Below are 66188 nucleotides of genomic sequence, written 5' to 3'. Positions count from 1 at the left end.
AAAGAAGATCTGAACAACTCTTTTGTATCAAGTAGGGACCTTTAAACCTAGAGCTTTCGGCAATGTTTGTTTTAGGGTTATGATTTATTATCTAGTCTCGGAGAGAAGAGACGTGAAATATAAGTTCGGGTAGAGTAAACAAATAATCTCCTGACTATAAAATATTACTTTATTAAGTCCCTCAATTATTAAAAATTATAAAATAATATTTTGATTATAGAGTTTTGCTTTGTTGAGTCATTCTATTATTAAAAGTTACAAAACGATTTATTGACCATTTATTATGTTCCAAACTCATCATTTCTGTTAAGAAATTGACGATCTTATGAGCTAGATGTTAACATAATGATTGAGATATGATACTTATTTGAGTTTCTAGGATCATATTTTATCATATCACAAATAAATAGATTAAAGTTCAGCTCAGAATATCGTCAATTTTTAATATAAAAAGATAAGTTTGAAACATATAATGTATAACCGAGTGATCTTGTAACCTTTAAACAGTCAATGGGCTCAAATTGTTAAAAGTCAAATAATTTAGGCACCAAATGGTGCTTTGTCAAAGTCAAAAATTAGGCACTTAATTTTTATTGAAATTGGGTAATCGGATAATTAATTTTAGTCATTGTAATTTAGGGTATTTATAAGATTAGTCCTTAAGTTTCAGTTATAAATACCCTAGCTCATTTAGCTTCAAAATCATCCCAAAGCATTCTAGCTTTCTTCCAATACTAGAGAGATTTTAGAGAGTTTATTGAGAGTTGTTTTCTCCTTTTTATCTAGAGAGAATTATCATTGTTTTCTCCTTGGTAGATCGAGAGAGGTTGTAATTCCTATTTTCTCATAGTGAAATTCTTCTACCGTTGCCGTGGTTTTTACCCTAAATTTTTAGGGGTTTTTCACGTAAATTTTGTGTCTCTTTTATCTTCATTTTTATTTTCTCAAATTATCAGTTGCGATTTTGCTCTATCCGATAGCCGTCTTCCGCAACAATTGGTATCTGAGCCAGATTTGAGTGTGTAATATCTGCTTATTGTCTTTGTGGTTGCCACCAAAAGGTGGATCCTCCAACATAATAAAATAAGAAGGTATTACCCATTCTTTGAGGTTCTAAAGAACTATTCACGATAGTGAAATAGTGGGAGCTATCAATAATAGAAGTTATGGCAACGAAATTTGATATTGAAAAATTCAATGGGAGAAATTTCTCATTGTGAAAATTGAAGATGAAGGCCATCCTGAGGAAAGACGGTTGTCTAGCAACTATCAGTGAAAGGCCAGTGGATTTCACAGATGACAACAAATGGATCGAAATGGACTGGAATGCTATGGCAAACTTTCATCTAGCATTAGCAGATGAAGTATTGTCAAGCATCGAGGAGAAAAAGACAGCTAAGGAGATATGGGACCATCTCACCAAATTGTACGAGGCCACATCACTGCACAATAAAATTTTCCTTAAGAGAAAATTGTACACTCTCCGTATGCCAGAATCTACTTCAGTGACGGAGCACTTAAATACACTGAATACTTTATTTTCCCAGCTTACATCCTTAAGTTGTAAAATAGGAGAACAAGAACGTGCTGAACTTCTACTTCAAAGTCTACTGGATTCGTATGATCAACTCATCATCAACTTGACAAACAGTAATGTCACTAGTCTAGTCTTTGATGATGTTGCAGCTGCTGTTCTACAAGAAGAAAATCGGCTCAAGAACAAGGAAGACATACAAGTAAATCTGCAACAAGCAGAAGCGTTGACAACGATGACAACGATGAGAGGGAGATCAACAAAACGTGGCCAAAGCAGCAGTCACAAACATGGTAGATCGAAGTTGAGGAGCAAGAAGAATTTAAAGTGTTACACCTGTGGAAAGAAGGGTCATTTGAAGAAGGATTGTTAGAGTCTAAATAAAAACTCCAATCCACAAGGCAATACCGCAAACACTTCAGATGATGGAGATGCTCTATGTTGTGAAGCGTCAACCACAGTGGAAGGAAGAAAACGATTTGCAGATATATGGCTCATTGATTCGGGAGCAACATATCACATGACCTCAAGAAGAGAATGGTTCCATCATTATGAACCTGTCTCAGGAGGATCTGTTTATAGTTGCAATGATCATGCCTTAGAGATCGTTGGCGTGGGAACCATCAAATTGAAGATGTATGACGGAACAATTAAAGTTGTTCGAGATATGCGGCACGTGAAAGGCCTGAAGAAAAATTTATTATCCTATGGATTGTTGGATAATAATGCAAGCAAGATTGAAACACGGAAAGGAATCATGAAAGTGTTCCGTGGAGCGCTTGTGGTACTGAAAGGCGAAAAAATAGCTGCAAACTTGTACATGCTGAAGGGAGAGACTTTGGTAGAAGCAGAAGCCTCTGTTGCCTCATGTAGTTCAGATTCGGCAATGCTATGGCATCAGATACTTGGACACATGTCAGAACAAGGAATGAAAGTCCTTGTGGAGCAAAAGCTACTTCCAGGCTTAAGAAATGTATCACTTCCTTTGTGTGAGCATTGCATAACAAGTAAGCAGCACCGGTTGAAATTCAACACATCAAATTCTAGAGGCAAAAGTGTTATAGAATTGGTTCACTCTGACGTATGGCAAGCACCAGTAACGTCCCTAGGTGGAGCAAAATATTTTGTCTCATTTATTGATGACTACTCCAGGAGATGTTGGGTGCACCCTATTAAGAAGAAGTCACACGTGTTTTCAACTTTCAAAAACTTCAAAGCGCGGGTGGAACTTGATTCTGGAAATAAGATCAAGTGTTTCAGAACAGATAATAGAGGAGAATACACAAGCGAAGAATTTGATGACTTTTGTAGGAAAGAAGGCATCAAAAGACAGTTCACAGTGGCGAACACTCCTCAACAAAATGGAGTGGCAGAGCGGATGAACAGAACCTTATTAGAAAGAACAAGAGCAATGTTAAGGGATGCAGGCCTAGAAAAATCATTCTGAGCAAAAGCAGTCAATACCGCCTGTTATTTGGTGAATCGAGCTCCATCAACTGCAATAGAGCTGAAGACACCAATGGATATGTGGACTGGAAAACCAGCTGATTATTCAAACCTCCATATATTTGGAAGTATAGTGTACGTGATGTACAACTCCCAAGAAATTTCAAAGTTAGATCCAAAATCCAGGAAATGCAAATTCTTGGGGTATGCTGATGGAGTAAAGGGGTATCGCTTGTGATCCCACTGCCCGCAAAGTGATCATTAGTAGAGATGTTATCTTTGTAGAAGATAAACTACAAAAAAAAAGAAGACGATGATAGTGCTGAAAAGTCAGAGACTACTCAGATACATGTGGAAAAAGAGTTTGAAGAAGGAGATTCTTCTGAAGCAGAACCAGCACATGATGAACAAGAGCCAGAGAGTTTTGAAGCTCCAACAACTCGTCAATCAGATCGTGTGAGAAGACGTCCCAATTGTCACTCAGATTATGTTATAGAAGGTAATATTGCATACTACCTTTTAACAGAGGACAGTGAGCCATCAACATACCAGGAGGCAATAAACAGCTCAGATGCTTCACTGTGGATGATGGCGATGCAAGAAGAAATCGAAGCCCTTCATAAAAATAATACATGGGACCTTGTGCCACTACCATAAGGAAGGAAGCCAATTGGTAACAAATGGGTCTTCAAAATCAAGCGAAATGGTGATGATCAAGTTGAGAGGTATCGTGCAAGACTGGTGGTCAAAGGATATGCTCAAAAAGAAGGTATTGATTTCAATGAAATATTTTCTCCTGTGGTTCGACTAACAACAGTTCGAGTAGTTTTGGCAATGTATGTTACATTGAACTTACATCTAGAACAGCTAGATGTTAAAACAGCTTTTCTTCATGGAAATCTTGAAGAAGAGATTTACATGCTCCAGCCTGAAGGTTTTGAAGAAAAAGAAAAGAAGAACTTGGTTTGCAGGTTGAACAAATCTCTGTACGGTCTAAAGCAAGTGCCGAGGTATTGGTATAAGAGATTTGATTCCTTCATTATGTGCCTTGGATACAACAGACTTAATGCAGACCCTTGTGCTTATTTTAAGAGGTCTGGTGATAACGATTTTGTTATATTGCTGTTGTATGTGGATGACATGTTGGTTGCAGGACCCAACAAAGATTATATTGAAGAATTGAATGCACAACTGGCTAGGGAATTTGAAATGAAGGACTTGGGATCAGCAAACAAGATTCTAGGGATGCAAATTCACCGAGACAGAAGTAATAGGAAGATTTGGCTTTCACAAAAGAATTTCTTGAAGAAGATCTTGTCACGATTCAACATGCAAGATTGTAAGCCAATTTCTACCCCTCTTCCTATTAACTTCAAATTATCCTCCAGTATGAGTCCTAGCAGTGAAGAAGAGAGGATGGAGATGTCTCGAGTACCGTATGCATCAGTAGTGGGAAGTTTAATGTTCGTTATGATATGCACAAGACCAGACATTGCACAAGCAATGGGAGTGGTTAGTTGGTACATGGCGAATCCAGGCAAAGAGCATTGGAATATTGTAAAGAGGATCCTCCGATACATCAAAGGGACCTCAAATGTTGCATTATGTTACGGAGGATCAAACTTACTAATCAATGGTTATGTAGATTCTGACTATGCAGGGGATTTGGATAAAAGCAAATCTACTACAGGATATGTGTTCAAAATTGCTGGCGGAGCTGTAAGCTGGGTTTCAAAATTGCAGTCAGTTGTGGCTACGTCCACAATAGAGGCAGAATATGTAGCAGCTACACAAGCCAGTAAAGAAGCAATTTGGTTGAAGATGTTATTGGAGGAGCTTGGGCACAATCAAGAGTATGTCTCTCTGTTTTGTGACAGTCAAAGCGCCTTGCATCTAGCAAGGAATCCAGCATTTCATTCAAGGACAAAGCACATACGAGTTCAATACCATTTCATTCGTGAAAAGGTAGAAGAATGAATGGTAGATATGCAGAAGATCCATACCAAAGACAACATAGCATATTTCATGACGAAGGCAATCAATGCTGATAAATTTACCTGGTGTCGATCCTCTTGTGGTCTGTCAGAAACGTAAGCAACATGAAGGTACAAGGTAGAAAGAATGGTGTGAAGATATGATTATTCCAATCAAATCTTCAAGTGGGAGATTGTTAAAAGTCAAATAATTTAGGCACCAAATTAGGCACCAAATGGTGCTTTGTCAAAGTCAAAAATTAGGCACCTAATTTTTATTGAAATTGGGTAATGGGATAATTAATTTTAGTCATTGTAATTTAGGGTATTTATAAGATTAGTCCTTAAGTTTCAACTATAAATACCCTAGCTCATTTAGCTTCAAAATCATCCCAAAGCATTATAGCTTTCTTCCAATACTAGAAAGATTTTAGAGAGTTTCTTGAGAGTTGTTTTCTCCTTTTTATCTAGAGAGAATTATCATTGTTTTCTCCTTGGTAGATCGAGAGAGGTTGTAATTCATATTTTCTCATAGTGAAATTCTTCTACTGTTGCCCGTGGTTTTTACCCTAAATTTTTAGGGATTTTCCAAGTAAATTTTGTGTCTCTTTTATCTTCATTTTTATTTTCTCAAATTATCAGTTGCGATTTTGTTCTATCCGATAGTCGTCTTCCGCAACACAAATAAACAACACTACTTTGTAACTTTTAAATAGTTAAGAGAGTTAATAAAGTAATATCCTATAGTCAGTGAATCATTTGTATGCTTCCCCTTTTATTAAATAACGCAGTTGTGTTTATACCAGTAAATCAAGAAAATGAAAAAGGGAGATATATAATGTTCAAAAAGCGGTGGAAATCAAAGATGATGGTGGAACATTTAAAATAAGATTTAACAACAATTTTAAAAGAGTTAAAAAGTGACTTAAACAAAATAATAAATTATCATGATAAGATTGTACAAAATATATTAATTTTATGAGAATGTTACGTTATCTATTCGTCTTAAGAGTATGAAGTAATAATGTTACTCTTATGGGTTATGAGAAAATAAACTAGATGAGTTTATTTAAATTTTGTAAAAATTCCTAGAACATAAATACGTTTGTTTTAAAATAAAATTTAATAACAATTTTAAAAGAGCTAAAAGGAGAAATAAATAAAATCACTTTTTAAAAATATAATTTTATGAAAACATTATTTTTTAATAATAATTATTATTACTCTATTATTGTTTCATCTCAAGTAATTGTTTTCTTTATAAACAAAATTACAAATGCTTAATTTATACGTCTTTTGGGTAAATTACGCATCTACAATATGAATTATTAGTTTTGTTCCGTTTTAATACCTAAAATTTTAATTGTTTCAAAATCATAACGTTTAGTTTTTTTGTTTCATTTTAATATCAAGCTGTTGAAATTTAATGGAACTTTTACACTTTTATGGGTAGATTACATTATTCATTACTTAATTATCTTCTCAATCCTATTTTGGTCATTAAAGTTTACAAATTTTCAATTTAACTAGTTAGCTTTCAAATTGTTCATGTTTTAATCACTCTAATTTATTTAATAATAATATTTTATGACATGATATTTTTATTATTTTATTAATATATAAAATAAATAAAAAATAAATTTATAAGTTAGAGTGATTAGATTAAGATTAATTTGAAAGTTAAGTAAATAAATTAAAAAAGTAAACTCCAATGACCAAAATAGGAGTGAAAAGATAGTTGAGTAACGAATGATGTAATTTACCCATAAAATTTGCCAATAACAGCTCGGCTAAATTTCCAACTCCCGATAAGAAAATAAAACCGAAACTAAACGTTAGATATAATTTGAAAATTTTGAAATTTTTTAAAAATTTAACTATTAAAACAGACTAAAATTAATAATTTAAATATTAAAAATAAATACTTAACATGTAATTTATCTATATTTTTTATGATATAGAAGCAAGAGAATATTGAATGCAGACGAAATTTCCATTGACTATGACAAATCCTTAAGAGGGTATTTCCTTTCATGTTCGGACTGACTGATGTTGTTCATTAATTTTCGTGGAAGTAGTGTAAGTCGGTCCACTTGCCGCGTGAGTCCCTCTTTTTTTTTCTCGGCTAAGTCCATTTATACCCTCAATAATTAATTTATGTTTTTTTTATAAAAAATACAAAACAATTACATCTTCTGAATTTAATCCTCCACATATGTTCGGATGACAGTTATAATAATTAATTACTTACCATTTTTTTAAGGTTTAATTGAAAACAGTATTTAATCTTTTTTATTTTAGATATTTAATATTTTTTATAAATTAAATATTTAACATTTTATTCTATTATTATTTTAAAATTAACCGTGAATATTGTTTGAACATAGTTAACTAATAAATACATAATTTATGATTTTGACGGTACTTATGGGAAGAGCTAAACGATTCACGATGCCACATAAATTATGGGAAAATGTTAAAGACTCTTAATTTTTTAAATTAAAGATTATAAGGGTTAATTTTTTAAATAGAAAATTTTAAGAAAATAAAAATCGATTAAAATTCATGGCATGTCTTAAATATTTATGGAAGACTAATTTTTTTAACAGTCATAAACAATTTGAATTTAATAACTAAATAAAACGTTAGAGATAAATTTTAATAAAAACATTAAACACTTAAATAGAAAAAATATAATTTACATATTCATTTGATAAAATAACAAACATTAATCTATATAAAAATTGAAACAAGTAATTGAATATTTCAATCATATTTAATCTAGTTAAATTCGTTAATTACAATTACCTAAATATACTAGTTATATTATATATAATTATATGAATATATAACTAATTACAAAAATTAATATAATTTAAAGCAGTCGTTTTCTAAGGTCAATTATGTAAATTTAGCCAAATTTACGGAATCCATAGTATTTTTCTTTTCTTATTAATTTATTGTCAACTATTCTCTAATATATGAAAATCTGAATGCTAAAAAATGTGAAAATTTTCTTTCAAGAATCAACACAACAATTTTGTTGGTTTTCATTAACTCCCGCAGCTGATTGCTCAGTCGCAGCTCAGTTACTGTCCCACTCAGAGTCGTACACCGTGTTCCGCATGTTCTCAGTCTCAACTCAGTGAGTCACCTTGTCAAAGTCCTCGCCCCACGACTCCGAAGAGACCAACCTGTTTTCTGTTCTCTTCCAAATGCAAAACTCCTATAACCACCGGAGGGTACGCCAAGGCCCACCGCTGAAGATCGTTCCCTTACCGGGCCAGGTGTCATTTCGTGTTATCTGCCACGCATCATCCATCGGCGGGGTCATCGGGAGCTCCGGCGCCGTTGTTTCTCAACTTCGCCGCGAGACTAACTCTCGAATCCACTGCGAAGAAGCTGTCCACGGGTCGGATCACCGGGTTATACTGATAGTCGGGTCTGGATCGGTTGATAGACGGTTTAGTTTGGGTGAGGGAGAAGTGTGTGATGTTTCGTGTGCTCAGGAAGCAATGATCAGGGTCTTCGAGCGCATGTGGGAAGTGGAAGCGGAGAGAGAGCGGGGAAACGCGTGCGTTGGGAAGGAAGAAGAAGCTTACTGTGGTGTACTCGCTGATACGGCACAAATTGGTCTTGTTGTGGGGAAAGGAGGGAAGAATATTGTGAGAATGAGGACGGAGAGTGGAGCTAAAATTAGGATTTTGCCAGCGCCGCCATGCGGAAGAACAAGTGATCAGTTAATTCAGGTAAGGGGTTGTTTTCTCAAGAAAGTGAAAGAAAATCAAGTATTGAAACAATATACCGCGTGCAGTTTTCTTTTTGTGTAGCTTGAACTAAATTAATGGCGGAATCTTCTTTAATGGTCCTGATATTGTCTGAATCTGAAATGTTTGTGCTTAATTGTGTTAGTACTTCCTGCAAATGAATGATAAATACATGAATCAAATTGGCAAATTGGTGGAGAAAGACTATCATTACGAATTATGTCTGGACGTGATTAATATCACTATAAGTTGTTTGATTATTTTTAATGATATGGCAGATAACTGGTTGTAGTTTGGCGGTCAAGAAAGCATTGGTTGCTGTATCTGGCTATCTTCAAGCTTGCACATCTATGGACAGAGAGCCAACACCCATGAGTATACCGACTGAGCAACCTTCACGTGGGACCTCCCCTGATTCACACGAAGAACTTTTTCCGCACCTTAGTTCACTTTTGCCACCTATGCTTGCAAATGCCTTCAGTGGTGTTTCATATGTGAACTTTTCATCTGTGGTTGCTAATGGAGATTCCAAACTGGCATCAAATGATAATACACAAAAAGTTGTGTTTAAAATGCTTTGTTCCAATGTTGCTGCTGGGGCCATCATTGGTAAGAAGGGTGCCATAGTCAGAGCTTTGCAAAATCAAACAGGTGCTTCTATAATGTTTGAGTCCCCAGAAATTGAGTATCGTGAGCGTGTTGTCTCAATTTCTGCATTGGAGGTTAGTCCCAAAGCTGATTGCAGAGGTTTTCCTAATTCCGGTAGTTTTTTAACGACAGCATTACTTGTGCATATCTTCTTTCTGAAAATGGCTTTTGTTTACTGTAGAACCTTGAATCACAGTATTCTCCTGCACAGAATGGTCTTGTTCTTGTATTTGCAAGATCTGTTGAATCTAATATTGAAAAAGGATTTCCATCTGGAATGACCGAGGGCATTGCTGTAACTCTTAGACTTCTAGTTGCTTCTGATCTTGTTAGCTGCTTGAAGGAGAAAGAAGGTAGGGTACTTTCTGAGATCGTAGAATCCACTGGTGCTGATGTGCAAATCTTGGATGAGGAGCTCTCACTGTGCCATTCTCTAGAGAATGTAGTACAGGTGCAAATCTTAACTTCTTTTAGCAATACTGCTTCTTAAGTTTGTCCATATGCAGGAAGGATCAATTGAGTTCCCATTATTTTTCGGGTCAAACAGCTGTAAATGCTTACACAATGTGATTCAATTTTATTGATGATGCAAAATATGTTAGGAGTACATTATTTTAGTATAATTAGCACTTTCATTTAGAAACATGATTTTCAAATAATAAGAAGAATCTTTCTTAGCTCCATGGGAGCAATTTCCCCCTTTTGGCATGCAATACAAGTTCTCACTCCTTCCATCTTTTTGGTGAAATATCAATAGATTAACTTTCAGATGTAGTGACGGTTCCTTGCTGCCAGGGCTTTTTCAGCCTCTTGTATAATTTTCAGTTTCTGGTTACTACAATTAGTGAACTTTTGGTGCCACTTTGATAATCAATTTCATCTTGAAGGAGTGATCATTGATGTATTACTTTTATCCTTGCAGATTACTGGTGACTATAAAAGTGTGCAGAACGCCATCTTTCAAGTTACTAGTATACTAAGGGATAATCTCTTGCGACCTGAAGTACTGAACGAAATTAGTGGGGGGACTTGCCATGGAGAAGTAAGGGAGACTGTTCCATCTCAAGTAATCCAACAGACAAGGTCAACATTAGATAATGATCATGAACAAAATTTAGCTCAAATAATGCACCCGGGGAACTCGGAAAATACTTATGGTCCACTGCCGGTAAAACTAATGCCCCAACAGGTAAAAGCTCTTTCCCTTTTGTTTCCCTCTTGAAATATTGCTTTCACTAAGATTATTGGAATATGTACAAGGACCTCAATGCTTGGGTAGGTTTGTTTGCAGACTGCAGGAAATGGGCATACAGTTGATATGGATGATATTCAGCATGGCTCAACCACATTTGGAGGGAGTTTTGACATTGAGAGCTCATTGGATTTTCTACTTCCATGTGATATGCTCAATGAAGTGGGAGGCAGGAGCCCCTACAACAGAGGGAGTGAGACTAATTTTTCTGGTTCGCTTCAATCATTGGATGTGTCTCTTGTTTCTGATCAAGAGAGTGCTTTAACAAGAGCAATGAATAATATTGAACTCTTTGATGGTGTAGACTGTCCACCAGAATCTCAGCTATTAGAGGTGAAAGGTTTTATTTGTTCTTTTGCAGTTTTCTTTGTTGCTTCGGCTACCTAAGTAATCAAAGGAAATTAGTTCTGTCCGAGGACCTAAAGTGTTTTTGGGCTGGCTGCGATTTCAGACTGTGAAAAGAAGACACGAGCTGGACAATGTGGATGGTAAAGCGGGTCTAGAACTCGAAAGGTTAGCATTATACAAAAATAGCATTACAGCTGTTTCCCCCCCTCCTTTGCTTTTAAATCAAGCAAGGAAAGTGTTTTACTTATATATCTTTATGGTTATGGAATCGAAATATGTACGCTATGTTGGTTTTATGATAGCTGCTGCCATGAGTAAAGTAGTAGGCCATTGCTTCCTACCTTTCGTTGTTGGTGGATTCATCACATACTTTGGTTTTCAGGAATTAATTCATTTCACATGTCATTATCCTCCCCATCTAAGGGGCATTTTGATTTGAGACTAATAAATAATGCTTCTTGCTAATCTGTGGTTTGTGGGTAGGTTATGATACCATCTGACTTATTCTCTTCCATTGAATGATCGAGTAGTACAACCACATTTGTTACTAATATAATTATTCTAGAAATTAATCTGATTTTGAGTTTCTCAATTTGCAGTGGTAAAAAATCAATTATTGTGAAAAATACAAGTGTAGAAATTGTAGTTCATGAAGATGCTTTTGGCTCTATCTACGGCAAAAATGGCTGCAACCTTGTTCGTCTCAAAGAGGTAATCATCAATTACACTTGGGAAAAAAACTGACCTCTGAGCATTCTGTATTTGTAGTCCGACCATTTCCTGAACCATGTACAAATTTTTTCTTATAAATCTATGTATGTCACTGCAAAATCAGATCTCAGGTGCAAAAGTTGAAGTTAATGATCCTCGCCCTGGTGAAACTGAGGGGACCGTGTTGATATCTGGGACTCCAGATCAAACGCTTGTAGCACAAAGCTTGCTTCAAGCTTTCATCCAGTCCAACCAGTTATCAACATAACTAGGTTGCTTGCTAGAATCAATGTTAATCAATCTCTCCAGGCCGAGGAAGAACCACTTATCACACGGGTATCATAGTTCCCTGTAGAAAAATACTAGAGTATAAGAGGGAATGTTGATATGAAATCGGTAATCAACATAACAACTTGACAATATTTTAAAACAAATGTACTGGGAAATCAAGGAAGAACTCATCTTATTTTCGTTTGAATATGTAAGTTGAATTTGAATATTTGAATTAAATGCTAAACTGTAAAACCCCAGGGTTATGTGTTAGTGTTTGTTTTTGTATTCTTTGTTAAAAAGAAGTCATATATTTGAAGGATTAGGTATTGAAACTCTGCAATGCCTCTAACTCCATGTGAAAAAATTTGCAGGCAAGCGATAATTATTCACATATCAAAGCTGAGAATCTGCTTAAATTAATACACTTGTCAATTGCTAATACATATGCTACAGGAAACTTTTGGATACTTTCAGTGCAAGTTCTCGGTCCCCATCTGCCCAACCTGGTAGACATTTAAACAAGAACATGAAACAGAGTAAAATAACAAATAGTTGCCTTTTGTTTTCCATTTTATTGTGGGTGGTTAGGGGATTATACATCTTCATCTACATCAACGCTTATTTATTTTATGTTATCTTCATACTGTTGTACTTTCACTATCATTTGCACATGTATACATCTTTCAAAATTATACTTGGTATATTTTTAACCAAGCTTTGAAAGCATATTCCCTATCTGACATTGTTTGAACCATAGGTGAGTTCTCCCATCATATTCAATGTGATGGATAACTTGTCGTCGAGTTTTGTTTGTTGATTAATCCCCGGTGCTAGATTCCAAAGTTCTATTTGTGCTTGAACTGCAAGGCTTCTCTTGGCCTTCCAAGCATAGATAGGACGGTTGCAGATATATGCCGTGAAGAAAGCCCTGCTTCTTCTATCTGATCTTGGTGTGATCCATGATCAATGTATTTATCAGGAAGCACCATTGCCCTAAACTGCAAACACCTCTAAAACTAATTATATATGAGATAAAAAATAGATATTTAGAAAAGAAAAACGGAAATGTATATATATATATACCTTGACAGATCCATCCAAAATGCCATTTAAGCTCAAGAAATGTGATACATGAGAGCCAAAGCCACCAATAGAACCCTCTTCCACTGTAATAAGAATCTCATGCTCATTTGCTAGTTGCTTTATGAGATCTGTGTCTAGAGGCTTGCAAAATCTCGCATCAGCCACTGTTATATATATGTTTCGAGATCTCAGCATGTTTGCTGCTTCAACGCATTGTTGAACGATCGAACCGTATCCTAGAATGGCTACTCTATTGCCTTCCATTATGATTCTTCCTTTTCCGATCTGCTCAACCATTGGAGAAGTGAACGTTTAATCAGTTCATTTACTTTGATTCTAATTTGTTCGGATATCTAATATTGATTAGACTAACCTCGAGTGGTGTTCCTTTGTAATCATGAGGGATGACTACACCGGCACCATTTCCCCTGGGGAACCTGAAGCAGCTAGGCCTGTCATCGATGGCTGCTGCTGTTGCAACCATATGCATAAGCTCGGCCTCATCGGATGGGGCCATTACCACCATGTTAGGCAAGCAAGCCATGTATGTGATATCAAATGCCCCACAGTGTGTCGGTCCATCTGCTCCGACCAAACCAGCTCGATCCATTGCGAATCGTACAGGTAATTTCTGTAGATCCACATCATGCACCACCTGCCATAGGAGTAATTTTTTTCCAACCAAAATGTCAATCAGGGAAAAGGTGAAGGGAATCTGATCTTATCCAATTCAGTATGCCCATTTTTTGAGAGCACACCTGATCATATCCTCGTTGCAAGAACGATGAGTAGATAGCACAAAATGGCTTGAGACCCTCTGTGGCCAAACCGGCTGCAAAAGTAACAGCATGTTGCTCGGCAATCCCCACATCGAAGCAGCGGTCCGTGAACCTTTTTTGGAAGTAATTGAGACCTGTTCCTCCACCCATTGCAGCATGGATGGCTACAATCTTGTCGTCGGCTTCAGCTTCTTTGATGAGCGATTCAGCGAAGTACTGCGTATACGACAGCGTAGATGATTTGGACTTAAACTGCTTACCTGTTTCTGTGTCAAAACTTACAACACCTGGGAGCAGATGGAACAACAATGATCATTTTGACAAATTCGTAATATCACAATGGATCAAGAGTTGCGATCTTATTCTTACCATGCATTTTGTCAGTTGCTGCCTCAGCCGGGGGATATCCCTTTCCTTTCTCCGTTATGATGTGGATTAGGACCGGCCCTGGGGCAGGCATGGCTTTCACTTTCTTAAACATAGCTACTAAATCTTCAATATTGTGTCCATCAACCGGACCGATGTAATACAACCCTAGTTCCTCAAAGAGAGTGGAGCCAGAAGCACTTATCATTCCTCTTGCATACTCATCTACCTTTGCTGCAATTTCATGTGCTTGACCACCAATTTGCTTAGTAATGCCCTTCAACAACGAGCAGTATCAATAGTCAGATTTCAGCAAATACAAAATGACCGGAATTATAAGACAAATGATAACAAAGCATAGAGAACTTACTTTCGCCTTTTCCCGAAGTTTTCGGAACTCAGAGCTTGCTTGAATCTTGGTTAAAGTCCTACTAAGAGCTCCAACAGGAGTTGCAGGACCTTGTAGAGTTGCAGTGGGTAGCGATACTTGTTTATTGTCGTTCAGCACAACAATCACGTTTGAATCGAGGAACCCTGCATTATTCATGGCCTCATATGCAAGTCCAGCTGTCATTGCTCCATCTCCAATCACAGAAATCACGTTGTTGTTCTTCTTCAAAAGGTCTCTTGCCACTGCCATGCCTACATTAACAGTAAGAAACTCAAAAGTCAGAATTATATGCCTCATGCATCATTACATTTCATATAATTTTTGTTTTTTTACAGTGAGAAGCAAATACCAAGTCCAGCGGATATGCTGGTAGAACTATGTCCAACACCAAAGGCATCATAAACACTCTCATCCCTCTTAGGGAACCCTGCAAGTCCTGAAGTTTTTCTTATGGTGTGCATCCTCGACCTTCTTCCTGTCAGAATTTTATGAGGGTATGCCTGAAAATTATGAAAGATGCTGTTTATATATAAACTCCCAAATGAAAAGAAACAAAAGCAAATCGGCTCTCTCGATTCTATCACCTGATGCCCGACATCCCATATAATTTTATCTTCAGGAGTATCGAATACATGGTGTAAGGCTATTGTCAACTCCACTACTCCCAAGCTCGAACTAAGATGCCCTCCGATCTTCGATACCGTGTGCACAATATCAGCTCTAATCTCTGCCGCCAGTTGCTCAAGTTCCTAAACACAATACATACATATATGTAAGACAAAACTGCGAACCAGAGCACAAATCAGGACGGTGGAGTTTCTTAGTTTTACCCTTGTTGATAAATTCTTCATATGAAGAGGGTAATTGATGGTGTCCAACAATGGCGTCGCTGGTTTTCTACCGGAGAAATTGATCTTCCAGCCGTCGTTTTCTTTCCTCATACTCATTTTACATCCCTCGTCGTCTTCCCTGTTTCCACCGGAAGCTTTCGGATTGAACTGGAGAAAAACACACATACAAAATAAAAAAGTAAAACCACCATTTCAGACATGAAACCACGAACCAAAAAATGAAACCATGACCCATGGCTAAACCAGAAACATTTAAACATAAAAAATGAAGAGACACTGACAGCAGAATATGTGAAGTGTATGTATCATATCATGTAAAGAGAAGCTACTAACATGTTTTTTGCAACAAAGGTTTGGCCTTTTAGATATGAGAAATGGAAAAGGGGATTGGTTTGGTCGAACCAAAGAGCAGGAAACCGCCATTTTCTTTTTATTATTTTTGTGTGAAAACAGATTGATAGAAATGAGAATGGTGAAAGCTTAATATAGAGGAGCCTGGAATCAAGTTATGTAGTGTTTGTGCGCGCGTGAGAGAGAGAGAGAGAGAGAGAGAGAGAGAGAGAGAGAGAGAGAGAGAGAGAGAGAGAGAGAGAGAGAGAGAGAGAGAGAGGGTAAATGCATTACGTGTCATGACTGTCCAGATAGCTAATTATTTATAACCACTCCCATTCTAAATCATTATTGTTTATTTATTTTGGTAACTGCCTTAATTGTCACCAAATTATTATTGTTTTTCTAGTTTGGTCCGCAAACGCTTTTGGTAAGACCGTCCTTAATATTAGATTTTTTTCCATCTTAGTGAGCAGCAGCAGTAGTTAAATGTAAGAGATGCTAATATTATCTGATACAATAATAGTTTTATTCTTAATATTTATATATTCTTTCAATTTAATCTTAATTTAAAATAATTAATAATTTAGACTTAAAAAAATTACATCTAAATAGTTTTCTCTCGTTTGTGTACCACTCATATTTTTTTTTATCTTTGTTGATCGGAGACAACATCAATTTTAATGTTGGTTGCCAATCGTTAATATTCTTTATTTCTTTTTATTTTCTATATCTTTATTTTATTTTATTTTATTTTATTTTTAATTAGTCTGCCTGTGTTTTTATGTTTTCATCTGCTTTTATGACATGTTTTTTTTTATACTTTTTGGCATTTTTTCGATCTTTGACTGTTTTTATTTATCTTTTTTCTAAGGGTTGATTTGGCATCGCCAAGAATTGATCAATATGTCACTTATATGATATCTTGTGATATTTCTTGCTTTGTACCCTCAGATTGGATTTGGATACCCGATTTTCATTCGTAGATAGCTTTTCACGTCGCTCGAGTCTGACTTGCGGTTTGTCAATGGTCTTTCAATAGTTTGATCTCCTTTTGTGGTTCGTTTACCAATTCGATCAGATCTATTTGTATCTATCTTTGTTCGAGTTTTTTTGGCTAGATTTAATTTTTCTCTGTATGGTCCTTATGTGATCTTAAGTTACTAGATTTGTTTCAATGATTATAGGAATTTTTTCTAATTATGTGCTTATTTTACAATTGTGATTATAAATCTTTATTGTAATTTTAGATATTTCATATTTTGAATAAAATTAGTTATTTATAACTTTATATAAAAAATAATAATATTTTAATATTTAAACACTTAATCAAATGATCATCCAATTATAAAATGAGATTGAAAGAGGTCAAACTTAATACCAATGGGATGAATTACACTTAACCGCTAAGTTAAAGTGATATGTACTTATTCATAAGTCAATAATGATAAATAATAATATAATTAATTTTATTTTTAAAAAATATTCTGTTGATTGTGAATTATATATATATATATATATATATTATATTTAAAGTAGAGTACAATTAAATAAATTTTACACACTTTTATATTTTTTATGATTAATATTTTAATAATTTAATTGTTATATTTTATGTTCTTGTTGAGTCAATCAATCAAGGAAAGTGGTTAAAAGGGGATAAATTGACAATAAAAAATTTGTTAGAAGCTTTTGCAAGAAATAGAAAAAAATGACACAAAGATTTTATAGTGATTCAATTTCCTCAATGAAGTCTACATCCACTACTTTAGCTTCCTAATTAAGGATTTCAACAAATTCATTAATTTGTTCTAACCTTTTAAAACAATGTGTAACCTTACAAAACACTAATATTTATACACAAAGATATATTATTTGGAAATTGAAGCTCTTACGCACACTCAATAACACTAAAATAAAAATGACAATGAATGGAATAATGTTTAATGAAAGAAAGATACAATTGAATACAATTTTGATTTTATTTGCTCTTTGATAGTTAGAATAACTTTCTCGTTTTTTTGTTGATTGTTTGAAGATCCCTTTTATATGCCTTCATTGATTTCTAGACGTTTGAGATTTTTAAAGGGAGTTTGGAGTCGTTTGAAGCATTAAATTTGTGCATTCAATGCAAATCCGCACATTGATTTTGAAACTACCTCGGAGTTTTGAAACTCTCTTTAAAAAAATTGATTGTTGCGTTAGGGGTTTTGAAACCAACAAGGGGGATTTCGAAATCAGACGTGGAATTTTGACAAATTTAAACTACTTCCTAAGAGGTTTTGAAACCACTATGCTCAAAATGCTCAAAAAATAACATTGTTTCATCTTTCAAAAATATTTTAAGACTTTGTAATTTTCTAAAACATTTTTAAATTTATTTTTGACATCTTTAATCCTTGAAAAATTATTTTTACACACTTCAAAATTTTTTGAATCAAATATAATAAAATATAATTTTTACAAAATTTTCAATTCAATCCTTTATCATATCAAAATCATCTAATTATATTTATCAATCTCCCCTTTTCGATTTAACAAAACTATTTTGTAGAAATTTATCAATTTTTTTAATAATCTCTTCATATTAACATCACATATATTCATGCTAACATCGTATCTCTTCATATAATTTGCATTTCTTCATGTTAACATCACAACTTTTCAGGTTAACATCACATTTATTCATGTTCATATCAAATCTCTTCACGTTAAAACTATATCTTTTCATATTCACATCCCATCAATGTAAATTAAAATGTCTCTCTCTAATTAATCTACCACTTGTCACGTCCTTGGAGATTCCAACTCGAAAATGTGCGATTGTCACACATTTGGATCTCCGAAACGTGTGGCCTTAGACACACCTTGACGATACTTCGTAGGTTATGCACCTAAGTAAGCTTTACTATTGAGTCAATCGTTCGAATGAAATAACCAAGAAGGGGGTGAATTGACAAATAAAATTTTGGTGGCAGCTTGGCAGAAAATAAAAATATTTGCACAGTGATTTAAAGTGGTTCGACTTTCTCAACCAAAGTCTACGTCCACTACCTTAGCTATCCACACTAAGGATTTTTCCACAAATTCACTAATTTGTCTTTCTTTTGAGGATAAAGAGTAACCTTATAACTCCCCCAAGAATTATACCCCAAATTCTTGAGACACTCTCTCTCAAAGAGAAAATTACAAATTTCGCAAACTTAGAAGAAAAACCTCACAAGGTAAGATTGTTTGCACAATTCTAGAACAAAGAAAGAACACTAAAAAATGAATACGATTGAGCACAAATTGTGTTCTTGAAAGCAAAATGAATATTGAATGGATGTTGGCTTGAATTGCTCAAACTTGATGTTTAAAGCTTTCTCTTTTGTTTCTCTAGCTTCTCTTAATCGCCAAGGGCTTCAAGACTTGTTTAAATACACATCTGATCAATTCTAGACGTTGGGGATGATCATGGAGTCAATAGAGCCGTTGTAGTGTGAAATCCATTTGAAAAGTTTGCTGGGAGCGTATGGGTATCGATATTCCTTCATAGGGGAATCGATACTACATGTATAAAATTTAAATATTTCGACTGTTGTAAATTCAATGGTATCGATACCTCTCATGGGATCAATACCCATTTTGCATTCAATGTTTGTCTTGGAGTCAAAATCAAAGAAGTAGTATCGATACCCATAATCATGGTATCAGTACTACTATATATAAGGGTATTGATACCTTATAGGTTATCGATACCTCTTTTGCATTCGATGTTTAGGGGGTATCGATACTGTTTAAGGAGGTATCGATACTACCCTATTTAAAACTCAATTTTGACTTGATTATGGTTCGAAATACTTTGTAAAAATTGTTTCAAAAATATTTTAAGAGTGAAACACAATTTTTCATTTAAGTAAGAAGTAAAATTGACATTTGAAGGCTTGGAGTAATATTTATAATATTTGAATAACTAAATTAAATATTATATTTGAAAACGAATATAAAATCTTAAAATTCATTAACACTTTATTTGTTATATCGAAACATCAAAATGTTTTCAACAATCTCCCCTTTTTTATATAACAAAACATTTTAGAAATTTTAAGATTTTCTTTTGAAAAATCACTGAAAATTATTATTACTCCCCTTACTATATCCCCCTTACTATATCCTCCTTACTATATTCTCCCCTTTTTTGTTAAATAAAAAAAAGACTTTATAAATTTTAAATAAAATAACCAAATTAATGTATAGTTTAAGGTGCTAAGATCAAGCCAAGAGAAATATTAGCCATTTGTTCACATAATCAATATTCATAAACAATATGCATTGGGATTGGTCATATTTGTACTAAGATGCAAAAGCTAAGAAATCAACATAGATATTCACTTAAGATCAAAATACTAATCATTCAAAGTCAAACATTCAACACACAAAATATCCAAACAACCAAATATCCAAAACACATAAATCCATCAAAATGTTAAGATAATGTTTAGGTTCAAAACATAAATCAACTAAAAGAAAACTAGAAAGAGTGGTCAATCATCCATAGGAGGATCGGGAGGAGATATATGTGCTCGTATCGCACCACATCTCGTGCAAGATCATCGATCTTAGCGTTGAGAGCTTGATTTTCCCGTTGTTGCTATAGATGTTGAGTAGTGATTTGGGACTCTAGGGATACAAACCTCAAGTCAAATGTCTCCATGAATGATCGAAAATATAAAGGCATCAAACTCTCTTGCCTGATTGGCTCGTCATCGGGCTGGTTTACGGTCTTCAAGCTCTTGTGCCAGAGCCATAACAGCTCGTGATGAGCTAGTACCGGGTGTTTTCTTCATTGAGCGAACCCAATTGTCTTTGTCACCCGTCCATCCGGATTTTTGAAGAGATGTGAAGTTGATTTCGGAGTTTAGTGGGATAACTACATCTAGGTCTACCTTAAGACCGGCTTTCATAAACATATTACCAAGTAGGAAACCATAAACTAAAGTTTCTACTCATTTTGAAGGAATATTGTTTACGCTGTCTACTAGTTCCCCAAAGATAATTTGAGGGAGATTTATTTTCTGTTTATGTTGGATACAATGGATCCACCATAAGTCAAGATCTCTAAAAGTGGAGTATTTTCCTCCGGATGGTCTAAACCACCAAAAGATTATAAGATGAAAGAAACGTTCTTGGTACTCTAAAATACTCGCACTCGACTTGACTTCATAAGGAGAATGCACTAAATCTCGCTCATTATCTAACCTTTGATTATCTAATCCAAAGGCTACAACTATGTAATTCGAGTCTATATTAATGTATTGGCTCAAGAGATAGGATCAAATACTTTCAGTGGCAGTTTGGACTCGTTTTGTATGCAAATGGAATTGGAGTAGAAAATGCGTACAAGTTATTGATAGACAACGGGTTTAACTTTAAATAAGTTATCAAACTTCCACGCTTTAAGGGTAGGGAGATATTTGAATTCTATTTATACCATAGCCTTAATAGATGGGATACGCTTTTCCCTAATGTTGTATGACTAAAAATGGTTAACATACCTTTCGTAGATACCCCTACGATTTGGTTCGTTAAAGCCTGAATTGAGAATAGTCATTTCGGGTTCATTTGGGATTGGATTTGGAGGTGAAATATGATGTGGTTTTGTGGTTGGTTTGATCGACTAGATGAAGACCTAACTCTTTTAGGCATGGTTTAAATTGGAATAGGATTGGGATATTGGGATACCTGCAATTAAACAACATATGTATGCAACACAATTAATCCCAAAACTCAATATAAGTCCTCAATATTCAAGGTTCTTTAACACTAGTGTCTAATGGGAAAATTTGAAAACTATTTCGAAAACTAAGTTTGAAAATTTTTATATGTATAGTTTTCATTAAAACAATATAATTAAATCAAAAACACTAATTAAAATAAAAACATTTTTTTATTTTGAAATTTATGAAAATTTTCTGAAAAAATGTGTTTTTGATAAAATTAGTTGTAGATTCTAGTGAAGAACTATAATCTACAAAATGTCTGATCAGTAATTTGAACTAGAACTAACTAGAACTAGTCCTATGTTCAAAAATCAATAAAACAATGGTTTAGAAAAATTACCTTGAAAAATTCGAGATTGTGATGGAATGTGGTGTTGTTTGCACGATTTTGATGATACTAGCATGATTATAAGTTGAAGAATGATTGAATTCCGATTAGAAATAATTGGAATAGAGCAATGTTATGATTTGAGTAAGAAGAAGGGAGGAACGACGGAGTGTTTGAGTTTTTAGGGGTTTTGCGAAAATCTGATATTTTAGGGATTTTAAAGCCTAAACCTGACAGGGGGTATCAGTACTCCTCGAGGGGTATCGATACACATTCAAGGAGTATCGGTACTGTTAAGAACAATATTGATACTATACTAGTAGTATCGATACCTAGCAAGAGTAGTATCGGTACTGGGTGACCACTATAGATACCAAGTGCACAAAATGGTCAAAATATGCATTTAAAGACTTTGCATACAAAATTAATCATCTCTAGTGGTATTGGCAACTCATATCATGAAAATTAATTATGTTCAATCAATCAATTTTACACTTAAGCCTAATTTGAACATACTATTAATTTTACTAAGGATCACAAACTCCCCCTAACTATTAGCATAGAATATATTCAAAAATGTCATTTTAACATGCATTTTTCCTTGATCATTAAAAGTGCTAAAATTATTTTAAACACTAAATCAAGGTAGGTTTGTAAGACCTAATTCTCTCCTAAGTGTCCAAAATCTTTCTTTGTCTAAAGGTTTTGTAAAAATGTCTTCTAATTGGTGCAAACTATCTACAAATTCTAGAACTACATCTCCCTTTGTAACATGATCTCTAATGAAATGATGTCTAATTTCAATGTGTTTAGTTCTAGAGTGTTGGATGGGATTTTTAGTGAGACAAATAGCACTAGTATTGTCACACTTGATAGGTATGGAACCAACTTCAATTCCATAGTCTAAAAGTTGTTGTTTCATCCATAAAACTTGTGCGCAACAACTATCGGCTGAAATGTATTCCGCTTCAGTGGTAGATAATGCAACACTATTTTGCTTCTTTGAAAACCAAGAAATTAGCATATTTCCTAGGAATTGACAAGTACTAGAGGTGCTCTTCCTATCTATTTTGCATCCTCCATAATTCGCATCCGAGAAGGCATACAAGCTAAAACTAGAGTCTCTTGAATACCAAATTCTTAAACTAGGAGTGTCCTTAAGGTATCTAAAGATTCTCTTAATGGCTTGTAGATGTGATTCCTTAAGGCATGATTGAAATCTAACACATAAGCAAACACTAAACATAATTTCCGGTCTACTTATGGTTAGATAAAGAAAAGAGCCAATCATAGACCTATAAAGTTTAACATCTACACCTTTACCTTCTTCATCTTTGTCAAGCTTTGTAGATGAGCTCATAGGAGTGGATTGGGGTTTGATATTTTTCAATCCAAACTTCTTGAGCATATCGTTGACGTACTTTGCTTGATTGATGAAGATGACATCTTTCATTTCCTTGATTTGGAGCCCCAAGAAAAATGAAAGCTCCCCCATCATGCTCATCTCAAATTCACCTTGCATTAGCTTAGAAAATTCTTGGTAAAGAGTATCACTAATAGAACCAAATATTATATCATCAACATAAATTTGAACTACTAATAAATCTTTACCTTTTCGTTTTAAAAACAATGTAGTGTCAACCTTCTTTTTTGAAAAACCTTTTTCAATTAAAAAATTTGACAATCTTTCATACCAAGCTCTAGGAGCTTGTTTTAAACCATATAGTGCTTTTGTCAATTTAAAAACATGATTTGGAAATTTTGAATCTTCAAAACCAGGAGGTTGTTCCACATACACTTCTTCTTTTATAAAACCATTTAAAAATTCACTTTTAACATCCATTTGATATAATTTAAATTCATTTAAACATGAAAATGCCAACAACATTCTAATAGTTTCCACCCTAGCTACGGGAGCATATGTTTCATCAAAATCTATTCCTTCTTCTTGAGTATAGCCTTGAGCAACAAGTCTAGCCCTATTCTTCACTATGTTACCACTTTCATCAAGCTTATTCCTAAACACCCATTTAGTACCTACAGTAGATTTATTACTTGGCCTTTCAACTAATGTCCATACTTTACTTCTCTCAAATTGATTTAACTCTTCTTGCATAGCCATAATCCAATTTTCATCATGTAATGCTTCTTTAATATTATTAGGCTCTATGCATGGGATAAATGAAACATAATTACAAATATTTTTTAAGAGAAGATCGAGTAGTTACCCCTTTGGATGGATCACCTAAAATCTCATCATCCTTGACATAGTTGTACTCTATTGGGTATGAGATTTCCCTTTCTTCAATGGTTAGATTCTTGAAGGCATCTTGAGTTTCCTCATCCTTCATTTCTTCCTTTGATGATGGTTCTTCCATGTCATTTGCATTTATAATACCTACGTCATCATCAACACAAGAATCATTCCTCGGAAGGGGATTATCATCGAAAACAACATGGATAGACTCTTCTACCACTAAAGTTCTTTTATTAAATAATAGATAAGCTTTAGAATTTAATGAATAACCTAGAAAAATTCCTTCATTACTTTTAGCATCAAATTTGCCAAGATTATATTTACCGCTGTTTAAAACAAAACATTTACATCCAAAAGGGTGAAATAACTAATGTTAGGCTTTTTATTTTTGAAAATTTCATATAGAATTTTCTTCAAAATAGGCCTAATCATTACTCAGTTAATTACATAACAAGAAGTATTTGTGGTTTTCGCCCAAATTATTTTTGGCAAATTGTTTTCACAAAACATGGTTCTAGCCATTTCCTCTAAAGTTCTGTTTTTCTCTCAACAACTCCATTTTGTTGAGGGGTTCTAGATGCTGAAAAATTTATGACTAATACCATTCGAGTTACAAAAATTAGTAAATCCAAGATTTTCAAACTCAGTTCCATGATCACTCCTAACACTTGAAATGGAGTAACATTTTTCATTTTGGATTACTTTTGAAAAAGTGATAAAATTTTCTAAAGCTTCATCTTTAGTACTTAAGAATAGAACCCAATTATACCTAGAATAGTCATATACCAATACAAAACCATATTGTTTTCCTACCAAGCTAGTAGTTCTAATTGGCCCAAAAAGATCTATGTGGATCAATTGTAATACTCTACTAGTTGATACATCATTAATATATTTAAAGGAAGTTTTTTTATGTTGCATCACATATTTTATCTTTATCAAATTTTAGCTTTGACAAACTTCTTACTAAATTGCCTTGAATAAGTCTTTGTAAAACACTCATGCTTGTATGTTCTAGTCTCCTATGCCATAACCAACTATCATGTTCATCCTTGGCAACTAGGCAAAAATTAGTCATACTAATTGAATCTAAATGCACCATGTAAATGTTTCATATTCTATGACCAATAAGCATAATCCTATTAGATGCAATGTCAACAACTTTACAATCATTTGATTCAAACAAGACATTGTATCCTTTATCACACAATTGACTAATACTTAATAGATTATGCTTTAACCCATTTACATATAAAACATTTTCTATTTGTATGGAAGAGGTATTACCTATAGCACCTATACCTTCTATGTAACCTTTTGAATTGTGATTACCACTCCTCTATTTTTGTCATTAAGCTCAGTAAACCGACTCTTGTATCCGGTCATATGTCTTGAGCATCCACTATCAAGGTACCATGGGTTTGAGCTTGAATTTCGTGCCTTGAAGCAATGCTCCTTTTCCTACAAACATAGATTAATTTTTTATTTTTGGTACCCAAATTCTTTTGGGTTCATATTCATTAGTCCCTAAGAGCCTAGTCCCCTTTGGTATCCATTTATTTAGGATATCCTTATGTTTAGTAGTATTGTGTCCTTTAGGAGCCCATATACTCCTAATGATTTTACCATTAGAGGTTCTTTGGGGACCTCTATGATTGTAAGGTTTAAAATTCTTTCTAATATAGTTAGATTTTGAATTTTCTCCTTTTTCAAAACGTTTTGATCCAACTCTATCGAAATAAGCTTTAAGATCATCAATTTTCTTTTGATGATCTTCATTAACTCTTGAAAGTAAGTTTTGTAAATCAAATTTTTTTTTCAAAATCTTTTATTTTGACTTGAAATTCTTTAACCTTACTTTCGAGTTCGCCATTGGTCTTGGATATGAGATCTTTTTCATTTTTCAATTTTGAAAAGTCTTTTTTATATTTTGTAAATAACTTCTCATAATCCGAAGCCAATTCATTATATTCCTCTAATAACTCATCAAATGAATAATCTTCTAAATTAGATGAGTTAGAGGTTACCTGAGAATCCTCCTCAGTGGCCATCAAGCATAAGTTAACTATTTCTTGTTCTTCTTCATCGGATGTTTCATCATCCCTCCAAGTAGCTATGTGTGCTTTGTGCTTCTTCTTTGAAATACCATTCTTCTTCAATTGTGGGCAATCATATTTCATATGCCCAGACTTTTTGCATTCATATCATATGATTGGGTCTTTCACCTTTGACTCATTTTTGAAGCCTTCATTTTGTTTGAATTTTCTTCCTCTATTGGGGCTTCATTAATTTTCTGAACTGTTTGGCAAATAATGTCATTTCTTCACCCTCGTCATCATCAGAGTCACTCTCATCTTGTGTGGATTTGAGAGCAACGCCAATGTTCTTGTTGAGTTAATTGATCGACGGAATCGGCCAAGAGGGGGGTGAATTGGCAATTAAAAATTTCGTGGAAGCTTTTGCAGAAAAATTGAAAGTAATTGCACAGCGATTTACAGTGGTTCGACTTTCTCAAACAAAGTCTACGTCCACTACCTTAGCTATCCACACTAAGGATTTTCCAACAAATTCACTAATTTGTTCTTTCTTTTGAGGCCAAAGAGATAACCTTACAAAATCCCTCAAGAGTATACCCCAACTCTTGAGAACACTCTTTTTCCCAAAGAGAAGATTACAAATTTGCAAACTTACAAGAAAACCTCACAAGGTAAGATGTTTGCACAATTCTAGAACAAGAAAAGAACACTCAAATATAATTACAAATGAGCACAAATGATGTTCTTGAAAGCAAAATGAATATTGAAAGGAAAATTGGCTTGATTTGCACAAACTTGGTGTTTGATGCTTTCTCTCTTGTTTCTCTATGATTTCTTGTTGATCAAGGGCTTTAGAATTTGTTTAAATACACCTTGAATCTCTTCTGAACGTTGGGGATAATTAATTAAGATAATATAGTCGTTTAAGTGTGAAAACATTTAATAAAAATGCTTGGAGCATGGGGGGAATCGGTTCCCCCTCATAGGGAATCGGTTCCCTAAGTGTAAAATTCAAATATTTCGACCGTTGAACAGGGGGGAATCGGTACCCCCTATGGGGGAATCGGTTCCCTCCGAGCATTCTAGAAATCTCGGAGTCAAACCATTCAGGGGGAATCGGTACCCCCTTGGGGGGGGAATCGGTTCCCTCTGAGCAATCTGGAATTTTTGGCTTTGAAATGGTTCGAAATACTTTGAAAGATTATTTTGAAATTGTTTTAAGATTAAAACTTAATTTTACACTTAAGTAAGGATTAAAAATGATTTTTGAAATATTTTGAGTAATGTTTTGATATTCGAATAATTATATCGAATATACTTAGAAAATCATTTTGGAAAATCTTAAAATTCATTTAACTTAATTTGTTATATCGAAATATCAAAATGTTTTCAACAATCTCCCCCTTTTTGATATAACAAAACATTTTAGTAATTTTAAGATTTTGAAATCAAGTTTTGAAATTACTCCCCCTTACTTTAACACTTCTCCCATTTATCATTTTAAAAAACACACTTAAAACACACTTCTCCCCCTTTTTGTTAAATCAAAAAAGATTCAAATAAATATGAAAAATATTAAGCCAATTAAGCTGCTAAGATCACAATCAAGAGAACCGTTAGCCATTAGTTCCGTAATCAATATTCATAAATAATGTGATATGGCAAAATTGGTCATATTGCTAATAATGATGTAAATGATGCAATAATAAATAAATCACACCAAACATATAAGTTTAAACCATCCAAACAAATTCACAATACTCAAATTCAAACATCCCAAAATATTCAAAATGTTAAAATAATAAGTTTGGAAAACAAATTAAAACATAGAATCAAACATCCGTAGAAGGATCAGGATGAGGAAAATGAGCTCGCATAGCGGCCATTTCGTTAGTGAGGTCATTAATACGTGCATTGGTTGCTTCATTATTTGCACGCATTTCCTGAAGAATTTCTAATTGTTGAGCTCCCATTGTGGATAAATGGGACTCTATAGAAATAAAGCGCGAATCCATGGTCGCATATCGGTAATCAAATGTCTCCATAAAAGATTGAAAATATGGAGGCATTTGAGTCGATTGTTGTGCTTGCTCTTCGGGCTGCTCCTCGGCCTGCTCAGGTTCAGCTTCAGCTTCATCGATGTCTCGCATTAGTTGCTCAAGCTCGAGATCTTCGTCAGCTTCGGGTGGAGCTCGTGAAGAACTAGCTCCCGGAGTAATTGCAGAAGATCGAACCCATTCCCCGGTTTCCTTATCCTTAATCCATCCCGCTCTCGTTAAGGAAAGAAGGTTAATTTGTTTCTTAAGAGGAAAAGCGGCATCTAGACCAACTCGAAGCTCGGCTTTAGAAAAGAGATTACTAAGGATACAACCGTAAACTAGTGAAGAACAGAGTTTCTTATTTGGCACTAGGTTAATGGTTTCAACGATCTCAGCAAAGATAATCTCGGAAAGGTTTATTTTTATGTTGTGTTCAAAACAATGCAACCACCAAAGGTCTAAAGCTCTAAGAGTAGAATAACGACCCCCGGATGGTCGAAACCACCAAGTGATCATGAGATGAAGAAAACGCTCATGAAGATCTAGAACACTTGCACTATCATTCCGTTTATATCGTGAGCCTAAAACTTGTTTTTCGTTTAATAAACCTTCATTATCCAAGCCTAAGGCATTGGATATGTAATCCGGATCAAGATGGAAATATTGACCTAGGAGGTAGGAACGTACTCCTATGGTTTTGGTTTTGTCACGATTTTTGATACAAACGACATTACAATAGAAGATACGAACAAGTTGATGATAGACAACGAGTTCAAGTTCGAAAAGTTTATCAAATTTCCATTCGTGCAAGATAGGGAGATATTTAAAGTTAATATCAACCATAGTTTGAAGAGATAGGATACGTTCTTCCCTAATCTTATACGAGTCAAAATATTGGTAAAACCAATAACGATAATCTTTAGGACCCGGTTGATTGAAACAAGAATTTTGGATAGTCAAGTTAGGATCAAGATTTGGAATAGGATTTTGAGGAATAGGAGGAGGATTTGGTTGACGACTAGAACGACTAGATGAAGACCTAGCACGTTTAGGATTGGACATGGTTTAGGAAATCGGAATAGAATTGATAACTTGCAATTTTAAAAACAAATGTATGCAATTCAATTAATCCCAAAACTCAATTGAATCCTCAATATTTCAAGGTTCTCTAAATCAATCCTAATGGGCAAAGTTTTTGAAAAACTTTTGAAAAATATGGTTTTGAGAAACAATATATGTATAGTTTTCATAACAACAACATAATTTAATCAAAACACAATAATTTGAAAATTAACATTTTTTTTATTTCGAAAATTTAAAAAAAATTTGGAAAATTCTTGTGTTTTTGATGAAATTAGTTGTAACATCTAGTTTGTAATCACTAAACAATCAATGCCCGATCACTATTTTAACGTAGAACTAATTAAAACTAATCCTATGTTCAAAATCAATGTAATAGAGAGTTTAGAAAAAATTACCTTGAAAGATGAAGATTGAGGGGATTTTGATGTTGTTTGCACGATTTTAATGATTCCAACAGGTTTAGAAGATGATATTTGAAGCAAATTCCGATTAATATCGTTGATTTGAGGCAAAAATGGAGATTTGAGAGATTTAGAGGTGAAGAACGGCGGAAGAAGAAGAAAAAGAGGGTTTTGGGGTTTTTGGGGGTGTTCTGCCCGATTTAACAGAACCCCAGGGGGGTATCGATTCCCCTGTGGGGGGAATCGGTTCCCCTTCAAAGGGGGAATCGGTTCCCTCATGGGGGGATCGATTCCCTCTGCACCAAAATGCTAAAATCTGACTTTTAAGCACATAAAATGCTAAATTAATCTTTTCTAGTGGTATAGGCAACTCATATATTGAAAAATAATTATGTTCAAACAATTAAATTAATCTTTAAACATTATTTGAACATAAAATTAATTTTCACTAAGAATCATAAACTCCCCCTAACTAATAGCAAGAATGCAATCAAAAATTATTATTATAAGCATTTTTCAGTATTTATTAAAAGTGCTAAATTATTTTAACCACTAAGTGAAGATAGGTTAGTTAAACCTAATTCTCTTCTAAGTGTCCAAAACCTTTCCTTGTCTAAGGGTTTTGTAAAGATATCCGCTAATTGATGCAAAGTATCAACATATTCTAGAACTACATCTTCCTTAGTGACATGGTCTCTAATGAAGTGATGTCTTATTTCAATGTGCTTAGTTCTAGAGTGTTGGATGGGATTTTTAGTGAGACAAATAGCACTAGTATTGTCACACTTGATAGGAATGGTACCTACTTCAATTCCATAATCAAAAAGTTGTTGTTTCATCCATAAAACTTGTGCACAACAACTACCGGCTGAAATGTATTCCGCTTCAGTGGTAGATAATGCCACACAATTTTGTTTCTTTGAAAACCAAGAAATCAACATATTTCCAAGGAATTGGCAAGTACCGGAGGTGCTTTTCCTATCTAATTTGCATCCTCCATAATCCGCATCAGAAAAGGCATGCAAGCTAAAGCTAGAGTCTCTAGGATACCAAAGTCCTAAACTAGGAGTGTCCTTAAGGTATCTAAAGATTCTCTTAACAGCTAGTAAATGTGATTCTTTAGGACATGATTGAAGCCTAGCATACAAGCAAACACTAAACATAATATCCGGTCTACTTGCGGTTAGATAAAACAAAGAGCCAATCATTGACCTATATAATTTAACATCTACACATTTACCTCCTTCATCTAAGTCAAGCTTTGTTGAAGAGCTCATTGGAGTGTTATGAGGTTTCCCATTTTTCAGTCCAAACTTCTTGAGCATATCTTTGACGTACTTAGCTTGATTAATGAAGATGCCATCTTTTCTTTGCTTGATTTGGAGTCCCAAGAAAAATGAGAGCTTCCCCATCATGCTCATCTCAAACTCACTTTGCATTAGCTTAGAAAATTCTTGGCAAAGAACATCATTAGTAGAACCAAATATTATATCATCAACGTAAATTTGAACTACTAATAAATCTTTACCTTTCTCTTTAAAAACAATGTAGTGTCAACCTTTCCTTTTAAAAAACCTTTTTCAATTAAAAAATTTGACAATCTTTCATACCAAGCTCTAGGAGCTTGTTTTAAACCATAAAGAGCTTTTGTCAATTTTAAAACATGATCCGAAAAATTTGAATCTTCAAAACCTAGAGGTTGTTCCACGTACACTTCTTCTTTTATAAAACCATTTAAAAATGCACTTTTAACATCCATTTGATATAATTTAAATTCATTGAAACATGCAAATTCTAATAACATTCTAATTGCTTCCATCCTAGCTACGGGAGCGTATGTTTCATCATAGTCTATGCCCTCTTCTTGAGTATAGCCTTGAGCAACAAGTCTAGCCTTGTTCCTCACTATATTACCACTTTCATCAAGTTTATTTCTAAAAACCCATCTAGTACCTACAGTAGATTTATTACTAGGCCTTTCAACTAATGTCCATACTTTACTTCTCTCAAATTGATTTAATTCTTCTTGCATAGCCATAATCCAATGTTCATCTTTTAATGCTTATTTGATGTTCTTAGGCTCTATGCATGAAATAAATGCAACATAATTACAGATATTTCTAAGAAAAGATCGAGTAGTTACCCCTTTTGATGGATCACCTATAATTTCACCATCCTTGACATAGTTGTACTCTCTTGGAAAAGATACTTCCCTTTCTTCACTGGTTGGATTCTCGAGGGGATCATGAGTTTCCTCATCTTTTGTTTCTTCCTTTGATGATGATTCTCCAACGTCATGTCTAACGTCATTTGCTTGTACAATACCTACATCATCATTAACAGAAGAATCCTTCCTCGGAAGGGGATTATCATCGAAAACAACATGTATAGACTCTTCTACAACTAAAGTTCTTTTATTAAATACACGATAAGCTTTAGAATTTAAGGAATAACCCAGAAAAATTCCTTCATCACTTTTAGCATCAAATTTGCCAAGGTTTTCTTTACCGTTGTTTAAAACAAAACATTTACATCCAAAAGGATGAAAATAGCTAATGTTAGGCTTTTTATTTTTGAGAATTTGATATGGAGTTTTCTTTAAAATTGGCCTAATCATTACTCGATTTACAACATAACAAGCGGTATTTGTGGCTTCCGCCCAAAAATATTTTGGCAAATTATTTTCACAAAGCATGGTTCTAGCCATTTCTTCTAAAGTTCGATTTTTCCTCTCAACAACTCTATTTTGTTGAGGGGTTCTAGGTGCTGAAAAATTATGGCTAATACCATTAGAATTAAAAACTCAATAAATCCAAGATTTTCAAATTCAGTTCCATAATCACTTCTAACACTAGTGATAGAGTAACCTTTTTCATTTTGGATTATTTTTGAAAATGTGATGAAATTTTCTAATGCTTCATCTTTAGTACTTAAGAATAGAACCCAAGTGTATCTAGAATAGTCATCTACCAAGACAAATGCATATTGTTTTCCTCCCAAGCTAGTAGTTCTAGTTGGCCCAAAAAGATCTAAATGGATCAATTGTAATACTCTACTAGTTGATACATCATTAATAGATTTAAAAGAAACTCGTTTTTGTTTTCCTTTAGCACAAGCATCACAGATTTTATCATTATCAAATTTAAGCTTAGGCAACCCTCTTACTAAGTCTCCTTGAATTAACCATTGCAAAACACTCATACTAGCATGACCTAGTCTCCTATGCCATAACCAACTATCATGCTCATCCTTAGCAACTAGGCATAAATTAGTCATATCAATAGAATCTAAATGCACCATGTAAATGTTTCCTATTCTATGACCAACAAGCATAATCCGATTAGATGCAATGTCAATGACTTTACAATCATTAATTTCAAATAAGACATTGAATCCTTTATCGCATAATTGACTAATACTCAATAGATTATGCTTTAAACCATTCACATATAAAACATTCTTAATTTGTATGGAAGAGGTATTACCTATTGTACCAATACCTTCAATGTGACCTTTTGAATTGTTTCCAAAAGTCACTTTTCCTCCATTTTTGGCGTTAAGCTCAATGAACCGGCTTTTGTCTCCGGTCATATGTCTTGAGCATCCACTATCAAGGTACCATGAATTTGAATTTGTTTCCCGTGCCTTGTAGCAATGCTCCTTTCCCTACAAACATAGATTAATTTTTGATTTTTGGTACCCAAATTCTTTTGGGTCCATATTCATTAGTTTCCAAAATTCTAGTCCCCTTAGGTATCCATTTGTGTAGGATATTTTTATCTTTAGTAGTAATGAGTTCTTTAGGAACCCACATACTTCTAATGATTTTTTCATTAGAGGTTCTTTGGGGACCTCTATAATTGTAGTTTCTAAAACTTTTTCTAACAAAGTTGGATTTTGAATTTCCACCTTTTTCAAAATATTTTGTTCCAACTTTATCAAAAGAAGTTTTAAGATCATCAATTTTCTTTTGATGATCATCATTGATCTTTGAAAGTAAATTTTGCAAATCTAAATTTTTCTTTTCAAACTCTTCTAGTTTGATTTGCAAATCTTTGATTTTACTTTCAAGATCGTTGTTGGTTTTGGATATGAGTTTGTTTTCATTTTTCAATTTTGAAACATCATTTTTATATTTTAAAAACAATTTCTCATAATCCGAAGCCAACCCATTGTACTCCTCAAATAACTCATCATAAGATAAATCATCAAAATCGGATGAGTTAGAGGTTACCTTAGAATCTTCCCCGAATGCCATCAAGCACAAGTTTGCTACTTCTTGTTCCTCTTCATCGGAACTTTCTTCATCGCTCCATGTAGCCACATGAGCCTTGTGCTTATTCTTTGATTGACTCTTTTTCTTCAATTGTGGGCAATCATATTTGACATGCCCCGGCTTTTTGCATTCATAGCAAATGATTGGGTCCTTCTCTTTTGGTTCATTTTTGAGACCTTCGTTTCGTTTGAATTTTCTTCCTTGATAAGGTCTCATCATTTTTCTGAACCGTTTGGCAAACAATGCCATTTCCTCGTCATCATCATCATTATTAGAATCACTCTCATCTTTTGTGGATTTGAGAGCAACTCCAATATTTTTCTTCTTCTCTTTTTCCTTTGGTGTCTCTTCAACTTTATCAAGGTCCACCTCATCTTCAAGCATCATCTCATGAGTGAGGAGTGAACCGATAAGTTCTTCAAGAGTTAAGGACGATAGGTCCTTAGACTCGATGATTGCCGTCTTCTTTGATTGCCATGATTTTGGGAGGGAGTAGACTAACTTCCTCACAAGCTTTTCATTTGAGATGATCTCTCCATATGATTTGAGACCATTGACAATCGTTGAAAATCTATCCGTCATAGCTTTGATGTCTTCATTTGGTTTCATCCTGAAATTTTCATAGCTATGCTTTAGAATACTAATTTTTGATTTCTTTACCTCATATGTACCTTCATGTGTGACTTGAAGCTTGTCCCATATTTCTTTGGCGGTTGTACACGATGAAACTCTTCCGTATTCATCTGGTCCAAGAGCACAAAAAATAATATGGATGGCTTTGGAGTTGAGCTGGAACATTCTTGTCTCTCATTCACTCCACAACCTTGGATGAGTGAGAGGTTTGATGTATCCTTATTCTACAGCATTCCATGCTCCCATGTCACTTGCTTGAATGAAGTACATCATGCTATTCTTCCAATAGGCATAGTTAGCTCCATTGAAGAAAGGAGGCTTGTTGACGGGCATCGAATCGAGACCGGAGTCGAAGTTTGAAGCGGAGGCCATTGATGACTTTAATAATCGATATAACTCTTCCCGAATCGACTCAAGAGGCGATTAAACCTTCAAATGAGTTAGGCTCTGATGCCAATTGTTGAGTTAATCGATCGACGGAATCGGCCAAGAGGGGGGTGAATTGGCAATTAAAAATTTCGTGGAAGCTTTTGCAGAAAAATTAAAAGTAATTGCACAGCGATTTACAGTGGTTCGACTTTCTCAAACAAAGTGTACGTCCACTACCTTAGCTATCCACACTAAGGATTTTCCAACAAATTCACTAATTTGTTCTTTTCTTTTGAGGCCAAAGAGATAACCTTACAAAATCCCTCAAGAGTATACCCCAACTCTTGAGAACACTCTTTTTCCCAAAGAGAAGATTACAAATTTGCAAACTTACAAGAAAACCTCACAAGGTAAGATGTTTGCACAATTCTAGAACAAGAAAAGAACACTCAAATATAATTACAAATGAGCACAAATGGTGTTCTTGAAAGCAAAATGAATATTGAAAGGAAAATTGGCTTGATTTGCACAAACTTGGTGTTTGATGCTTTCTCTCTTGTTTCTCTATGATTTCTTGTTGATCAAGGGCTTCAGAATTTGTTTAAATACACCTTGAATCTCTTCTGAATGTTGGGGATAATTAATTAAGATAATATAGTCGTTTAAGTGTGAAAACATTTAATAAAAATGCTTGGAGCATGGGGGGAATCGGTTCCCCCTCATAGGGAATCAGTTCCCTAAGTGTAAAATTCAAATATTTCGACCGTTGAACAGGGGGAATCGGTACCCCCTATGGGGGAATCGGTTCCCTCCGAGCATTCTAGAAATCTCGGAGCCAAACCATTCAGGGGGAATCGGTACCCCCTTGGGGGGGAATCGGTTCCCTCTGAGCAATCTGGAATTTTTGGCTTTGAAATGGTTCGAAATACTTTGAAAGATTATTTTGAAATTGTTTTAAGATTAAAACTTAATTTTACACTTAAGTAAGGATTAAAAATGATTTTTGAAATATTTTGAGTAATGTTTTGATATTCGAATAATTATATCGAATATACTTAGAAAATCATTTTGGAAAATCTTAAAATTCATTTAACTTAATTTGTTATATCGAAATATCAAAATGTTTTCAACAGTTCTTTTTCTTCTCTATCTCATTCTTCTTTGTGTCGTTCTTCTTCTCGTGATCTACCTCATCTTGAATCGTCATTTCATGAGTGAGGAGAGAACCAATGAGCTCATTGAGAGTTAAAGACTTTAGGTCTTTAGCTTCGATAATTACAATCTTCTTTGATTGCCAAGCTTTTAGAAGAGAATAAATCTTCCTCACAAGTTTCTCATTAGGGATTATTTCTCCGAATGCCTTGAGACCATTGACAATTACTGAGAATCTATCCATCATAGCTTTGATATCTTTATTTGGTCTCATTCTGAAATTTTCATAGCTATGAGTAAGAAGACTAATTTTGGTTTCTTTTGCCTCGTCAATTCCTTCATGTGTGACTTGAAATTTGTCCCATATCTCCTTGGTGGTTGAACAAGATGAAATTCTCTTGTATTCATCTGGTCCAAGTGCACAAAATAAAATATGGATTACTTTTGAGTTGAGCTAGAATAATCTCATCGCTTCTTCACTCCACATGTCTGGTTCTGTGGATGGTCCGGAGTATCCTCTCATCATGATTTTTCATGCTACCATGTCACTAGCTTGAATGAAGAACTTCATCATATTCTTCCAATAGGCATAGTTAGCTCCATTGAAGAAATGAGGTTTGTCGGCGGGTTGAGAATCAAGAACGAAGTTGAAGTTTGATGTAGAGGCCATGGATGACTTAGATAACGATTGAACTCTTCCTGGATCTTCTCAAGAGGTGGTAAAACCTTCAAATGAGTGTAGCTTTGATACCAATTGTTGAGTCAATTGATCGAATGAAATAGCCAAGAGGGGGTGAATTGACAAATAAAATTTTGGTGGAAACTTGACAGAAAATAAAAATATTTGCACATCAATTTAGAGTGTTTCGCCTTTCTCAACCAAAGTCTACATCCACTACCTTAACTATCCACACTAAGGATTTTTCCACAAATTCACTAATTTGTCTTTCTTTTGAGGACAAAGAGTCATTACAACTCCCTCAAGAATTATACCCCAAATTCTTGAGACACTTTCTCTCAAAGAGAAAATTACAAATTTCGCAAACTTAGAAGAAAAACCTCACAAGGTAAGATTGTTTGCACAATTCTAGAACAAAGAAATAACTCTAAAAAAATGAATATAATTGAGCACAAATTGTGTTCTTGAAAGCAAAATGAATATTGAATGGATGTTGGCTTGAATTGCTCAAACTTGATGTTTAAGGCTTTCTCTTTTGTTTCTCTAGCTTCTCTTAATCACTAAGGGCTTCAAGACTTGTTTAAATACACCTCTGATCAATTCTAGACGTTGGGGATGTTCATGGAGTCAATAGAGCCGTTGTAGTGTGAAATCCATTTGAAAAGTCTGGTGGGATTGTATGGGTATCGATACTCCTTCATAGGGGTATCGATACTACCTGTATAAAATTCAAATATTTCGACCGTTGTAAATTCAATGGTATCGATACCTCTCATGGTATCGGTACCCATTTTTCATTCGATGTTTGTCTTGGAGTTAAAATCAAAGAAGTAGTATCGGTACCCATAATCATGGTATCAGTACTACTATATATAAGGGTATCGATACCTTATAGGGTATCGATACCTCTTATGCATTCGATGTTTGAGGGGTATCGATACTGTTTAAGGAGGTATCGATACTACCCTATTTAAAACTCAATTTTGACTTGATTATGGTTCGAAATACTTTGTAAAAATTGTTTCAAAAATATTTTAAGAGTGAAACACAAATTTTCATTTAAGTAAGAAGTAAAATTGACATTTGAAGACTTGGAGTAATATTTATAATATTCGAATAACTAAATTAAATATTATATTTGAAATTGAATATAAAATCTTAAAATTCATTAACACTTTATTTATTATACCGAAACATCAAAATGTTTTCAACACTTACACCACGCCTTATGAGCACACAAACTCAACAAAGGATGAAACTAAGACCTCAAGGCTTCGATGGACGCAAAAGCTTTAATACAATGTAGCCACTTGAGCCACCAAAGTTGAACACTCGTGTGGAAGTATAAACACCACGAGACTACTCTTACCCACCTAGAGATGCAATAGAAACAAAGATAACTATAACAACTGAAAGGGACAAGAGAACTTAGAGTTAATGCCTCAAAGCTTTATTATTCTCTCAAATGAGAAAGAAAGAATGAATTACAAGGTATGAGATGGTACAAATGAGGAGTTGAGACTCTTTATTTATTCTTGAGCTCCCCCACAATCAATGACTAGGATCAATTTACATCAACGCTAATATCAGTCTCATTTAATACAAAATCCCCTAATCTAAGGAAAGTCAATCCCCTCATACCTAATCACATCAATTAGTAGGAATCTTTGTTTCGATAGGTGTTCACACTGGATATGGTAAGAGTCATCCACAATTTTCTATGATTTGTTGTCTCTTGTCATATTTACCGAGCTCCTGCGAAAAATCTTCTAATATGATTATACTTTCCATATTTTGCACGGTTAATATGAATGAGCTCTTTAGCATTCTCCAAATTAGGGGTGTAAACGAGCCGAGTCGAGCTCGAATATTTCTAAGCTCGACTCGACTCGAAAAATCGAGAGCTTAAAATTTTCAAGCTCGACTCGAACTCGAAATCCTAAATTTAAGCTCGTGAGTAGCTCAAAAAAGCTCGAAATGACAAAAAATTATTAAACTTAACTCGATTGAGGCCTCAAACTCAAACTCGAACATGAACCTTAAATACATGAAAATCTTACCGTATTTAAAAAAAATCAATACATAAATATTAATATTATTAATAATTTATTTAAAAAAATAAATTCTTAATACATTATATTTTCGAGCTACTCACGAGTTTTTCGAGTCGAATATCAATTAGCTCGTTTCGGCTCGTTAAGAACTTGAGTCGAGTCCATTCGATCCGAGTATTTATCGAGCCTTGATCGAGTCGATCTCAAATAGCTCGTGATCTATCTCATCTCATTTACACCCCTACTCCAAATGATGGATAAAGTCTGGTGATCTTGACAATCCCGATAAACTATATTAAACCTCTTTGGCGGATTTTTGCGTCAATATCTCAGACCCAAATACTAGGGGCGAGAAGTTTTAAACACTTAATATTATTAAACATAATAATAATTATTATATTTATATATAAAATATAAATACAAAAGATTAATATCACACGGGACACAAAGTATCAATTTTACTTTAAATGTTTTATATTTTAAAAAATTAAATATGTTTAATTGTGTTGAAATAATATTTACATTGTTTTAAAAATAATTCGCATCGTAATAAAGATTTCTTGGCTTCGCCCATAAATGTGTGTAAATGTAATTACATATAATATAGAGCTGGAATTTTTAAGTGATCTAGGCATTCTGCTTTATATTTTAATAAAGATAATTATTTTAGATTATCACGATAGACGATAAAGATGTTAAATTGATTCATAAATTGATATACATAACAAATAAAACCATATTGATAAATATAACAATTAAATTATTAAAATTAGATGACTAAAACGAAACAAAAATGATAGATAGTTAGTAAAAATATGAAGGTGGGTCAGTCCGTTGTCATGGTCTGGGTATTTTCCTCTTTCATGATTTCGCAATAAGAAGGGCAGGCTCCAATTTATTTATTAATTTGAGTTGAGAGTCCAATTTATTAATGCAAAAGCAAACTCTGGAACTTATCCCACAATACAATACAAACATGGTATCAAGCATAATAAGCCGGCAACTTCGTCTAGATGCTTGCCTCCTATTCACTTCCCACCAGAATAGTCTCCCCCTCCACTAAGCACAAGTGGGATCGACTTCTTTCCTTTATTTTGAACGTTTTATATCCACTATCCATACCCATTTATTATTCTTGATTTTATAAAGTTCGATCCACTGTTGCCACATAGTATCGAAATTTCGACAAGCTCATGGTGGATCTGACGCGGTTGAATTTTGAACAACAAAAGGTAAATTTCCAATTGTTCATAAATACAAGTTATACTATCCGTACCCCCAATTCGTGCAATTGATGTCAACGCGTATGGGGGAAATCAATTATTCAATGCATAGTGATATATGCTTGAGTGGACACACCAAATAATGAAGAAAAAGTTAATCGAGCATAAATGACGGTTTTGTTAAAACCATGTCTTTTCCTCTATCTTGACGAATGGTTAAAGATGCTTTTTTGGAGCATCCATACAAGTCAAATAAACCACACTAATCATATCAACTTCTGTCTTAAAAGAATTTGGTCTTTTTGGATTTATTCACTTCGACTTGCTTTCCAAATATTCCTCTAACTTGAAAATTTTAATTAAATTAATCCTAATTCATAAACACATTAATGAGGCATCTTTCCAAGTTAACAACTAGGATTCTTATGAATAATTAGATTTCCGCAATTCATGCATCCATCGTATTCCATGTATCAAAACGACGATGTATCCAAATCGTCGAATAAATTTTAACTCAATCGGCATCGTTGTTGCAACTTACTAGTTCAAATATGCTTATGGACACCATAACCTCTAATTTGTGAGGCTGGGAGAGTAAGGGATTATTCAAGCATTATACCCAGAAAAAGAAAATCAAAACCACATTACACTATTACAGTAACAGAGCGGACAATCAATCCAGAAGCTGATACTTGGACATTTCTTAACTACCAAAATTGAACAAATTCATGCCCTTGAGTTACGTTGTGACGTGGTTCGCGGTTAATTCAAGTTAGCCAGTTTACAAAAAGCCAAAGTCTTTTCCACAGCTTATGAATATATAAAGGTTAAGCAGTAAGTAAACAAAAAGCAAGCTTTTAGGTTGTTAGGGAGTAACCTTTTTCTCCCTTAGTGTATGCAAAGAGGAACCACATTCATCAATGAATCAACAACCTAGTATTTGATTACATGGTGGCGCAACCAAAGATCATAAACAACCATGTGAAATGCATCATACCTTATGGGTGGTGAATTCCACTGGAAGTGCTTCTGAACCTGGTAAAAGAATCACACATAAAATTCTCATCAATTGTTGCAGGTGCTTTTCTGTCTGAACTTCAATTTTAGTGAGAAAAATGACGAGAAAATAATGGAAAGGAAGGCTTCTTACCGTGACAGGTTCTTGTGTAGTGTAACAAAATCCAGACTACAGTCCAAGTCCAATTACTAGATGATGGGCTAAACTACTCAAGGATCAACTCCAGACTACAGTCCAAGCCTACGTTAGCAAGGACCTTCAAGCCCCTGTAGAATTAGAAGAGTTCAAGGAAGGAAAACCATTTCTCATTTCTCCTTCATCGACATGGGTTTCAAAGACCTAATTCATTTCCGGGCCCAATTGTGAAGCCCATGAGGATATGCCCGGAATTGAGTTTGACCACTATGAGCCCAATAATTGTAAAGTTACCTAGTGTTGCTCCTATAAAACCTGGGCTAACTCGTAGAATTACTAATTCTTAGTTTGCTTTCTTTTAATTAGGATCAGGCCCAATAAGCCATTAAAATGTAACCTTTGATAGCTTATCATCATTTCCAAACAAACCCATCATGCCAGACCCTTATCTACAAGCCTTGATAACTTATCAAGACCCATTCCCCTTACTTATCATAAAACTGTCGCCCATTCATCTTCTAGAAGGGATATTTGGACTGTTAATCAAGTTCAAGAGCCTTTCAAATCCATCTTTCATCTCCATTGTCAGATCAAAAGCTTCATCAATGGTCACCAATCAATGTCACCCATAAAAATGGATTTAGGATAATTTTTATTATTTTTGTTCCTGTTATTATTATTATTTTATTATCTATTCATGTTAGAACGAGGACTCTCCAAACCCTATAAAAGGAGGCCCTCCCCTCTTATTGTAATCATCAACTTTTCTTCTCTTTTATATAATACAACGAGAGATTGTTTTTGCAATAGTTGATTGCCTTGTGCCTTCGAAGCATCTTCTTCTTTAGTTCTTCTGAGTTCTTGTGAGAGATATCTTCACGCTCTTGTTTGCCTATTCATTACGATTAAGAGGGATGGTTAGAGTCGTATTATCGAGTTTGCCTTTTTATTGCGACTATGAGGGTTCGATAAGCCATATCCAACTATATCATCATCACACCAACTCCATCATCAACATCATCCATCCTTCATGCCACCTTCCATATCAAATCTAGGGTTTACATTAACACACAAACCTACCGTGATAAAATTTTAATTGTGTTTTTCTTAAAATCCGACCATCTGATTTCAAATCCATCTTCATCGTCTTTCTTATCTTTTCATCCTCTTTCAAACGAGCCATCATCCATCAAGATTATATCATAAACACCTTGGGCACCTATTACAAGGGAGATAAGAACATCTTTCTTTTATTACATACTTTATTCTTGTCTTTAATTCTTTATAATTTTTATTACCCTTATTTTTATTGTCTTAATCTCACCTCTTTGTTTAGTTTCCAGCAACTAAAAGCCTCTCAAAACCCTAATCTTTGCCACCACCTTCAAGTACACATTCCAAGTCATTCACTTCTTAATCGAATCTATAACTTTTCTAGGTTCGTTCCCTCAACGAGAGTAATATTCACATCACCTGTTGTTGTTTCTCCATCAATTAGTATCAAATTTGGGACGATTCTTGGGAAAAATCAAATAGTTTTGACTTATTCTCTAAGTATCAATCGTCGAAGTACCCCAACGTAGCTAGTTCACGAAAAATCATCGTTTCCAGGTTCATTTTGTATTCTTTTAATTTAGTTTCGTTTCCTTCTTGTTAGTTTGTTGTTTTTATTCATTAAAAGGTAAAAAAATCCATAAAAAACAAACGAAATAATTTGGAGCTGATTTTTTACAGGATCATACCACATACAAAGAAGGTTAAACAGTCCAAAATTCATCGTATTTCTCATCTTTTCATCCTCTTTCAAACAAGACATCATCCATCAAGATTATATCATTAACACCTTGGGCACCTCTATTACAAGGGAGATAAAAACATCTTTCTTTTATTACATACTTTATTCTTGTCTTTAATTCTTTATAATTTTTATTACCCTTATTTTTATTGTCTTAATCACACCTCTTTGTTTAATTTCCAGCAACTAAAAGCCTCTCAAAACCCTAATATTTTCCGCCACCTTCAAGTACACATTACAAGTCATTTGCTTCTTAATTGAATCTAGAACTTTCCTAGGTTTGTTCCCTCAACGAGAGTAATATTCACATCACCCGCTGTTGTTTCTCTATCAATTAGTATCAGATTTAGGATGATTCTTGGGAAGAATCAAATAGTTTTGACTTGTTCTCCAAGCATCAATCGCCGAAGTACCCCAACGGAGCTAGTTCGCGAAAAATCATCGTTTCCAGGTTCATTTTGTATTCTTTTAATTTAGTTTCGTTTCATTCTTGTTAGTTTGCTATTTTTATTCATTAAAAGGCAAAAAAATCCATAAAAAACAAACGAAAGAATTTGGAGCTGATTTTTTACATGGCCATACCTCATATAAAGCAGGTTAAACAGTCCAAACTTTATCCAAATAAAAGTTCATTCAATCCCTCAAATCGACCATTCAAGTTTATTCGACAGATTTGCACTGTTCACAATGTAAGAATTTTTCCAAAATTTTCCGTAAGGAATTTCGTGCTGAAAATTTCCATATCACAACTAGACTCACTGAGGAACATAAAAAAAATCAGAATATTTGGAGATCGAAAACCCCCTCATTGCTAAAGTTGATAAAGCGTTTTAGGTTTTGTTACGGGTTTGGAATTTTCCATAAAATTTTCTTTGACTCCTATTGCTTCTAGGTTTTTTGTTTTACCTTTTCTTGTTCCTTTACACCATCTAACACATTCTTTTCCTTGTGTTAGTATAATTCAAAGAGTTTGCATACTTCTTCTTCCTTTCATTCTCGTTCAATTGGAGTCTATTTTTCCTTGGCCTTTTAGAACTCCTATGTTTTCTTATATTCTTTTGTTAGCGATCAAACTCCGATGCGAATCGAAAGACTCTTGGAGATGAAAAGTTTTAAAGAGTACAAGATCGTATTTCTTGCCTCTCTTTGTGTTGATTCCTTGTAGTGACTTGTGAGTTTTTTTTTTTTTTCCACTTTAAATTTTTCTTTGAGTGTTGTGATTCTCAAGATGGAAAACAAAGTAAACATCAGCCAAACCCTTCAAGCTCTTTTGGTGTCAATGAAAGCCATGAGAGAACAATTTACTTAACTCAACAACACATTGCGACAACAACAACAACCACTGCAGATCAATCCACCGAGACAACCCAATGACAATCTGATGGCTCCTAGACGTGCCATACCTAGGTTTAAAATGTTGAAAATTTTTGCAAAACCAAAATTCACAATTCCATATTTAAATGGAGAATATGATTCGGACGACTACGTTGATTGGGAAGGGAAAGTTGATCTCATGTTCTCATACCATGAATGTCCTCTAAAAGAGCAGGTAGCACTCATAACCATGGAGTTCACAGGATACTCTCACACATGGTGGATGCAGACACGAAGAGCAATTCAAGATCATCGAATCCATAATATTGTCTCATGGGAACCATTGAAGAATGCTATGTGAAGTTGTTTTCTTTCGACAAACTATACAAGGAAAATGAAACAACGACTTCACCGACTTCGACAAGGAAGAAATTCAATTGAAGACTACTACAAGGAGATGCAGTCCTTGTTAAACATAGCAAACATAAATGAAGATGAAGAAGATACAATCTCAAGATTTGTTAGCAGCTTAAACACAAATATAAACGATCTTCTTGAGATACATGGATATATAAACCTTGAAGAGTGTCATAACAATCGAAGCACAACTTCAAAGAAATTTCTAAATCCGAGAAAACTACCAAGGTACTTCATCTTTTTTCTTTGGTAATTCATCCAAACCCTCTTCATCTTCTACCCCTTATTTTGTCTCAAAAGATATGGTTAAAAACCTAAAAAGTCCCACGATACTAAAACCTCTTGCTTCAAGTGAAAATGTTATGGTCATATCAGTCGCGATTGTCTGAACATGAGAATAATGGTAATCCAAGAAAAGAATGATGAATTAACGGATATCGAAACAGATTGTCTGAGGCTTTGGAAAACAATGAGCCAAATCACTCAGATAGTGATGAATTTGACGTATATTGTATGGTTGTAAGGTAAAATTTGAGTATACAAACAGTTGATGACTTAGATATTCAATGAACAAACATCTTCCACATAAGATGTCAAATTAAAGAGAAAGTATACTCATTGATCATTGACAATGGAAGTTGTGTCAAAGTGATAAGTAGTTACTTGGTGGACACACTTAATTTGCCTTGTCAAATACATCCAAAGTCATATTATTTACACTGGCTCACTGAGAATGCCGAGTTGAAGATCACGAAACAATGCCTAGTTAGTTTAAAAATGACCAAGTATTGCGATGATGTTTGGTGTGATATACTCCCAATGCAAGCCTCTCGCATCCTTTGGACGACCATGATAATATGATAATAATGTTACTTTGGTAAAGCAAACAAATACTTCTTTATTATTAAATGTAAGCCTTACACGCTTAATCCAATGCATCCAAAGGACATCATGCAAGATCAAAACAAAATTCGTGAGGAGATTGGGAAATTAAAGAAATAGGCAAAACAAAATCAGGTCACAACCCATAAAAGCCAAAAAAATGACCCACGGGAGGTGAGTGAACCCACTTGTGAGAAAAAAAAGAGTGTCTCAAAACATTTATGCGAGAGCAAAATACCTGAGAGAAACATTTTCCCAAACCAGTTCTTGCATCCTCATCCGTTTCAAAGACACCATCGTTTCAATTTCGACTAACCACACACATTTGCCTAATGTGTTTGTTTCTCTTTTGCGGATTTCACATATATATTAAGCGATCCACCAGATTAGCTTACCACCTAAAAGAGGAATATAACACCAAATTGATTTCATTTTGGGATCCACTATTCTAAACCGACCAGCATATCATTGTAATCTTGAAGAAATCAAGCAGTTGGAATGAAAAATCGAAGCATTACTACAAAAAGGTCACATCCTGGAGAGCCTTAGCCCTTGTGCCATTCCAGTGATTCCCGTGCCAAAGAAAGATGGCACATTCCGAATGTGTGTAGATTGCAGATTGATAAACCGCATAACAATCAAATATAGGCACCCTATTTCACGCCTTGATAATATGTTAGACGAATTTCATGGATCTTGCATCTTCACAAAGATTGACTTGAAAAACGGGTACCATTAAATCATAATGAAAGAAGGTGATAAACGAAAGACAAATTTTAAGACAAAGTTCAGACTCTACAAATGGTTTATCGTGCCTTTTGGACTCACGAATGCACCTAGCACCTTTATGAGGGTTAATGAACCATGTCTTGAAGAACTTCATAGGTAAGTTTGTTGTTGTTTACTTTGATGACATTCTTATCTACTCATCTTCTCTTGAATCTCATATTTGGCACGTTTGATCAGTCTTCTAAGTTTTTTCGACAAGAACATTTTATTCACTAACATGGATAAGTGTGTGTTTTGTGATAAGTTTAAGTTTTATAGTTAGTGCACAGGGAATCCATGTCGACGAAAAAGATCAAAGCCATACAAGAATGGCCCACACCATCTTCCATCTCTAAGGTAAGATATTTTCATGGTTTAGTGAGGTTTTATCGATGTTTCGTCAAAGACTTTTCAACCATTGTTGCACATTTGACGGAAATTATCAAGAAATCGATTGGATTCAAATAGGGTACATAACAACAAAAAGCCTTCAACTTGTTAAAAGGTAAGTTATGTTCAACAACTATCCTTCGTCTTCCCGATTTTTCTAACACGTTGGAGTTAGAATGTAATGCTTCAGAAATATGCATAGGTGTAGTACTCATGCAAGAAAAACAACCTATCACTTACTTTAGCGAAAAGTTGAAAGGTGCACAATTGAATTACTCCACCTATGACAAAGAGCTCCTTGCTCTTATTCGTGCACTCGAAGTTTGGCAACATTATCTTCTTCCTAAATAGTTTGTCATACACACAAACCACTAATCATTGAAGTGATTAAACGGCCAAAGTAAGTTGAGTAAAAGACATGCTCGATGGGTTGAATTTATTGAATCTTTCCCTTATGTGATTAAGTACAAACAAGGGAAAGATAACATTATAGTTAATGCATTATCTTGAAGGTACACACTTATTACACAAATGCATGATACTATTTTGGGTTTTAAACATATTAAAAATACAGATTTCTCTGAAATATACAACCATTGTTCTAAAGGTACTTTTAACAAGTTTTATTTTGCAGATGGTTTTCTTTTTCGAATGAACAGATTGTATATACCACAAGGATCATTGTGAGAATTTCGTCTATAAGTCTCATTTAGGAGGACTAATTGGACACTTTGGTGTTAATAAAACACTTGACATGATCCAAGAACATTTTTTCTGGCCACACATGCTAAAAATCGTAGAAAAGGTATGTGCTTCATGCATTACATGTAAACAAGCAAAATCCAAGGTAAATCTCAATGGGCTCTACACATCATTTCCCATATCTTCTTCTCCTTGGACTAATCTTTCTATAGATTTTATTTTGGGCTTACCTCGAACCAAGAAAGGTCGAGATAGTATTTTTATGATTGTTGATAGATTTTCCAAGATAGCGCATTTTATCCCATGTCACAAAACCGATGATGTAATACACATCACAAATTTATTCTTCCTAGATATAGTACGACTTCATGGCATACCTTGTACCATTGTGTCCAATCGAGACACAAAATTCATAAGTTACTTTTGGAAATTATAATGGGGTAAGATAGGTACGAAATTCCTTTACTCCACTACTTATCATCCATAAAACAATCGACAAACTGAGGTAATAAACCAAATTATTGGTTCTCTTTTACGTACCGTGGTAGGTAAGAACACTCAAAATTGGGTAGAATGTTTACCCTTTGTTGAATTTGTTTATAACCGATCCATTCATTCCACAACAGGTTATTCTCCCTTTGAATTGGTTTATGGATTTAATCCACTAATGCCTTTGGATCTTATTCCATTGCCATTAGAATAGACCACTAGCTTGGACGGTGAGCAAAAAGCAAAATTTGTTAAGGACCTCCAATACAAGGCAAAACAGAGAATGGAGAAAACTCATGAAGCTGTGGCAAATAAGGTAAACAAAGCCAGGTGCCACCTCACCTTTGACCCTGGCGATTGGGTCTGTGTTCACATGCGGAAAGAATGATTTCACAAAAAAAAAGTCAAAACTAGACTCACAAGGCGATGGACCATTCCAAGTACTAGAACGAATTAATGACAATGTATATCACCTTGATCTTCCAGGTGAGTATAATATGAGTGCTTCCTTTAATGTTGTTGATTTGTCTCCTTTTGATGTTTTAGATTCGTGGATGAATCCTTTTCAGAATAAGGGAAATGATACATGCACCACACACCCAAAGGATGAGCTTACATTAACTCCAGGCCCAATTACTAGAGGATGGGCTAAACTACTCAAGGATCAACTCCAGACTACATTCCAAGCCTACGTCAGTAAGGACCTTTAAGCCCTTATAGAATTAGAAGAGTTCAAGGAATGAAAACCATTTCTCATTTCTCCTTCATCAACATGGGTTTCAAAGACCCAAGTCATTTATGGGCCTAATTATGAAGCCCATGAGGATATGTCTGAAATTGAGTTTGAATCACCATGAGCTCGATATTTGTAAAGTTACTCAGTGTTGCTCCTATAAAACCTGGGCTAACTCATAGAATTAGTAATTTTTAGTTTGCTTTCTTTTATTTAGGATCAGGCCCAATAAGTCATTGAAATGTAACCTTTGATAGCTTATCATCATTTCCAAACAAGCCCATCACGCCAGGCCCCTGTCTACAAACCTTGATAACTTATCAAGACTCATTCCCCTTACTTATCATAAGCCATGCTGCCCATTCATCTTCTAGAAGGGAGATCTGGACCGTTCATCAAGTTCAAGAGCCCTTCAAAGCCATCTTTCATCTCCACCGTCAAATCAAAAGCTTCATCAATGGTCACCAATCAATTCCACCCATAAGCATGGATTTAGGATAATTTTTATTATTTTTGTTGTTGTTTTTATTATTATGTTATTGTCTATTCATGTTATAGCGAGGACTCTCCAATCCCTATATAAGGAGGCATTCCCCTCTCATTGTAATCATCAACTTTTTTTTCTATTTGATACAATACAACGAGAGATCGTTTTTTCAAGAGTTGATTGCCTTATGCCTTTGAAGCATCTTCTTCTTTAGTTCTTCTGAGCTCTTGAGAGAGATTTTCACACTCAAGTTTGCCTATTCATTGCGATTAGGAGGGCTGATTAGAGTCGTATTATTGAGTTTGCTTTTTCATTGCAACTAAGAGGGTTTGATAAGCCATATCCAACTATATCATCATCACGCCAACTCCATCATCAACATCATCCATCATTCACTCCACCTTCCACATCAAAATCTAAGGTTTGCGTTAACACACAAACCTACAGGGGTAAATTTTTAATTGCGTTTTTCTCACAATCCGACCATCCGATTTCAAATCCGTCTCCATCGTTTTTCTCATCTTTTCATCCTCTTTCAAACGAGCCATCATCCATCAAGATAAGATCACAAACACCTTGGGCGCCTATTACAAGGGAGATAAGAACATCTTTATTTTATTACATATTTTATTTGTCTTTAATTCTTTATAGTTTTTATTGCCCTTATTTTTATTGTCTTGATCTCACCTCTTTGTTTAGTTTCCAGCAACTAAAAGCCTCTCAAAACCCTAATCTTTACCGCCACCTTCAAGTACCCATTTCAAGCCATTTGCTTCTTCATCGAGTCTAGAACTTTCCTAGGTTTATTCCCTCGTCGAGAACAACATTCACATCACCCACTGTCGCTTCTCTATCAACATCATTCTTCCGAAGGACAACAACAAATTTTTGACAATTAAGAATGTCACTGAATGGCAGGTCATAATAGTTGGATAGTATTACTACAAGAAAACAAACCAGGTAGGTTAAGGGAAACATTTCAATCACTCTCTCTCTCTCTTGATAAAATGTGGCAATCCTACTGTCTTCGGTTCTATGAAGAAAAAAAGTTAAAGCACATATTCCACACTAGATCCTAGTGTTTCCAAAAGATATGATACAATCAAGGTAGAGCCGTAGAGTAGTAATAAGTCTTACGTCCAGAACTATAGGACAACAAAATCTAGGTGTATTTTCACTGGTTATTGAACTAGATAATAAGGAAAAGTATTTTTATGACAGCCTTGAGCACCAACAATTTCGGATTATGCCGGAAAGCTAAGTTCAGCACAATCACATTTAATAGAGATAATCCCGAGTTTTTATGTTAACGGAAATTTTTGGAAAATGCTTGGGTGCCAAGCTTTAGGAGCAAACCATCATTTTATCTGTACATGTATATTCTAATTTGTCTTTACAAATTTGAGTACGAAATTTACTCAACTTTTAGGCAGGCAGCCTAGTCCTAATAACTTGGTAATCCATTCCACACCCATCATCCAGCAAGCAATAAGCAACTATTAGAATGCAGATGTCTAAATCCCCCCATCACTGTAGCGGCCACAAGAAGTAGAGATCCCTTACCAGGAACACATCCATAATGGATTGAATCAGTTATGCGGGCACTATTGACCTGAGAACCACCAGGGCAAATGCAAAATTTAGTTCTGTAAAACCTCTTCTGGTACACTAAATGTCCGGTAGCCCTGCTTATTCTATCATTCCAAATGTCAAGTTCAGTATCGTTCTCCTACACACGAGCCAGTATAACTCTAATCTTCGAGTTCCTATGACCAGCCCAAAAACCATGCGTTGTCCTACCAAATAAGCTTCTAATGAGCATGAAGCTAGGTGCTGTTTTAGGAAACAACAATGCGTTGAAAAGGGGGTTATATTTTACCTATTTTCGACATCATTTCCACCAGCAGGAAGAGCAAATGGCTGTAAATCTTGAGGGAGAGCAACATCTTTATGGGGAATGAAACCAACATCATAGCTGGGAGAACATACAACACGAATGGCATTCTTTACGAGAAAGGGAACTCCTTCAGTTGCCCGAACACCGACATCATGACAAATAACAAAGAAATGATCGGCACCTAGAGTTCTATTCCAGTAAGGATATTTAGTTGTTAGACTATCAACATAATTCTGAACAATTGTTGTCATATTTTCATACGAAGTGCCCTGCATTAATTGTTGTAAGTTGTTACAGCCACCACATTATCTAATTTATTTAGTTCTAACAATGAACGAATGAATAAACAAACAAATTGTTTTCTTGGTTTACCTTGCCGCGCATTTTGTGACTGGAAATTGGGACATGTAATTCCTGCATAATTCTTAGAAATCCAGGACAAACTGACAAGCTTAACTCAATTAAAAACCTACATAGCATGAAATGAGAGATAGTACAATATAAAACTTCAATGATTCAAAAATCAGCTAGACTACCGAGCTTGAAGAATATCAAGGAACCATAGATATTAACACTTACTATAGTAAATGTCTCTGCATTTAAACTAAAACACCTATTGAAGAATTCAAATTAACCAAGAATTATGTCACGGAGTATAACTGAGCAATTATAATGAAATAGAATTATCAAAAATCAATTAGAAAATCAAGAGTAAAGGAAGGGAAATTATAGACAACACGATAATAAATAATAACATTCTCATACTTTATGCACATAAAAAATTATCATGTTCCCAATTTTTAAATTAATTCATATATAAATTTGACCTATAAACAAGAACAGACGCAGGATTTTATGTTAGGAAGGGCGAACTTAAACTTAAGGGCAGGGATAGACCGAGGGGAGCGAGGCGGGTGGGGGCAGTCGCCCCCTGAAAATTTAAAATTACCATATATTTTTAATTTTTTCTATGTATTGAAATTCTGTTTCACCCCCTAGAATTTTAGTTCGACTCCCCTGGAATTTTACTTCATCCCCCTAACATAAAATTCTAGGGGCGAAACAGATTTTAAATAGGAAATACATAAAAAATTAAAATATATAGTAATTTTAAATTTTTAAGATAAGCGACTGTCTCCACCTGCCCGGTCCAACCCTGCCTATAAATGACGATGATATGTTGAATAAACAAATAGCAAGACATATGATAATACAACAATTCATGCAAAAAAATATTCTTCTCATTTTTCTTTTCAAGTCATGAAGTATGATTACATTAAAGAAATTAGCCAAAAAAAAATTAAAAAAAGACTTTACTCATAATAAAAAATTAAGTCATCGAAATATAAATTTATCTATAGTTAAATGATTAAAATATAAATTTATTAGAAAAATCAACCTTCATTTAATATTTAATGGCACAATGCCTCAATTATTATATCTTATTAATAATAGAGTATTTAAAAAAATTGTAAGTAAATAACATGATACAAACATGTAAGATATATTAAAAAGTAATTAAAAAAAGTGAAATGGGGTAGAATATTAATATCGTTTGTGGTGTTAAAAGGAATTTATAATATATCTTTTCAAAAAATATATTTTATTTTTTTATTTCATTTTATTTTTATCAATTACAACTACTTAGCATAAGTGCATAACATATGTTTTTGAAGACTTAAATTTGAATGGTAGACTTACGTAGAGATTATAGACAGAAAAGCCCAATGGGCCTTTGAGTCCATTACAAAAAACTTTTGGCAAACCTTAAAAGTTCTTTAACGGTAGAAAGTTTCACCCAACGGTCGACAAAGGAATTAAAATTCGAAAATTTCCCTCTCCAAATCCATCAAAAAATCCGACGCATTGATTTTTTTCCTTCTTTTCTGTCAATCTTGCTCTTTACAGGTTTCACAAAAGGATAATCCAAGAAAATATCAAAAAAATTCTCGCAAACCAAACACTGCCAAAGCTTTGATTTCCCAATGGATAATTCCCACTTAAACGCCTTTCTCCAAAACCCGGAAACCTTTTCCCCCTATTCCTCTATTACCAGGGGTTTTGATTCAGGAAAATGCGATCTTGCCTTGAATCAAGATAACCCTAGCTCCGCCATGGATGAAGGTGAAGAAGAATCTTTTGCTGATTTGATGCTTTGTGACTCTAATTCAAGGCTGATCCCATCTGGGTTTTCCAAATCTAATTGCACGGGTGAGTAAAATTTCTTGATTTTTTTTCTTGTTAAGCTAATAACTATTTAATTAATAATAAATTTCTGTGAAAGAAGGAAATTAAAATTCATGTTCTTGATATGTTTTCCAAAAAGGAAGGCTTTTGGTGATTTAATTATACATGGATTTTTTTAAATCTTTTTAAGCATATGAAGCATTTAGGAAGTGTATGAAAAATAATACAAAAAGAAGAGAGAACAAAAGATCAATTATGTTCAACCTTTTTTGAGTTGATTTTATCATTTATAACTGGTTTCTTAATGGTGTATAATTCAACCGAGGAAGAAATATTTTTTCTGATTTCATATGGTTTGCAGATGAAATTGTGATGTTTATAAATGCTGGGGGAGAGGCTTTATACGAAGCAGATTCTAGCATGAAATTACTGGGGGATACTTACTTTGAAGGAGGAGATGTTATGCGGACCAATGAGCCTATAACTGAGGCTGGAGATTGTCCATTCATTTATTGGTCTGCAAGAATTGGGAGTTTCTCGTACCAGTTCAACAATCTTCCTCCTGGGGACTATATTGTTGATCTTCATTTTGCAGAGATCATAAACACAAATGGACCTAAAGGAATGAGGGTATTCAATGCCTATATGCAAGAAAGAGAAGGCAAGTTATATAGCAAAATTACTCAGTTTGCATTGTGATTTTTCACTGTCTAGAAATGTTAAAATTTTGCTGTCAATGTGACAGGTACTGTCAGATTTTGATATCTTCTCAGTTGTTGGAGCCAATAAACCATTGCAAGTTGTTGATTTGAGGGTATCAGTAAAGGAGGATGGCCTAATTGCATTAAGGTTCGAAGGCGTTAGTGGAAGTCCAATGGTCTGTGGGATTTGTGTAAGGAAAGCACAAAATACTCCAGGTGCAGTAATTTGTGTTTCAATTATTTGATTCGTTTCCAATTTTAACTTTGGATCATGTTAGAACAACCCCTTATTTTGAAACCTTGCTTCCAATCCAAGTACAGTTACTCAGGGATCACAAGAATACCTTAAGTGCAACAGTTGTGCTGCTGAAATAGAACTTTCCTCAGCTCAGGTTAGGGTTTATTTAGCTGTGATTAGATGTTTTCTGTAGCTCAACTTGTTGCTTATGTAGACTTTTACTTTGGCCTTGCAGATGAAACTTGTGCGAACAAAAGCTACAGATAAATATGAGAAGAAGATACAAGAGCTCACTACACAGTGTCAACTCAAGACTCATGAATGCCATGAGGCTTGGATGTCGTTGACGGCAGCAAATGAGCAGCTGGAGAAAGTTAGGATGCAACTTGACAACAAGATCTTCCAAACACGCACGCTAGGTAACTATCATGTATATTTTCGAAGTTTGAATGAGTACATTCTTTAAATTGAGCAGATGAAGAACTGTTAAGCTACTAACTAAAGAAAGAACTCTTTTACAGTGATTCTGATAGAATATGCTTTTCTCAGGTTTTAATGATGACAGCAAATGCATTTCTTCCATAAGTAGTTTTACAAAATTTAATTCTTGCTAAATTGTTGTTTGTTCCTTGTGTTCTTGAATGTTTGAAGCATTCGAGTGGGTTTGTGGGTAATAGTCTGAATTCTGATTTGATCACAAATGCTGATGGAAAGGCCCGTGCAATGGTGGTTCGTCTAGATTGTGTTTGGTGCTTAAATTATACATGTAGAGGGGTAGCATTACTTGCTCCTTTTAAACTCAACAAATATTCTCTTGTCAGATGAAACTGTGGGGAAACAAGCCGAAAATCTGAAAAATATTACTAGCAGTTATGACCTTCATAAGAAACATTGGGAAGCAGCAATCAATAATTTACAAGAGAAAATAAAGGTAAAAAAAGTTGTCTTTTCAATATTGTCTTACTTTGTGATGATTTCACTTCCTTTTCTTGTTGTGAGATTATTTATTTTAATGCATTTTCTTATTGATCATTCTGCAGATAATGAAAAGAGAACATGCTCAGCTCTCTCATGAGGCACATGCATGCGTAGAGTCAATACCCGAATTGAACAAAATGGTCACTGGGGTTCAGGCACTGGGTAGGGTCTAATTCAACTGGTTAGTTTGAGTTTGAGTTTACATTTTTACATCCACATGGGCTCACAGAATGAGTTTGCAGTTCTACAGTGTGAGGATCTCAAAGTAAAGTATAGTGAGGAGCAAGCAAAGCGAAAGGATCTCTATAATCAGATTCAGGACACTAAAGGCAAGGTTTTTCTCCCTTCTTAAGTAGTTTATTAATGCAGCTTTTACAATTTATCATCAAAGAATACAGGGGAAAACACTTGTTACACTATCTATTTAATTTCAGGTAATATAAGAGTCTTCTGCCGCTGCCGTCCTCTTAGTAAACAGGAGATATCAGCTGGTTTCGGTCAGGTTGTAGATTTCGATGCAGCAAAAGATGGAGACCTTGGCATTCTGACAGGTGCCTCTACCAAAAAGACTTTCAAGTTTGACCGAGTTTACACACCGAAAGACAATCAAGGTAACGGTTTCCTGTCATGCTATGCACTAACCCCAATATCGACATGTGAAATACTGTAAGATGCTGATTTAGCTAGTGTTTGTTTTGGCATAACAGTCGATGTTTTTGCGGATGCATTACCACTGGTGACATCAGTGTTAGATGGCTACAATGTCTGTATTTTTGCTTATGGGCAAACGGGAACGGGAAAGACATTTACAATGGAAGGCACTGAACAGAACAGGGGAGTCAATTATAGAACTCTTAAGCAGTTGTTTCAAATTGCTAAGGAAAGGATCGACAGTTTTATATACAACATATCTGTTAGTGTTCTTGAAGTTTATAATGAACAAATTAGAGATTTGTTATCTACATCACCGACATCAAAGAGGTGAGACGGCTATACTCCCTATTTCATTCTTAATTCACTTTTGACATACCGTATTCAAATGCTAAACGGTGATTCATTGGTTTGGTTGATAGGTTGGAGATAAAGCAATCTGCTGAAGGGTTTCATCATGTTCCAGGTATTGTACAAGCCCAAGTTGAAAACATTAAGGAAGTTTGGGATGTATTGCAAATTGGAAGCAATTCTAGAGCTGTTGGATCAAACAATGTGAATGAGCATAGCAGCCGATCCCACTGGTATCAGGACCCCTGTTTTTCTTTTTCAGTGCTTTAAATTGAAAGAAGATCTTTCAAGTTTTTTGTCTTTTCTATCTCATTAATAACAACGAAGAGAATTTTCTTTTACTTTTTGTGCAGCATGCTTTGTGTAATGGTAAAATCAAAAAACTTGATGACTGGAGAGTGCACAAAGAGCAAGCTTTGGCTTGTCGATTTGGCAGGCAGTGAGAGGCTTGCAAAAACTGACGCACAAGGTGAACGACTCAAGGAGGCTCAAAATATCAACAAATCCCTTTCAGCTCTTGGGGACGTCATATATGCTCTAGCAACAAAAAGTAGCCACATTCCATACAGGTCCATTGATTGTCTACCTTAACTACATAGCCCGTTTCCCTTTCATTCTTTTGTATGACATCTTTCATTCTGTTTCAGGAATTCGAAGTTGACACATTTACTTCAAGATTCTTTAGGTAAATCTGGGGGATTCATACTCTAGCTGTTTATTCGATTTCTTAATGGCAATAGATTTTGGATATATCTATTTATTGATACTAACAGTAGCTATTATTTATCAGGAGGTGACTCTAAGACACTGATGTTTGTACAAATTAGTCCTTCAGAGACGGACTTAAACGAAACCTTGAGCTCCTTGAATTTCGCAACTCGAGTTCGAGGAGTTGAGTTGGGTCCTGCTAAGAGGCAAGTCGATACAAGTGAGCTCCAGAAGATGAAAACAATGGTACTTCTTGATAAGTTTTTGCTTCCATCACTACTACTTATATTATAAGATCAATCAACTAACTTGACTGCAACTACTTTTAAATTCTTACAAAGCTTGAAAGAGCAAGGCAGGAATCAAGATCGAAAGACGAATCGTTAAGAAAATTAGAAGAGAGCTTACAGAACCTAGAGAATAAGGCCAAAGGTAGAGACCAGGTTTACAAAACACTGCAAGAGAAGATCAAAGAACTTGAAGGTCAATTGGAACTGAAAACTAGCATGCACAACCAGTCAGAGAAGCAGCTCTCACAACTTTCAGATAGATTGAAAGGGAAAGAAGAGGTTTACACCGCTTTGCAACAAAAGGTTGCCATCATTTTAAACTATTATATAATTCACACATGCCAATTGTTGTTGTCAATACTAACTATAATCTATTATCTGGTAAAGGCTAAAGAATTGGAGGCCAAGCTTAAAGATCGGCAACAGTCAGATTCGACTAGTTACCAGCAAAAGGTTACAATAAATGGAATCTTCTTTTTTTATTTGTTCTTTTCTTCTTCTTGCTTCTTGCTTTTGACATGAAGTAATTTGATTCAAAACAGGTTAAAGATCTCGAAAACAAGATGAAAGAGCGAGTACAAGAATCCGAGTCCCATTCACTTGCCCTTGTACTCAAGGTTGCTAATATTTTAGTAATGTTGGTTTATATATATATAGGAAAACAGAAAGCTTAACATTTTATGTCTCTTTTCCAGATTAAGGAGCTTGAGAGAAAGCTGAAAGAGCAAGAAGAAAACAAAGAATCCATTTTGCGTCATCAAAAGGTCATCTACATATATGTAGCATACCTCTATTTTCACTCACTATTTGTCTGGCATATATTAATTCTCTTATTATCTGAAACCATACTCTAACGGACGATTTCCAAATGGTGACAGTACATTTACTTTTCTCATAAGAAATTTACTGGACAATTGCCTTTGCATGTGATATCTTAAATTTGATAGTTTTGTAGCAGATTAAGGAGCTGGAAGCTAGACTGAAGGAGCAAGAACAACAGTTGCAAGGTGCACTAGCTCGCGACTTTTCCAATGCGATAATGGCCAGTCCTAGTGTAGGAAAATGCAGAAGAGAGGATGAGTCGATGAATGAAGCTGAACCTCATATCCTGAGGAGTTCAAACTCAACAAGTAGCCGTCCATTGAGCCGTGGGTCCAAACATCCAAGAGTTAGTGATTTAATCCATGAGACAAGAAGGAAAAGGTACTCTAGAAGTGGTGAAACAGAGAACAACAATATGGTTATACCTGCTTCTTTGGCAGATAAAAGGGCAAGAAAAATCTGATCCGCCTAAGGTTGCAAGGGTTGTGAAAACAGCAAAACCAGGTAGCATAGCTGCTGCTCAGGGACGTGGAACCTTGGGTCACAAAAAGGTCATGAATAGAGCTCAGGTCCAAGCAGCAATGGAGATAGATACTAAGAAAAAGATTTGGTCTAGATAAGTCAAGCCAGGAAAAAAGGATTTATATGTAACTTCTACAATAGCATACACTTCATTAATCTTTAAATGTTATTTCTAGTTTGTTTCAGATCTTTAAAGATGTTGTATATCTTTACCAATATCCATACTCGAACAAACAACGAATGATTAATTGAATATTAGTTTCAGTTTATTTTCTTAAAATGGATTAATAAATATAATAAATTAATTATTTGTTATTATCAAATAAGAAATCTATATTTTTTAAGGAAATATAACAAACTCGTTTTAAATAATGACAAAATATAACCAACACTTCTTAAATAATAACAAATAAAATCCATATGTTTATAATTCATTTTTATACCAAATATTTATTAATTTTATTTATTATTGTTTTCTAATCAAATAGAGAAATATAAAAATTAATTACATATTACTACTTAAATTAAGAATTTATATTTCTTAAGTTAAATTCAAATCTAAATAATTTTTAAAACAATATCATTACAGAGAGTGATAAATCATAAGCATTTTTATTCTTTTTTTAATTTATTATCCTATAGATTCGATTAATGTTAACAATAGGTCAAAAATCACATTTAATCCTATAAGTCATAAGCGACCTCAAGCAAAATATTATGACTATCAAAATTGAATAAAAAGTTTGTGATATGAAATAACTTTAACACATTTCATGACATAATACTTTTGTCTCACAATATCTTGCTAGAATATAAGACATGAAAATATCACTCTTATATAAGTCATAAATTGGTCTCTAACAATTTATTTGAACATGACCCTACTTTTTTCAATCTCTCGTTGAGTGCCCAAAGATATCTCTTGTAATAAGAGAGATAAAACTCATTTTAATCACTCACATCTTATTGTATGATTCTTATTATGTTTAAGTGCAATCTTTATAATTGTTTGATTAAAGATAATGTTTAACTACGTCAAAACACAATATTACTTATGTTGAGAACTATAACAATTTTAAGTCCAAGGATTTAATGACACAATTCTTGGATACTACCTTATGAATTTAATCATGTATCAATATCAAAATAAGTAGTTCCAATATTTATTCTGAATAAATACATATATATTTGATTTGTATCTCTTACTCTTATTCTTTTATGAATATCAGTCAAGTTTTACGATAATCTTAATTTATTATTTTTTCGCAACAGTAAGTGGATAAAGAGATTTAAAAAATCAATAATATAATTCAAAGATATTATTATTTAATAAACACGTAAATTACGCTGATTTTTTTACAATAATGCAGTTAGAAAATTTTTTTTGCTTAAATAGGGCACTCTCAAAATTATTTCTTCAAATAAAGTGATTTGTACAGTACACCCCAAAGACGCATTGCAGTCCATTTGACTTTAATATAAATTTGGGTTTTCATATTCCAACTTTTATTTAAATTTTAATCATTATATAAAAAATGGGGAAGGCTAAAATTGGGGGAGGGGGAGATACGCATTGTGGTCCGGGGGAGGAGGGAGTCGCATGGTGTTTCATGCGATCGCATGGTGTTTCATGCGACCTTGGGGAAACGTGGAAAGTCCAGTGTGACTTCGATGTGTACTGCAACATTCACCACATTTGAATAAATAGTCTCTTGGGTACCCTATTCAAATAATTTTTTTAGACTGAGTTATTGTAAAAAATCACCCCGTAAATTATGGTAATAATATATCTATATATATTAATCAAAATGATAAGCTCATAAAATAGGTCTAGAAAATTATCAGTACCATGTAAAACTCAAATCTAGAACACTAAAAACCTAAGGTGCTCAATCTTGCTATTGAGTTTATAAAAAGGAAAACCAATCAAAGCACAATATGATTAGTTAAAAAGCTTAAAAAGGAAGTAAAGAAATGGACAAAAAAGAAAACTATAAATGAAATGATGAGAGGGGGTTGATGAAAGGTGTGGGATATGAGGGATGTCGGATTTTGAATCCCAACGCTAACAGCCCAGTGACTGGCAAAATGCCAAAACACAGTGACGAGACCAAAATATTTATCTCGTTTCAGTGGGGGCCAAGTTAACGCAGCATCTCCCATCTCATCTGCCCCCACCCCTTTGTTGCCACTCGCAACACAACAAAAACAACTCTACATGCAATGAATTAACGATGCTGACATATGTATGTCACTATCATACTTCCAACACATACAATTCCGGATTCTTTCTCAAGGTGACATGTATCTTAAGTTCGACGGAACAGAAAGTCTGATCGGTTCGATCTTCCGGTCCAGATCATATATGATTCATGAGCTTCTTGCATGTTTCGGTTAGCTGTAAAAACGACAGTTAGAAGACAATAAGGACATAACATCACACTTCACCAACTAGACCCTATGATCACGTTAATCACGCTCCTTCATGTTCTTCATCGGTTTTCTTCTTTACCCAGCCAGTTCTTTTGCCGTCTACATGCCATAAGTTGGTTATTTAATGTGTTTATTTAATAGAGAAATCAAAACCAGAAGAGAATAAAACAAATGGGTAAATGATTGAGGAAATATATATGTACCGGTAGGGGAAAGCAGAAACATTGTGTTAAAAGGCAAAAACGAGTAGGTTTTGGTGGCTTTAGGGAGCAAATCATGGGCTTGTTTAGGTTAAACATAAGTCTATAAAGTTTTGCACATGTTAAAAAAGCGAAGAGGGTCGACAGCTATAATTACACATATATTTTACAGCTTTCTGCGGTGCTGTAGCACAAAAGATGACAAAGGGTACACAAAATGGTGGCCTTTTCTTCTGATTAAGCAGTAAAATTTAAGCAAATATAATAAGTCAGCCGTAGTTAATTTGATAAACAGAAATATGGGTTGGATAATTCAACATTATTTAAAAAAACATATTATATTGTGTAAAGTTAGTTAACTATGCATTTATATTTTAATATATAAATTATTTTTTTAATATATGATTCATTTTTAATATATATATATATAGATATATTGAGCTTTAGTGCAAAATTATGTTCTTACTAGGTTTCTAGTTCAAATATATTAATAATTATTTTATATTATATAAAGATAAAATAAATATGCACGAACCAATTTACCTCAGTAGTTAAATGAATCGTTAATGTTTCTAGAGGTTACATGTTCAAGCACCAATGGCTGCTGTAGGGTGATTGAGCATTCATTGTCAAATGATCGAGAATATTTAGAACATATACTCTTTTGTAATAACCTTAGTTTAATAAAAAAAAGATAATTTAAGTATAAAATATTTTAAAATGAAGAACTCTAAATTATAATTTTAAAAAATTGATTTAGATCAAAGTGGTTCAATATTTCAATCAAAATGTAAAAAAATGTTTAAATTATTATTGCTTTTATTCAAAATGTATTCATAACTTCTAGTATTAATAAAATAAAATAATATTATGTTATGTTATAATAAATTAATTAACAAATAAACATTTTATATTTCCTTATCATTGATTGTAATATCTTCCACTAGAATATTCATTTTTCCTTATTGATTTTCTTTAATATTATTTTTTTAAAAATAATAAATTAATTAGTGTTATTTATAATGATAAATTTCAATTTTAATCTATATATAATGTTAATAATTTAAGTGAGAATTAATCTAAAAATTAAATTATAATATGATATTATCCCTATCATACTTTTTAAAAAAATAAGTATTATAACTATTAAATAATTTAAAGTTTTATTCACATAAAATAAGTATATTTATTATATTAATATTTTAAATAATTTTTTTGTATAACCACCGGTATCTTATCTATTGATCGATTAATCTGGATCGGGTATAGAAAAGGCAAAGGCGACCCTTCAATTCAGTTTACTTCATTCACAACTTCCAATATTCGTACATCTGACATTGCTTAATGGATCTTATAATAATTAATGTAAAGTTATCATATTAATCATGAATATCCATATTTTTAGTGAACTTACGGATAAGTTAAAAGTGGTTAATAAAAAAAGGGGAAAGGCAATTTAAGGGGAAAAAGCAAACAGAATCATAATGTAATTATACTGCCGATGCGTAGCAAGTAGCAAGGAGAAGAGCAGCTCACTCCCGGAGAAAAGAAAGGAGAAAGAAAGGCTAAACGAAGCGTTTCACACAAAAGAAAGAAACCCTAATAAGCTTTACTTGTCTTGGCCTTGCCCCTCTCTCAATTCAAATTGTTTCGACAATCTTTTTCATTCAACAACACTTTTTCGGACACCACCAAATCTGCGACTAATTATTGCCCTTAAGCCATCGACACTGATCAAGAAGAAAACTCTTAACACTGCAAATGGAGTCTAGGTCGCCAACAGCTACTCCCTACGGCCGTGGTGTATGTTTCATATATACATTCGATGACAATCTTCAGTAGCCTCAGCTCAGAGCCTCATTTCCCTGATAGGCAGAGATCGAAACACAGTGAGTCACTGACTCAACATAAAACAAATCAAACATCTGCCACTATCTATCTTTCCACTTTTAATAAATACTCCTGTGTTCTTATCACAGATCCCAAAGTTCTCAATACAAACAGTTCCCAATCGACCATAAGAGAAAAAACAAATATGTCGAGATATTTGTGTTTATATATATATATATATATATATATATATAAAGAACAAATCTATATGTATACATATAGTCATAGTAGAGCCAACTATAGCTTTCACTTTCATCTAAATTTCTGCTTCTGGCTTCTGCATATAATCTTTTGTAGAAACATGCAAAACCAAACTGCAGATTCATCAAAAGCTACACCTTAAAACACAATAAAAAGACTTCTAAATAGTAAAGTGATCAATAGTGCCAAACATTTTATTAAAATAAATAATAAAAAGAAAAAAAAATTAAACATTAGTTTTTCTCAACGTTTACATGTTGCTTTTTATGTTAACGAAACATTTTAAACAGACAATAAACTAAAAATGGGTGTTTTTAGAAATGTTACTACCGTGTACCTCTTCTTTCCTTTTTTTCATATATTCCCTTTAAGGTGGTGTACCTTTTTTGATCGTCTTTTTAGGGAAACGTGCTGTAATGATGCAAATCATTCCATGCTTGAACCCCATTCCAGTTGCTTGTTGTTGTGTTATCATTGCCATTGCCGCTAGTGGTTGGAGTCGGAGTTACCGGCGCATAAGAATTCCCAAAGAACCATTCCGTGGCAGTTTCATTGCTCGTACCTTTCCTTTGATTCCCAGCTGCTGATATTTCAGCTTTCGAAATCTCCAGATTCTGGAACAAAATGGGTTGAAGCCTTTCTGCTTCGTTAATCTCAACTGGAACGGAAGAAACAGTGGCGCTGTTTTCCTTTTGATTCTCTCCACCGAGAAGCATAACCAATCTTTGTTGCTGCAACTTCCAATGTAAATCTTGGTTTATGGAACTTAGAGACTCAATTGAAGAAGCAAGGCCACTACTAACATTCAACGAACCCATCTCCTGAATGCACTCCTGAAGATATGGATATTGTTAAACCTCATCAAAGATGTGGAGTTACCAGCTGGATCGAGACTGTAAGAAGGGCTACTAGTGTTATCTCCAAATGAAAAAAACTGGTTATAAATACCAGCAGCCGGTGAGGGATCAAGTCTAGGAAACGACAACCCGCCGAGCTGAAAATCCATGGCAGGAGAAAGGCCATGAAAGAACTTCAATCCACCCATCTCCGAAGACGAGTCCTTGGAGTCACCCGAAAGCCTCGAAGATGACTTTAGCTTATTGTTCTTACGGCAACCGCCACCGATCGGAACGTTACGCAGAGCTCCACCTTTGGTCCAGTACCTCCTACAGGTCTTGCAAAAATGCCTGGGTTGGCTGAGGCTGTAGTTGTTGTAGTAGCAGAATTTGGTGTTGGGAGAGTCGCATCGTGGACACTTTGGGGCCGCTTGCTGGTCTTGTGGCTGCCTTGTTGAACCTGTTTTCCGGTTGCCACTGCATTGGTTTTCCTCCTTGGTAGCAGCTGGTTTTGCAGTGGGATTATCATGAGACATCATGGAAACCAGAAGAACAAAAATGATACTGTGGGGTTGTTTGCTTCAAGGGCTTTCTTTTTTGTTACAGTTTCCTTTGGCAAAGGTAAAGATGGCCAATTGATTGAATTCATGCATGGGGAAGACGATGTAGAGAGAGAGAGAAATGGAGGCTTGTGATATTCATCAAAGAAGGGTTTGGGGGGTGATGGCAGGGTTTTTTTGTTTGAGGGGTTGGATCTGGTGGAGATTGGAATAAATAGAGAGTTGATGAAAGACAGAGAAGGAAAGAAGGAAGAGAAAACTAGACCTCACTTGAATAACAAGCGGACAAAGAAACCATATCATCTGAAGCTACTTCTGGCAGGGCAGAGACGACAGAGATGAGCAATGAAGCAAATTTCGGATACATTGAAATATATAATTTAACTCTCATTTTTCAAATTGTATATTTCTAATAACAGAACCTGTACGGGAACTTCTTTGACCGAAAATTTTGTTCAAAGTAAATCCTGCAATATATATTGTAATGTTTGTATGATATTTGAGTTTAATAGTACTTGTATGACAATAAATTTTATTATGAATTACTTTTAGGATGGATCAATGGGTTGTAGAGATAATTTTTTTATTTTATATAATTTAATTATGTTTTATATTTTATACTGATAATTTGTTTTCAATCTTTGGATTAAAAAAATAATAAACAAATGACTGTTTTTTTATTTCAATAACTAATGGTACGAGAATATTAACTCAATTTATTACTTACAAATTATCATCAAAATGTTTTTGTAATATTCCAAAATATGGGCTAGTGACTAAAATATAAATTTTGAAACTTTGGGGTCTGATTTTAAAATATTTAGAAGTTCAGGAATTAAATTGGAACATTTAGAGGATGATTGTTGGTAATTATTAAATTAAGTAAAGGTTAAAATGGTAATTTGGCAAGGAAAGATTTTTTTTTTATTTTTTTTCTTTTTAAGGGAGTAACCCACGTGGATGAAAGGAAGAAATATCCCATCTTCCAGAGTCCTCTTTTTCTCCTTTCTTCTTCATACGTGGGAGCTCAAGGCAAATTGTGAGAGTTCTTATTAGTTGATTTTCAGTTGAATTTTAAGTTTGGTTTTGATTGTCAAGTGACTCTTAAGCTTGAGGAAAGCTTAAATTGTCATAAAACAATAAGAGGAAAGGTATAGAAAGGATTAAAGGAAGGAAGTGAATAAATGAAATCTTGGTTGAAAGACATTTATTAGATTTCCAGACCAAATTTGACTTGTCAAAGGTCTAATTAAGAAGTTAGAAGCAATATAATTGAATTTGGAACATGTTGAAAATTTAGTGTAATTCTTGAATTACATATGGAGGATAGGATTGTGAGGTTAAAGAGGTGATTAATGAATATAAATGAGTTTGAATATGTGTATGTGAGTTAAGAATATTAAAAGGGAATGAAATATGAAGAGTTGAGCTAAAAATAAAGTGAATTTCATGCTCTAACTGGAATTTCTGGGTTGTGTGCATCGATGCACATTCAATGTGTATCGATGCACTCTCAAACAAATAAACATTGAATGCAATTAGTGCATCG

General features: G+C 34.3%; 3 protein-coding genes and 2 pseudogenes across 4 annotated transcripts; 2 read left to right on the top strand and 3 right to left on the bottom strand.

Annotated features, from left to right (window-relative positions):
- The first annotated feature begins 7954 nt into the window (after positions 1–7954).
- Positions 7955–12152, top strand: LOC120138170 (KH domain-containing protein HEN4). 2 transcript variants are annotated; one of them, XM_039153743.1, is made up of 8 exons: positions 7955–8702; positions 8999–9442; positions 9550–9819; positions 10291–10557; positions 10660–10953; positions 11072–11133; positions 11568–11679; positions 11804–12152. In XM_039153743.1, exons 1-8 carry the CDS (start codon positions 8169–8171, stop codon positions 11945–11947), a joined length of 2127 nt encoding a protein of 708 aa, XP_039009674.1. In that variant the 5' UTR covers positions 7955–8168; the 3' UTR covers positions 11948–12152. The 2 variants fall into 2 exon arrangements, with proteins under 2 accessions (XP_039009674.1, XP_039009673.1); XM_039153742.1 differs by having other exon boundaries at positions 10648–10953.
- A 635-nt stretch (positions 12153–12787) lies between these two features.
- Positions 12788–15861, bottom strand: LOC120138093 (probable 1-deoxy-D-xylulose-5-phosphate synthase 2, chloroplastic). The gene is made up of 10 exons (XM_039153688.1): positions 15756–15861; positions 15402–15569; positions 15156–15320; positions 14921–15071; positions 14551–14822; positions 14184–14457; positions 13794–14101; positions 13409–13690; positions 13036–13320; positions 12788–12950 (listed from the first exon to the last, which is right to left on the bottom strand). The coding sequence occupies exons 1-10, from the start codon at positions 15843–15845 to the stop codon at positions 12798–12800; spliced, it is 2148 nt and encodes a 715-aa protein (XP_039009619.1). The 5' UTR covers positions 15846–15861; the 3' UTR covers positions 12788–12797.
- A 24998-nt stretch (positions 15862–40859) lies between these two features.
- On the bottom strand, positions 40860–51491 carry LOC120138219 (annotated as a pseudogene).
- A 1476-nt stretch (positions 51492–52967) lies between these two features.
- Positions 52968–58627, top strand: LOC120138047 (kinesin-like protein KIN-14R). The gene is given in 20 exon segments (XM_039153656.1): positions 52968–53282; positions 53620–53913; positions 53999–54175; positions 54281–54351; positions 54433–54616; positions 55019–55128; positions 55238–55337; positions 55418–55504; positions 55610–55786; positions 55883–56156; positions 56249–56410; positions 56531–56746; positions 56825–56862; positions 56968–57131; positions 57227–57478; positions 57563–57628; positions 57718–57792; positions 57871–57939; positions 58134–58451; positions 58453–58627. Coding segments are annotated over 20 exon segments (3225 nt in total). The 5' UTR covers positions 52968–53056; the 3' UTR covers positions 58618–58627.
- A 4786-nt stretch (positions 58628–63413) lies between these two features.
- On the bottom strand, positions 63414–64983 carry LOC120138154 (annotated as a pseudogene).
- Between the last annotated feature and the right edge of the window lie 1205 nt (positions 64984–66188).

This window comes from Hibiscus syriacus, unplaced genomic scaffold (assembly GCF_006381635.1).
Source record: "Hibiscus syriacus cultivar Baekdansim isolate YM2019G1 unplaced genomic scaffold, ASM638163v2 tig00110678_pilon, whole genome shotgun sequence".
Taxonomy (NCBI): domain Eukaryota; kingdom Viridiplantae; phylum Streptophyta; class Magnoliopsida; order Malvales; family Malvaceae; genus Hibiscus; species Hibiscus syriacus.
This window is presented reverse-complemented; position numbering and strand designations above follow the sequence as displayed.

Excerpts from the sequence above, each read along its gene's own strand:
- LOC120138170 (XM_039153742.1), top strand. The coding sequence starts at position 8,169 with ATGCAAAACTCCTATAACCACCGGAGGGTACGCCAAGGCCCACCGCTG. Across the intron at positions 8,703-8,998 it reads CAAGTGATCAGTTAATTCAG|ATAACTGGTTGTAGTTTGGC; the intron begins GTAAGGGGTTGT and ends ATGATATGGCAG. Across the intron at positions 10,954-11,071 it reads CAGAATCTCAGCTATTAGAG|ACTGTGAAAAGAAGACACGA; the intron begins GTGAAAGGTTTT and ends CTGCGATTTCAG.
- LOC120138093 (XM_039153688.1), bottom strand. The coding sequence starts at position 15,845 with ATGGCGGTTTCCTGCTCTTTGGTTCGACCAAACCAATCCCCTTTTCCA. Across the intron at positions 14,823-14,920 it reads CAGCATATCCGCTGGACTTG|GCATGGCAGTGGCAAGAGAC; the intron begins GTATTTGCTTCT and ends CTGTTAATGTAG. Across the intron at positions 12,951-13,035 it reads TTTTGGATGGATCTGTCAAG|TTTAGGGCAATGGTGCTTCC; the intron begins GTATATATATAT and ends AGGTGTTTGCAG.